Consider the following 57,957-nt stretch of genomic DNA (forward strand, 5'->3'; position numbering starts at 1 on the left):
AATAGGAACATACATCGATAATTACCTTAAATGTAAATGGACTAAATGCTCCCACCAAAAGACACAGATTAGCTGAATGGATACAAAAACAAGACCCTTATATATGCTGTCTACAAGAGACCCACTTCAGACCTAGAGACACATACAGACTGAAAGTAAGGGGATGGAAAAAGATATTCCATGCAAATGGAAACCAAAAGAAAGCTGGAGTAGCAATTCTCATATCAGACAAAATAGATTTTAAAATAAGGACTATTAAAAGAGACAAGGACGCTACATAATGATCAAGGGATCGATCCAAGAAGAAGATATAACAATTGTAAATATGCACCCCAAATAGGAGCACCTCAATACATAAGGAAAATACTAACAGCCATAAAAGGGGAAATCGACAGTAACACATTCATAGTAGGGGCTTAAACACCCCACTTTCACCCATGGACAGATCATCCAAAATGAAAATAAATAAGGAAACCCAAGCTTTATATGATACATTAAACAAGATGGACTTAATTGATATTTATAGGACACTCCATCCAAAAACAACAGAATAGACATTTTTCTCAAGTGCTCATGGAACATTCTCCAGGATAGATCATATCTTGGGTCACAAATCAACCCTTGGTAAATTTAAGAAAATTGAAATTGTATCAAGTATCTTTTCTGACCACAACGCCATGAGACTAGATATCAATTACAGGAAAAGATCTGTAAAAAATACAAACACATGGAGGCTAAACAATACACTACTTAATAATGAAGTGATCACTGAAGAAATCAAAGAGGAAATCAAAAAATACCTAGAAACAAATGACAATGGAGACACAACGACCCAAAACCTATGGGATGCGGCAAAAGCAGTTTTAAGGGGGAAGTTTATAGCAATACAAGCCCACCTTAAGAAGCAGGAAACATCTTGAATAAACAACCTAAGCTTGCACCTCAAGCAATTAGAGAAAGAAGAACAAAAAAAACCCCAAAGCTAGCAGAAGGAAAGAAATCATAAAAATCAGATCAGAAATAAATGAAATAGAAATGAAGGAAACAATAACAAAGATCAATAAAACTAAAAGTTGGTTCTTTGAGAAGATAAGCAAAATAGATAAACCACTAGCCAGACTCATCAAGAAAAAAAGGGAGAAGACTCAAATCAATAGAATTAGAAATGAAAAAGGAGAAGTAACAACTGACACTGCAGAAATAAAAGAGATCATGAGAGATTACTACAAGCAACTCTATGCCAATAAAATGGACAATCTGGAAGAAATGGACAAATTCTTAGAAATGCACAACCTGCCAAGACTGAATCAGGAAGAAATAGAAAATATGAACAGACCAATCACAAGCACTGAAATTGAAACTGTGATTAAAAATCTTCCAACAAACAAAAGCCCAGGACCAGATGGCTTCACAGGCGAATTCTATCAAACATTTAGAGAAGAGCTAACACCTATCCTTCTCAAACTCTTCCAAAATATAGTAGAGGGAGGAACACTCCCAAATTCCTTCTACGAGGCCACTATCACCTTGATACCAAAACCAGACAAGGATGTCACAAAGAAAGAAAACTACAGGCCAATATCACTGATGAACATAGATGCAAAAATCCTGAACAAAATAGTAGCAAACAGAATCCAACAACACACTAAAAGGATCATACACCATGATCAAGTGGGGTTTATTCCAGGAATGCAAGGATTCTTCAATATACGCAAATCTATCAATGTGATAAACCATATTAACAAATTGAAGGAGAAAAACCATATGATCATCTCAATAGATGCAGAGAAAGCTTTTGAAAAAATTCAACACCCATTTATGATAAAAACCCTGCAGAAAGTAGGCATAGAGGGAACTTTCCTCAACATAATAAAGGCCATATATGACAAGCCCACAGCAAACATCATCCTCAATGGTGAAAAACTGAAAGCATTTCCACTAAGATCAGGAACAAGACAAGGTTGCCCACTCTCACCACTCTTATTCAACATAGTTTTGGAAGTTTTAGCCACAGCAATCAGAGAAGAAAAGGAAATAAAAGAAATCCAAATCGGAAAAGAAGAAGTAAAGCTGTCACTGTTTGCAGATGACATGATCCTATACATAGAGAATTCTAAAGATGCTACCAGAAAACTAGTAGAGCTAATCAATGAATTTGGTAAAGTGGCAGGATACAAAATTAATGCACAGAAAACTCTGGCATTCCTATATACTAATGATGAAAAATCTGAAAGTGAAATCAAGAAAACACTCCCATTTACCATTGCAACAAAAAGAATAAAATATCTAGGAATAAACCTACCTAAGGAGACAAAAGGCCTGTTTCCAGAAAATTATAAGACACTGATGAAGAAATTAAAGATGATACAATAGATGGAGAGATATACCATGTTCTTGGATTGGAAGAATCAACATTGTGAAAATGACTCTACTACCCAAAGCAATCTATAGATTCAATGCAATCCCTATCAAACTACCACTGGCATTTTTCACAGAACTAGAACAAAAAATTTTGCAATTTGTATGGAAACACAAAAGACCCCGAACAGCCAAAGCAATCTTGAGAACGATAAAGGGAACTGGAGGAATCAGGCTCCCTGACTTCAGACTATACTACAAAGCTACAGTTATCAAGACAGTATGGTACTGGCACAAAAACGGAAAGATAGATCAATGGAACAGGATAGAAAGCCCAGAGATAAACTCACACACATATGGACACCTTATCTTTGATAAAGGTGGCAGGAATGTACAGTGGAGAAAGGACAACCTCTTCAGTAAGTGGTGCGGAGAAAACTGGACAGGTACATGTAAAAGTATGAGATTAGATCACTCCCTAACACCATACACAAATATAAGGTCAAAATGGATTAAAACCTAAATGTAAGGCCAGAAACTATCAAACTCTTAGAGGAAAACATAGGCAGAACACTCTATGACATAAATCACAGCAAGATCCTTTCTGACCCACCTCCTAGAGAAATGGAAATAAAAACAAAAATAAACAAATGGGACCTAATGAAACTTCAAAGCTTTTGTACAGCAAAGAAAACCATAAACAAGACCAAAAGACAACCCTCAGAATGGGAGAAAATACTTGCAAATGAAGCAACCGATAAAGGATTAATCTCCAAAATTTATAAGCAGCTCATGCAGCTCAATAACAAAAAAACAAACAACCCAATCCAAAAATGGGCAGAAGACCTACATAGACATTTCTCCAAAGAAGATATACAGACTGCCAACAAACACATGAAAGAATGCTCAACATCATTAATCATTAGAGAAATGCAAATCAAACCTACAATGAGATATCATCTCACACCAGTCAGAATGGCCATCATCAAAAAATCTGGAAACAATGAATGCTGGAGAGGGTGTGGAGAAAAGGGAACACTCTTGCACTGCTGGTGGGAATGTGAATTGGTTCAGCCACTATGGAGAACAGTATGGAGGTTCCTTAAAAAAACTACAAAATAGAACTACCATATGACCCAGCAATCCACTACTGGGCATATACCCTGAGAAAACCAAATTCAAAAAGATTCATGTACCAAAATGTTCATTGCAGCTCTATTTACAATAGCCCGGAGATGGAAACAACCTAAGTGCCCATCATCGGATGAATGGGTAAAGAAGATGTGGCACATATGTACAATGGAATATTACTCAGCCATAAAAGGAAACGAAATTGAGCTATTTTTAATGAGGTGGATAGACCTAGAGTCTATCATACAGAGTGAAGTAAGTCAGAAAGAGAAAGACAAATACCGTATGCTAACACATATATATGGAATTTAAGAAAAAAAAATGTCATGAAGAACCAAGGGGTAAGGCAGGAATAAAGACACAGACCTCCTAGAGAACGGACTTGAGGTTATGGGGAGGGGGAATGGTGAGCTGTGAAAGGGCGAGAGAGAGTCATGGACATATATACACTAACAAACGTAGTAAGGTAGATAGCTAGTGGGAAGCAGCCGCATGGCACAGGGATATTGGCTCGGTGCTTTGTGACAGCCTGGAGGGGTGGGATAGGGAGGGTGGGAGGGAGGGAGACGCAAGAGGGAAGACATATGGGAACATATGTTTATGTATGACTGATTCACTTTGTTGTAAAGCAGAAACTAACACACCATTGTAAAGCAATTATACCCCAATAAAGATGTTAAAAAAAAAAGATAAGGTGACCATATGTGCATGGGTTTATTTCTGGGCTTTCTATCCTGTTCCATTGATCTATCTTTCTGTTTTCGTGATAGTACCATACTGTCTACATTACTGTAGCTTTGAAGTATAGTCTGAAGTCAGGGAGCCTGATTCCTCCAGCTCTGTTTTTCGTTATCAAGATTGCTTTGGCTATTCAGGGTCTTTTGTGTTTCCATACAAATTGTGAAATTTTTGGCTCTAGTTCTGTGAAAAATGCCAGTGGTAGTTTGATAGGGATTGCATTGAATCTGTTGATTGCTTGGGGTAGTAGAGTCATTTTCACAATGTTGATTCTTCCAATCCAATAACATGGTATATCTCTCCATCTATTTGTATCATCTTTAATTTCTTTCATCAGTGTCTTATAATTTTCTGGAAACAGGTCTTTTGTCTCCTTAGGTAGGTTTATTCCTAGATATTTTCATCTTTTTGTTGCAGTGGTAAATGTGAGTGTTTTCTTGATATCACTTTTACATTTTTCATTAGTGTATAGGTATGCCAGAGATTTCTGTGCATTAATGTTGTATCCTGCTACTTTACCGAATTCATTGATTAGCTCTAGTAGTTTTCTGGTAGCATCTTTAGGATCCTCTACGTATAGTATCATGACATCTGCAAACAGTGACAGCTTTACTTCCTCTTTTGCAGTTTGGATTCCTTTTATTTCCATTTCTTCTCTGACTGCTGTGGCTAAAACTTCCAATACTGTGTTGAATAAGAGTGGTGAGAGTGTCTTCTTCCTGATCTTAGTGGAAATGGTTTCAGTTTTTCACCATTGAGGACGATGTTGGCTGTGGGTTTGTCATATATGGCCTTTATTATGTTAAGGAAAGTTCCCTCTATGCCTGCTTTGTGCAGGGACTTTATCATAAATGGGTGTTGAGTTTTGTCGAAAGGTTTCTCTGCATCTATTGAGATGATCATATGGTTTTTCTCCTTCAATTTGTTATTATTGTGTATCACGTTGATTGATTTGCATATACTGAAGAATCCTTGCACTCCTGGAGTAAACCCCACTTGATCATGGTGCATCATCCTTTTAATGTGCTGTTGGATTCTGTTTGCTAGTATTTTGTTTAAGATATTTGCATCTATGTTCATCAGTGATATTGGCATGTAGTTTTCTTTTTTATGACATCCTTGTCTGGTTTTGGTATCAAGGTGATGCTGGCCTCGTAGAAGGAGTTTGGGAGTGTTCCTACCTCTGCTATATCTTGGAAGAGTTTGAGAAGGATAGGTGTTAGCTCTTCCCTAATGTTTGATAGAATTCGCCTGGAAGGCATCTGGTCCTGGGCTTTTGTGTGTTGGAAGCATTTTAATCACAGTTTCAATTTCAGTGCTTGTGATTGGTCTGTTCATATTTTCTATTTCTTCCTGATTCAGTCTTGGCAGGTTGTGCATTTCTAAGAATTTGTCCATGTCTTCCATATTGTCCATTTTATTGGCATAGAGTTGCTTGTAGTAATCTCTCATGATCTTTTGTGTTTCTGCAGAGTCAGTTGTTACTTCTCCTTTTTCATTTCTAATTCTATTGATTTGATTCTTCTCTCTTTTTTTCTGGATGAATCTGGCTAATGGTTTATCAATATTGTTTATCTTCTCAAAGAACCCAGCTTTTAATTTTATTGATCTTTGCTATCATTTCCTTCATTTCTTTTTCATTTATTTCTAATCTGATTTTTATGATTTCTTTCCTTCTGCTAACTCTGGGTTTTTTTTGTTCTTCTTTCTCTAATTGCTTTAGGTTCAAGGTTAGGTTGTTTATTCTAGATGTTTCTTGTTTCTTAAGGTTGGATTTTATTGCTATAAACTTCCGTCTTAGAACTGCTTTTACTGCATCCTATAGATTTATGGCTGTTAGTATTTGCCTTATATATTGAGGTGCTCCTATGTTGGGTGCATAAATATTTACAATTGTTATATCTTCTTCTTGGATCGATCCCTTGATCATTATGTAGTGTCCTTGTTTGTGTCCTCTAATAGTCTTTATTTTAAAGTCTATGTTGTCTGATATGAGCTTTGCTACTCCAGCTTTCCTTTGGTTTCCATTTGCATGGAATATCTTTTTCCATCCCCTTACTTTCAGTCTGTATGTTTCTCTAGGTCTGAAGTGGGTCTCTTGTAGACAGCATATATAAAGGTCTTGTTTTTGTATCCATTCAGCCAATCTGTGTCTTTTGGTGGGAGTATTTAGTATATTTTCATTTAAGGTAATTATCGATATGTATGTTCCTATTCCCATTTTCTTAATTGTTTAGGGTTTGTTATTGTACGTGTTTTCCTTCTCTTGTGTCTCTTGCCTACGGAAGTTCCTTTATCATTTGTTGCAAAGCTTGTTTAGTGGTGCTGAACTCTCTCAGCTTTTGCTTGTCTGTAAAGGTTTTAATTTCTCTATCAAATCTGAATGAGATCCTTGCTGGGTAGAGTAATCTTGCTTGCAGGTTTTTCTTGTTCATCACTTTAAATATGTCCTGCCAGTACCTACTGCCTTGCAGAGTTTCTGCTGAAAGATTAGCTGTTAACCTTATGGGAATTCCCTTGTGTGTTATTCGTTGTTTTTCCCTTGCTGCTTTTAATATGTTTTCTTTGTATTTAATTTTGGACAGTTTGATTAATATGTGTCTTGGCGTATTTCTCCTTGGATTTATCCTGTATGGGACTCTCTGTGTTTCTTGGACATGATTAACTATTTCCTTTCCCATATTAGGGAAGTTTTCAACTATGTTTAAATATTTTCTCAGTCCCTTTCTTTTTCTCTTCTTCTTCTGGAACCCCTATAATTCGATTATTGGTTCATTTAATACTGTCCCAGAAGTCTGAGACTGTCCTCAATTCTTTTCATTCTTTTTCTTCATTCTGCTCTGCAGTAGTTATTTCCACTATTTTATCTTCCAGGTCACTTACCCATTCTTCTGCCTCTGTTATTCTGCTATTGATCCCATCTAGAGTATTTTTCATTTCATTAATTGTGTTGTTCATCACTGTTTGTTTCATCTTTAGTTCTTCTAGGTCCTTGTTAAATGTTTCTTTCATTTTCTGTATTCTCTTTCCAAGATTTTGGATCATCTTTACTATCATTATTCTGAATTCTTTTTCAGGTAGACTGCCTATTTCCTCTTCATTTTTTAGGTCTGGTGGCTTTTTATCTTGCTCCTTCATCTTCTGTGTGTTTTTCTGTCTTCTCATTTTGCTTATCTTACTGTGTTTGGGGTCTCCTTTTTGCAGGCTGCAGGTTCATAGTTCCCGTTGTTTTTAGTGTCTGTCCCCAGTGGCTAAGGTTGGTTCAGTGGGTTGTGTAGGCTTCCTGGTGGAGGGGATTAGTGCCTGTGTTCTGGTGGATGAGGCTGAATCTTGTCTTTCTGGTGGGCAGATCCACGTCTGGTGGTGTGTTTTGGGGTTTCAGTGCACTTATTATGATTTTAGGCAGCCTCTCTGCTAATGGGTGGGATTGTGTTCCTGTCTTGCTAGTTGTTTGGCATAGGTTGTCCAGCACTGTAGCTTGCTGGTCGTTGAGTGAAACTGGGTGCTGCTCTTGAGTTGGAGGTCTCTGGGAATTTTTCGCAGTTTGATATTATGTGGAGCTGTGAGGTCTCTTGTGGACCAGTGTCCTGACCTTGGCTCTCCCACCGTAGAGGCACAGCACTGACTCCTGGCTGCAGCACCAAGAGCCTTTCATCCACAGGGCTCAGAATAAAAGGGAGAAAAGGTAGAAAGAAAGAAAGAAAGAAAGAAAGAAAGAAAGAAAGAAAGAAAGAAAGAAAGAAAGAAAGAAAGAAAGAAAGAAAGAAAGAAAGAAAGAAGGAAGGAAGGAAGGGAGAAGGGAGGGAGGGAAGGATGGAGGGAAGCAGGGAGGAAGGAAGGAGGGAAGGAAGGAAAGAAAGAAAGATAAAGTAAAATAATAGAAAGTAAGACAAACTAAAATAAAGTTATTAAAATTAAAAATAATTTTTATGAAAAAAATATTTTTTTTCAAAAAAGAAGAAAAAGACAAAAAATGGATGGATAGAACCCTAGGACAAATGGTGGAAGCAAAGCTAATCAGACAAAATCTCACACAGAAGCATACACATACACACTCAGAAAAAGAGGAAAAGGGGAAAAAATATTATATCTTGCTCTCAAAGGCCACCTCCTCAATTTGGGATGATTTGTTGTCTATCCATGCATTCCACAGATGCAGGGTACATTAAGTGGATTGTGGAGCTTTAATCCGCTACTTCTGAGGCTGCTGGGAGAGATTTCCCTTTTTCTTTTTTGTTCTCACAGCTCCTGGGACTCAGCTTTGGATTTGACCCCGCCTTTGTGTGTAGGTCGCTGGAGGGCGTCTGTTCTTCGCTCAGACAGGTCTGGGTTAAAGGAGCAGCTGCTTTGGGGACTCTGGCTCACTCAGGCCGGGGGGAGGGAGGGGTACGGAGTTCAGGGCGAGCCTGCGGTGGCAGAGGCTGGCGTGATGTTGTACCAGCCTGAGGCGCGCCGTGCGTTCTCCCGGGGAAGTTGTCCCTGGATCCTGGGACCCTGGCAGTGGCGGGCTGCACGGGCACCCCGGAAGGGTGGTGTGGATAGTGACCTGTGCTCGCACACAGGCTTTTTGGTGGTGGCAGCAGCAGCCTTAGCATCTCATGCCTGTCCCCGTGGTGCACAATTATAGCCGCAGCTTGCGCCCGTCTCTGGAGCTCCTTTAAGCAGCGCTCTTTATCCCCTCTCCTCGCGCACCAGGAAAATAAGAGGGAAGAATAAGTCTCTTGCCTCTTCGGCAGGTCCAGACTTTTCCCCCGACTCCCTGCCGCCTAGCCGTGGTGCAGTAACCCCCTTCAGGCTGTGTTCACGCTGCCAACCCGAATCCTCTCCCTGTGCTCCGACTAAAGCCCGAGCCTCAGCTCCCAGCCCCGCCCGCCCCGGCGGGTGAGCAGACAAGCCTCTTGGGCTGGTGAATGCCGGTCGGCACCCGTCCTCTGCGCGGGAATCTCTCTGCTTTGCCCTCCGCACCCCTGTTGCTGTGCTCTCCTCTGTGGCTCCAAAGCTTTCCCCCTCCGCCACCCGCAGTCTCCGCCCACGAAGGGGCTTCCTAGTGTGTGGAAACCATTCCTCCTTCACAGCTCCTTCCCACTGGTGCAGGTCTCGTCCCTATCCTCTTGTCTCTGTTTATTCTTATTTCTTTTGCTCTACCCAGGTACGTGGGGACTTTCTTTCCTTTTGGGAGGTCTGAGGTCTTCTGCCAGCATTCAGTAGGAGTTGTTCCACGTGTAGATGTATTTCTGGTGTATCTGTGGGGAGGAAGGTGATCTCCGAGTCTTACTCTTCCGCCATCTTCCCCTCGTCCCCCAGCAATGTAGTCTTTACAAAAGATACTGTGAGGATGATTAAGAGTGCTACAGGCACACCTCACTCCTGGCAAACAACTTTAAAGTTTCTAACTGCTGAATTAAGCACTGAACTATTTCCTTCCCTGAAACAGTCCTAGCCCAGGGCACTCAGTCCTTTCCCACCCAGATGATGAGGCTTTGCTGGAACTGGCAGCACAACTATTTTCCAAGAATGAGGGATGGATTCTCAGTTAACAGTGCTACTGGGATATCATTGCTTTTAGGTCCTCTCAGTGAACAGAAAAAGTTAAAAAAAAAAGTAACCATGAGTACATATTAGTAGGTACACATGAGGATCACATGAGTTAATGTCTGTGAAAGTTTTTACTATTATTGTCATGGACAATTCTGTATACCAAATTTGGTGCTTTCAGACTCCTCGTCTCCCAAATGTCTCCCCCAAAGGATCATTCCACTCAGCCTCCTAAAATAACACTTTGCTCCTCTCTTCACCACAAGTAACCCAGATTTTTGGATTCTCACAGTGGAGAGGCTGACTGAAAAGAATCCACTGTAGCACAGAACAGGCTTTCCTAATGAACAGGAGATTAATCTCTCCCCCTCTCTCCTGTATCCCTCTTCCTAGGATGACTTATGCAGTTCCAGGGCCCAGTGCAGCCTAGGGTTGACATTGGAGGGAAAACCTGTAGGGAAGGGAATGTGAAAGAAAGCCTTGGCATGAGGAATAAGAGAAGCATTGTGAAGTCTGGGATGTGGGGGGATGTAATGTGTTTCTAGCTCTGTGAGGCCCCCATCCCAGCCCTCTTGATTTTAGCTTATTCCTCTTGTCTTCTGCAGACACATGGCCAAGCTCCCTGTTGCAGGAAGTCTGTGGCCACTGTTTCATCAAGATCCCCACTGTGAGTGGGGAGGAGTGGTCATGGAAGCTGACATTCTGCTGTTTGGGGAGTCTATGGAAGATGCTGCCACCTCATAGTCCCATCCCTCCCACCATTCCTCTGAGGGGTTCAGTTCAGTCTCTGCCTTCAACCTCTCAGTGACCCTCAGAGGACCTATAACCAGGCCCTCTCTCAGCCCTTGTACCTGTGGCTTCTACCTTCTTACTGGATTCCACAGAGGCCCATGTTCCAGACCATTTACAGACTCCATAGCACTGGCTTCCATCTTCTCTGGGGACTCTGCAGAGGCATATTTACTTCTGTTGTCTTTTTACCTGAGTATCCTTTGGGGCCCATCTACCTTCACTGAACTCTTAACTCTCTCCTTTCCTCTCATTGTGTTCTCTTTTCTTTTCTTTTTTTTTTTTCTTTTTGGCTGCACTGCACAGGTCTTCTGGGTCTTAATTCCCCGACCAGGGATTGAATCTGGGCCCCTGGCAGTGAAGGCATGGAGTCCTAACCACTGAACTGCCAGGGAATTCCCTGTGTTCTGTTTTCTCAAAGTACCCCCTTGTCACTCCTTTCATCTCCATCACTGGCTTTAGTGAAAATTTGTTTGGAATAGCTGAATTTTCACAAAAGGTTTCTGAGCATTATTTTGTTTAGGACTGAAACCTTCCTTACTATGTATGACGTGATAGGGGGTTTTAGAATTCTGGTTGTTTGGCCTACTATAACACTATTTTTATCCCCAGATCAATTTTGGTTGAGTCTTACCAACCAAAGAATGAAATCGGCTGATTAATTCCATGAAATTGATAGCAAAGGAAGTTGGGTGGCACCCAAAGGAAAGTACATACACACCCAACAGACGGGGTAATTGCATGCTGCCTCGTATTGGACTCACACCGAGGAGTGACTAAGGTGAAAAATAAAATAGTATTAAGGATAAAGACCTTTGAGTTATCATAGTTCATAGATAAGAAGTGTCAATAATTTAAACCTTAACTTGGCAGAGAGGAAAGAGTAAAGAAAAAGAGCAAAAACACATGCAGATTAAAGCATAGCAATTTGTGGCTCTGGTGGTCTTGTCTGGTGGGTTTTGGGGGAGGGTGACCCTTCCTGCAGTTTTCTACTTTGGAATGATTCCTCCGATTCCTCTGTTTGAGGTCCCAGGACAGCCTTCCAGTGTCTGTTGACTTTGGAGGCCTGGAATTACCGCTGTGTTACTTGTTTACAGTACCTGGTAAGGTCCTTTTCATTGAAGTTTGACCACAGTCTTCCTCTGATATCTTACCTAGTAACTTAAAAAAAGAAGAAATTTGTGTTATTCAAGAGAAGGACAGAAAGTTAACAGGATATTTTGGTAATTCAAACGAAAACTCTTGGGACTTCCCTGGTGGTCCAGTGGTAAAGAATCCGCCTTAAAATGCAGGGGACGTGGGTTCGATCCCTGGGCAGAGAACTAAGATCCCAAATGCCACGGGGCAACTAAGCCCGCGTGCTACAGCTACTGAGCTTGCGCACCTCAACTAGAGAGACTGCATGCCGCAAACTACAGAGCCCACATGCTCTGGAGCCCACGCACCACAAGTAGAGAAGAGAAAACGCACACGCCACAACTAGAGAGAAGCCCGTGTGCCACAACAAAAGATCTGGCATGCTGCAACTAAAAGATCCCGCGTGCCTCAACGAAGATCCCGAGGGCAGCAACTAAGACCTGATGCAGCCAAAAATAAATTAAATAAATAATAATAAAAAAAAGAAAACTCTTATCTAGGCACAAAATAACTTGGTCATTTTATGGAAAGAAAACCCTAATATTACTCTTTTTGTGCATATTACAATTTGCAGTAAAAGATTTATAAGCCTTTTTCTATGAATAAATCTATTAATATGGAATATATCTTTGAATTTTCCTTTTTGTCATTTATAGAATTAAATTAATATGCCTTTGTATGTATATGTAGACATACATAAATACATAATGCATATATAATGAAATTTTAGTTTTTATGATATACTTTATCTCTGCATATTAAAACAAGTGTATATATTACACTGAATTATCATTTAATAAACGAATAATTCCTTAACAAACTATATTCATTATCTTACATACATATTCACATTTTCTGTAATTATTATATAAGTATAGTCTTTATAATTTTTATTGATTACCACATTTAGCCAAGGTAACCAATTTTTGTTTTCTCCAGACGCAGGGAAAACTAAAAGGCAAGAAACCAAGAACTGCTTAACTAAATTTTTATGGGTACACGTTTTAGATTACCTTTTACATTTTCAGGAAACAGAATAAACACATCAGCCAAAGGTGCTTACATACTCTATTAATTTATGGCCCTTATATACTGTATATGAATATGGGTAAATTAAAACTATATGTATGTGTGTGTGTGTATATATATATGTATATATATACACACACACAAACACACACACACACACACACACATATATATATATATATATATATATATTTTTAGCTTAGAAACTGTTCAGGTATCGACATATTATATAGCAAGTAATTCAACATTTTCTAGTCTTAACATTTTAACTAAGTATTTAGAAATTACAATTTTAGCTAAAACATTAAGTCCTCATGATTTGTAGTATTTAAGAATTTTATAAAATCAAAACCCTTTAAAAGACATCTATCCAGGAATTCCCTGGTGGTGCAGTGTTAAGAACTTGCCTGCCAATGCAGGGGACATGGGTTCGAGTCCTGGTGTGGGAAGATCCCACATGCCGTGGAGCAACTAGGCCAAAAATTAATTAATTAATTTAAAAAAGATTAATTGCTCAGAAAAAAACTGTCACTGTTTTGCATACTAAATAGTAAAAATATCTAAGAGACAAGAAAAATGCCAATAAACTGTTTATTTTGCATTATAAAATGTAGACAAATGTATTTAAAGAATAGCCTTCATTACTATAGCTATGAGAGATCTTACTTTCAATATAAGAGCTTTTTACATTTTAACATTTTTTAAATTTTGTCTCATGAATACAAGTTTATAAGGTATATATTTTAAAGTATCCTGTAATATTTCTGTTAAATTTGGACAAATTGGAATGAGTTAATCATATTGATGAAAGACAACCCTATGTCTATACTGCCCTGGTTTTACTATATAAAATTAATGCTAAGACAATATTCTAGTGCACATGACTAGTATTAAAACTTCAAGACTTAAAATTTCTAAATTTTGTATATTGATTTTATGGGGCAAGAAAAGGATCATTGTTGAAACAAATATTTTAAGATTACAAAATATAAAATTGTTTTTAAGTGAAATCATAGGATAGATGTCTTTTTGTAATTTTATTTATTTTTTGGCTGCGTTCAGTCTTGATTGCTGCGTGTGGGCTTTCTCTAGTTGCGGCATGAGGGGGCTCCTCTTCGTTGTGGTGAGCAGGCTTCTCATTGTGGTGGCTTCTCTTGTTGCAGAGCACGGGCTTTAGGCATGTGGGCTTCAGTAGTTGTGTCACACAAGCTCAGTAGTTGTGGCTCGAGGGCTTTAGAGTGCAGGCTCAGTAACTGTGGCACACGGGCTCAGTAGCTGTGGCTCGAGTCTTCTAGAGCACAGGCTCAGTTGTGGTGCATGGGCTTAGTTGCTCTGTGGCATGTGGGTGGGATCTTCCTGGACCAGGGCTCGAACCCACGTTCCCTGCATTGGCAGGTGAATTCTTAACCATTGCGCCACCAGGGAAGTCCTCTGAGTAATTAATCTTTAAAAAATGTCCCAAGTGAGGGGAAAAGAGAAGGATAGAACAATAACAAAACAAAACAAAACAAAAAGTGAGAGAGAGGTAGCTTTAGACAAATATGAAATTATCACTGTAAGAGATTGTCTTTTTTCTGTAAGGAGAAGGGAGAAAGTTTAGATGCAGGAAAACCTTTTTCACATATACAGAGACACAAAAGAGAAAGTCATTACAGCTGCTTTAAACAGTAACTCAAGTCCCTGACAATATTATGAAGCCATACAATTAAAAGCCAGTCCTTATTAATTCCTAAAGAATGGGAATAGAGGGAAATCTCCTACATTAATCACAGTGTTCTCTCTTTTTTAGGCAGACCAGTTATACAATCTCCTCTTGAGAGTTTCTTTTCCCTTTATGCCTCAGGCATTTCTCGAATGAACATCCTTGTTCATGTCAAAGCTCCCCAAGTGGCCACTATAATTTTAATTTATCCTCAGTGAAGTTATGCCAGGAGGTAGCACAAGCTTGTTAGCAGACAAGCCCATGAGAGATTGCTTGACTGTTGATCAAAGGTAAAACATCACTTGTGTTGTGAGTCCTCAACCCCAAGGTTAAGCTGCCTCTACTTACTGACCTGAGAAATCAGCAGCCACCTGGCTCTCAGAAAGTGTGGCGAGCTCTTTGCCAAAGCCAAGTTCTCATACCCAGAAAACACTGGGGAAAGTTCTCATAGACAAATAGAAGACAATAGATAAACAGAAGGCAGGACAGGGTGTTAAAAGCCAAATTTCACCAGGGAAGACGAGTCTGATAGGAAACCAAAAATTCCAGGAGACAAATAAACTGATATTGAAGGACCAAAGAAGACAACCAGAATCTAAATTCAATGTAAAACCATGCAATCAAAGACAAACAAATCTTGAACGTCTTGAGACTCAAGGAATCTCAGATATGCACATTATTACTATCTTGGAGGCCAATCCTTCGTAGGGGGGGGATTTGACCGACTATCAAGAGAATCTCCAAATGTGCTAATCAGGACACCCAGAGCAAATCTGTAGTCTGACAAAGTCAGGGTTATTGGCTCATTTCAACGAAGGAGGTCACACATTGGAGGAACCATGGGGTGTGTCACCAAGAAAGAGAAAAGTTATGATATGATTTTGGAGAAGGGTGGCATTAGGTGAAATTTATATGAAATAGAATTTTGATATGTTAAAGTAAAGCAGGGCTGTGCATAAAGGGCCAACATCTTGTCTGGATGGCAAAGCGGACACTAGGTTTCCTTTCCTTAGAAACTACAAATTAAGATAGATGTGAAATGTTAATATCCCAAACCCCCTTATCTGAATCTGCACCAGGGTTGAAAATTAAGGCAGGTGCTCTGTGTCAGTGTGAATTAGATCCTTCAGGCAAGAGTGGGATGTTTTGTTCTTACTTCAAAAGCAAAGTTTCTGATAAACTGTAATTTTAGAAAACAGGATTTCTCAGTAACGAAGTAATAGTTATGCTACTGAGTGTCATTCGGACACTTTATAGCTGTAGTGTTTCCTTGGGAAAACTATAATTTTCTGCTAACTTTGCACCTGGCTTTATCTGTGATCTGTGTCTGTTTTCCCATTTTGATGAATGGCGTGGCAGATTTTCATTTTTTCAGGTCAAATTAACTTTCACTTTTTCTCTTGTTTTAGTGGCTTGTTGAACTTGCCGGAAAGAAGCTGTGGTGGCATGGGACCTTTTCTGGAAGTCATTAATCTCTTTCCTTTTTTCCTTTTCCCACTTCCTAGCATGGGCTATATAATTTTAGGGCCCCAGTGCAGCCTGGCATTTCCCCTGAAGGAGGAACCCGCAGAAACCAGAATGAGAAAGCAAGCCTTGGGGTGAGGTATAAAGGAGTATAATGAAGTCTCAGATGTGGGGCATGGGAAGGGGCAGCATGCTTCAGGTGCCCTTACTCTTGCCAGACCCTCTTGTTTCTACTCTGTTCCTGGCAGCAGCTTGCAGCCTCTTGCGGTTTTGGTAACTGCTGGGTCAAGATCTGTGCAGGGAGGGTTGGGAAAGCATCACTGTGGTGGCTGACCTTCTGCTTTGGGGAATCCTGTGAAAGATGCTGCTTCCTCTGTGTCCCCTTCTGTTCTGTTGAGCCTTCTTTAACTCTGGCCTCCACCCTTTCACCAGACCTTCCAGCAGATCAATTATCAGTCCCTCTGTCTGAGCCCTTTCACTTCTGGCCTATTTATCAGCCTTTCCTTCCAGGACCCTACAGAGTCTCATCTTCCCCTGCTGCTCCCAATTTTGTATCTGACTCTGCTCCTGCATAATCTGTTTTCTTCTCGTGCCTTGCTCTGTTTTCTTCTCTGCCCTGTTCTTCATAATTGGTCCCCCTCCCTCATCACTCCTTTCATCTCTATACTGGCCTCTCTGCCACCAGAGGCTCTGTCATTGGCTCCCACATTCTCGCTCATCTTTTTTCCCACTCCCATGATGGCCTTCTCCCCTCTCCCTGGGAGTCCTCCTTGCCTTGATCTCTCCTAACATTTCATTTATCCTTATTTCGCCCCATTACCAGCTTTCTCATCTTTTCCACGAAGGTCCTCTCTGCCTCCACTCTGCCCCCCAGGTCCCCTTATTCAATCTCAACACTGCAGATCCCTTTCTGCCTCCGGAGCTACAATCTTAAGGGACCATCTTCTGCCCCCATCATCTACCCTTCCTCCTTTCCCCTAGAACACACTCAGATACTAGACTCTCTTCCCCAACCAGATCCCTCCTCTTGCATGATCCTACCCTTGTTGTCAGGAACTCAACCTCTTATCACTCACAACATCCCATTCACTCCATGAATCCCACTGATTCATTTGCCTGTCACCCCATCATCACCAACAGTCTCTACCCCACCACTGCCAGACTCTCCTTTAATACTGACTCAATTTGGCTTGATTTAAATCCTACTGAACACTGTTCCAGAGACCTCATCTTCAGAAAACCCCCTTTGACTGACTTCTATTGCAAAAAACGTAGGCGTTGACTGCTCAAAAACCTTGTCCATTTCAACTTCCTCCTGGGGGCAGCTGTCTGTTAAGGACTTGCTTTTCCCTACCTTCTCATACTGTGATTTCCAGCAGGAGGAGCTTTCTCCTTTCATCCAGCGAGTTCTGTCTCTGGGGAGACCCTGCAATCAGGCATGTGGAAGCAAGTAGACACTCTTTCCTTAGCTCTGCTGTCCAGAAGCTCCTGAAGATATGTCACAAAGAGTGTGGATTTCCAGATTTGGGAGGACAAAGAAGAAGGGATCATTCTAAAACAACGGAGGGCATACTACCAACTCAGTTCTTCTGCACCTTCTTTAGCATCACTTGCTGTTGAGCACTACTCCACAGCCCTCCAACCCTTCTAGAGATGTGAAGGCCAACCATGGTAACTGCATAGCCCATAGGAGTCTCCGAATTCCAAAATCTTGGGAGACTCTGCAGCATAAATGTAGCTAGCTCTTCAGAGGTCCCCCTCTTCGCACAGTGAGTCCCTGCTGGCTACCCTTATGTTCTTTGATAGCAGTCCCACACTAGTCTCCCTTTCTCTTATTCAATCTCTAGCGTCCCCCTCCCCCAGTCCAAATACACTTAACCAATCCCCCATTGCTTCCTCAGCCCCAGACCCTGCCCCCACCTTAAAGCCTAGCCCCAGTCCTTCGGGAAAAATTCTAGAGGGAAGGAGCTCACCAGAGGACAGTATCTTCTCTAAGTTGAGTTTCCACTTTAGGAATATGATGATGGAGGTGAATTTAGGTATTCTTTCAAAGATTAAACAGTCCAGGGAGATAGTCAAGGCCAAGGAATTCCCCAGCTCTGAAGCAGCCTAGGTCAGCAGAAGCCCTGTGTTCCTAAGCTTCAGGCCCAAGGAAAAGCCAGAAAAAGAATTTAGCCCCAAAGGATGAGAGGACCTTAAGGAGATCCAAAGTTTAAATACATCAAGGAGGGGAGGTAGGATTAAGGATCTTCGAAGCCAGTCACCCCTTCCAGATTCAGCTGACACTCTAGTGAACAAGACCCCTCCCTAGTTTTTGCCCCAGATGTAAAATAGACTTCGACAAATAGTCACCTGGAGAAAAAGGATGAGTTGCTTGTTCAGTGGCTTTGTCCCAGGACACGAGGCTAAGGGCAAGGAGGTCACTTACAAGAAACTACATCAACTGTGCACGGTCCACATCCAGCTGAAACCAGAGGAGTCTTTGGCTGAAGTATCCTAGTCATTGTTTCAAGCATTTGGGACACATGAGCAAGAAAAAACAAAGCTCCCTCCCCTTGTGGAGCTTACAGTGTTGGTCCTTGAGTCAGCTCCTTCTCATCATACTCAAAATGATATCAAACCTCCTTCACTTTCCTCAAGCTCCTGCCCCTCCCTCCCCCTCAACAGATTTGCTGTTTGGCCCACTTTTGAAGGAACCATAAGCCTTCAGATGGGAACTTTTCATCATCAGATCTTCAAAAACGGTTGCATAGCACCCTCCTTTCCCTCTTCCTTACTGCTATGTAAAGCGGGGGTCTTTCTGGGAGGCCTTCCTTGACCCTCCCAAGACACGAATGGTGACCTCACTTTCACCATCACAGCTCTATTTGTAATTTTGGGCTACTCTCTAGGTCCCCAAAGTACCAGGACCTTCTCTATCACCCTCACTAGTGGCCTGGTGTATCGCATCTAGTTAACGGTAAGTCAATAACCCTTTAGACGAACTAACTAGCGAGCCTTGCACAGAACCTCCGCAGGGAGAGCCCCACCCAGCGTGCTTTGCGGGCCCGGCCGAGGCCTGGAGGGGGACTACATCCGGCGGGACTACCCCTGGGGGTGGGGCCATATCTGGGGCGGGGCCACATCTGGGACAGGGGCCAAGACCTGGGCGCATGGCCGGCTTTTAGAGGCGGCAACAGTTTCTCCTCGGAATCCTGAATCCAGAAGTCACAGCTCAGGATTCCCCTCACGGATGAGGTTGTGACGGGGCTTACTGGCTGACTGAGGGGCCCTTCCACCACTTCTGCCTGCGGCGTTCCACTCGCTATCGCTTCACCTCAGCCCACTGGGGCCACACCATCCAGGCTGCGGCCTCCCAAGACCCTGAAAGGCCCCGGAGGCCCTGAGCACGGGACCTGCCCTCTCTGCCTGAACTTAAAGAGAACATCTTCGTCACCATCACTGTAACGCCGACTGCTGTCTGGTGGGCTCTGGGCAAGTCCTTGGGCTCCCAGCCCAGATGTCACCCTGCCACAGGCCAGGAACAGGACGGTACACCGACCTAGTGAGGTGGCCGAGAGGAGTGGAAGGAACCGTGAGCCTTTGTTCAGCACCAGGGCCCAAGGCTGGCCCAGAGGCTCTGCTGCGGTTGCCACCTGGGCTGGCAAGGTCGCAGCTGGCACGCTCCCGGCAGGACCAGTATCCACACCGTGCAGGGTGCTTGCCTCCCACTGGGAGTTGTTTTCTGAGGAGCTGCCGGGAAGGCCCTGCCAGCCAGGCCAGGAGGCAGGGCTGGTGAGGCCCCGAGGGAAAGGCCCGTGACAGAAAAGGGCAGTGTGACTGCGGAGATGAGACCACGCCGGAGGGGCACACGCAGGACCCTGTACAGACGGATGCAGGGATCTCACCTCCCTGGGCTGGGCTGAGGCCTCCAGGTGACGTGGTGGGGCCGAGGGCACAGAGGCTCCCAGCTGCCTTCACAACAGGTACTGACACAGCCATTGCGGGCCCTCAGCGCCAGGTCCTGTGTTACACAAGAACTCTGGCGTGGCGTGGGGGTGGTCACTAGAGATGGAAGGAAATATCATGGTTCTTCTTTCTGGGGGGACAGGTTGTCTTACTCGTGCATAAGTGTTTTATAGCGAATTTGCAAGATACAGAATAGTAGATGGCAGTACCCCATGGACCCCTAAACTCAAAACATCTAATACTAATATTTTGATGTATTTTTGTAACATCTTTACTGGAGTATGATTGCTTTACAATGGAGTTTTAGTTTCTGCTTTACAACAAAGTGAATCAGTTATACATATACATACGTACCCATATCTCTTTCCTCTTGCGTCTCCCTCCCTCCCACCCTCCCTATCCCACCCCTCTAGGTGGTCACAAACCACCGAGCTGATCTGCCTGTGCTATGCGGCTGCCGTCACCACCAGCTATCTAAGTTTTGTAGTGTATATATGTCCATGCCACTCTCTCACTTTGTCCCAGCTTACCCTTGCTCCTCTCTGTATCCTCAAGTCCATTCTCTAGTTGGTCTGCGTCTTTATTCCCGTCTTGCCCCTAGGTTCTTCATGACCATTTTTTTGTTTGTTTTTAGATTCGATATATATGTGTTAGCATGCGGTATTGGTTTTTCTCTTTCTGACGTACTTCACTCTGTATGACAGACTCTAGGTCCATCCACCTCACTACAAATAACTCAATTTCGTTTCTTTTTATGGCTGAGTAATATTCCATTGTATATATGAGCCATATCTTCTTTATCCATTCATCTGTTGATGGACACTTAGGTTGCTTCCATGTATTGGCTATTGTAAATAGAGCTGCAGTGAACATTGTGGAACATGACTCTTTTTGAATTATGGTTTTCTCAGGGTATATGCCCAGTAGTGGGATGGCTGGGTCGTATGGTAGTTCTATTTTTAGTGTTTAAGGAACCTCCATACTGTTCTCCATAGTGGCTGTATCAATTTACATTCCCACCAAGCATGCAAGATTGTTCCCTTTTCTCCAAACTGTCTCCAGCATTTATTGTTTGTAGATTTTGTTGATGATGGCCATTCTGACCGGTGTGAGATGATATCTCATTGTAGTTTTTTTTTTTTTTTTTTTTTTTTTTTTTGCGGTACGCGGGCCTCTCACTGTTGTGTCCTCTCCCGTTGCGGAGCACAGGCTCTGGACGCGCATTCTCAGCAGCCATGGCTCACGGGCCCAGCCGCTCCGCGGCATGTGGGATCCTCCCGGACCGGGGCACGAACCCGTGTCCCCTGCATCCACAGGCGGACTCTCAACCACTGCGCCACCAGGGAAGCCCCTCATTGTAGTTTTGATTTGCATTTCTCTAGTGATCAGTGATGTTGAGCATTCTTTCATGTGTTTGTTGGTGATCTGTATATCTTCCTCGGAGAAATGTCTATTTATGTCTTCTGCCCATTTTTGGATTGGATTGTTTGTTTTTTGATATTGAGCTGCATGAGCTGCTTGTAAATTTTGCAGATTAATCCTTTGTCAGTTGCTTCACTTGCAAATATTTTCTCCCATTCAGAGGGTTGTCTTTTCGTCTTGTTTATGGTTTCCTTTGCTGTGCAAAAGATTTGAAGTTCCATGAGGTCCCATTTGTTAATTTTTCTTTTTTTCCACTTCTCTAGGAGGTGGGTCAAAAAGGATCTTGCTGTGATTTATGTCATAGAGATTTCTGCCTATCTTTTACTCTAAGCGTTTGATAGTGTCTCACCTTACATTTAGTTCTTTCAGCGATTTTGAGTTTATTTTTTGTAATGGTGTTAGGGAGTGTTCTAATTTCATGCTTTTACATGTAGCTATCCAGTTTTTCCAGCACCACTTATTGAAGAGGCTGTCTCTTCTCCACTGTATATTCTTGCCTCCTTTATCAAAGATAAAGTGACCATATGTGTGTGAGTTTATCTCTGGGCTTTCTATCCTGTTCCATTGATCGACATTTCTGTTTTGTGCTAGAACCATACTGTCTTGATTACTGTAGCTTTGTAGTATAGTCTGAAGTCTGGGGCCTGATTTCTCCAGCTCCATTTTCTTTCTCAGGATTGCTTTGGCTTATCGGGGTCTTTTGTGTTTCCATACAAATTGCAAAATTTTTTGTTCTAGTTCTGTGAAAAATGCCAGTGGTAGTTTGATAGGGATTGCAATGAATCTGTAGATTGCTTTGGGTAATGTAGACATTTTCACAATGTTGATTCTTCAATCCAGGAGCAGGGTATATCTCTCCATCTCTTTGTATCATCTTCAATTTCTTTCATCAGTGTCTTATAACTCTCTGCATACAGGTATTTTGTCTCCTTAAGTAGGTTCATTCCTATATATTTTATTCTTTTGTTGCAATGGTAAATGGGAGTGTTTTCTTAATTTCACATTCAGATTTTTCATCATTAGTGTATAGGAATGCAAGAGATTTCTGTGCATTAATTTTGTATCCTGCTACTTTACCAAATTCATTGATTAGCTCTAGTAGTTTTCTGGTAGCATCTTTAGGATTCTCCATGTATAGTATCATGTCATCTGCAAACAGTGACAGCTTTACTTCTCCTTTTCCGATTTGGATTCCTTTTATTTCCTTTTCTTCTCTGATTGCTGTGGCTAAAACTTCCAAAACTATGTTGAATAAGAGTGGTGAGAGTGGGCAACCTTGTCTTGTTCCTGATCTTAGAGGAAATGGTTTCAGTTTTCACCATTGAGGACGATGTTGGCTGTGGGTTTGTCGTATATGGCCTTTATTTTGTTAAGGAAGGTTCTCTCTATGCCTACTTTCTGGAGGGTTTCTATCATAAATGGGTGTTGAATTTTGTCGAAAGCTTTCTCTGCATCTATTGAGATGATCATATGGTTTTTCTCTTTCAATTTGTTAATATGGAGTATCACATTGATTGATTTGCCTATATTGAAGAATCCTTGAATTCCTTGGATAAAACCTGCTTGATCATGGTGTATGATCCTTTTAATGTGCTGTTGGATTCTGTTTACCAGCATTTTGTTGAGGATTTTTACATCTATGTTCATCAGTGATATTGTCCTGTAGTTTTCTTTCTTTGTGACATCTTTGTCTGGTTTTGGTATCAGGGTGATGGTGGCCTCATAGAATGGGTTTGTGAGTGTTCCTCCCTCTGCTATATTTTGGAAGAGTTTGAGAAAGATAGGTGTTAGCTCTTCTCTAAATGTTGGGTAGAATTCGCCTGTGAAGCCATCTGGTCCTGGGCTTTTGTGTGTTGGAAGATTTTCAATCACTGTTTCAATCTCAGTGCTTTTGATTGGTCTGTTAATATTTTCTGTTCCTTCCTGGTTCAGTCTTGGAAGGTTGTGCATTTCTAAGAGTTTGTCCATTTTTTCCAGGTTGTCCATTTTATTGGCATAGAGTTGCTTGTAGTAATCTCTCATGATCCTTTGTATTTCTGCAGTGTCAGTTGTTACTTCTCCTTTTTCATTTCTAATTCTATTGATTTGAGCCTTGCCCCTTTTGTTCTCGTTGAGTCTGGCTAACCGTTCATCAATTTTATTTATCTTCTCAAAGAACCAGCTTTTAGTTTTATTGGTCTTTGCTATCATTTCCTTCATTTCTTTTTCATTTATTTCTGTTCTGATCTCTATGATTTCTTTCCTTCTGCTGACTTTGGGGTTTTTTTGTTCTTCTTTCTCTAATTGCTTTATCTGTAAGCTTAGGTTGTTTATTTGAGATGTTTCTTGTTCTTAAGGTAGGATTTTATTGCTATAAAGTTCCCTCTTAGAACTGCTTTTGCTGAATCCCATGGGTTTTGGGTCATCGTGTTTTCATTGTCATTTTTTTCTAGGTATATTTATTTCCTCTTTGATTTCTTCAATGATTTCTTGGTAATTACGTAGGGTATTGTTAGCCTCCATGTATTTGTAATTTTTACAGATTTTTTTCTAGTAATTGATATCTTGTCTCATTGTGGTTGGAAAAGGTACCTGATATGATTTCAATTTTCGTAATGATGTATTTTTTCCCAGCTTTGCTGTGCATGTTTTCAGTGTTTAAATAATATAAATACATAAAATATTGTTTAGCCTCCATGTATTTGTATTTTTTAGATTTTTTCCAGTAATTGATATCTTGTCTCATTGTGGTTGGAAAAGATACCTGATATGATTTCAATTTTCGTAATGATGTATTTTTTCCCAGCTTTGCTGTGCATGTTTTCAGTGTTTTAAATAATATAAATACATAATATATATATATGTGTATATATATATATATACAAATATATACATATATATATATATTTTTTTTTTTTGGCGGTACGCTGGCCTCTCACTGTTGTGGCCCTCTCCCGTTGTGGAGCCCAGGCTCCGGATGCACAGGCTCAGCGGCCATGGCTCACGCGCCCAGCCACTCCACGGCATGTGGGATCTTCCTGGACCGGGTCAGGAATCCATGTCCCCTGCATCGGCAGGCAGACTCTCAACCCACTGCACCACCAGGAAAACCCCGTAATAGTTTTTAAAAGGTAGAAAACACGTATGCAATGTCTGAATTATTGTATGCTCTTCTTAAATATCATTTTTTAGTGTCTTCCTTTTTAACCATTCTGTTTTTCTATGATATGTAGGTTTGTTGCAACTTTTTGATATTGTAAGACGTTACTTAACATGTTTGTGCATGATTGCACTTGCTTAGAACTGCCTTATTCCCAATCATAAAGCTTTTCTTGAACTTTATTTTCTCATCATGGTTCTACCCTTGATTCACATCTCTTCTCTTTCCTGTAAGTCTCTTAGGCAAGAGACTTACACCCATGCAGTAAGTTATTTCACTGCTGACTTCTCCCGTTTGCGTCACATTTATAAATCCGGATGCTTGGTAAACATTCCCAACCTTGATTTCCATAAATGTAGACCATGATCTTCCTCTGCCATCAACCACCATTGCTTGCCATAGTCCCAGTATGAATTAGTAGCACCTGGTCCCCAAGCCCAATGCATAAGAGCCCCTTCTGTGCTCCTCCTCCTCCTTCATCCTTCCCATAGTCAGTCAGTCACCAATTCTGCCTTATTTTATTGTTACCTATTTCTCAAATTTTAATCTTCTCTTCATTCTTACTACTACCTTGGTAGTTCAGACCCTCATCATCATTCACCGAATTATGCCATGGCTTCTTAACTAATCTCTGATCTTAACCAATCCTCTACTTGCTGATTTCTACTTCTTTAGCTTCTGCTATTCTAAACTCTGTTTTTCTACTCCAGTAGAAACACTTGTTTTGTTCAGTGCTTCCACGTCCCTACTCATTGTTTTTTTAATTGAAGTATAGTTGATTTACATTGTTGTGTTAGTTTCAGGTATACAGCAAAGTGATTCAGATTTTGTGTGTGTGTATATATATGTATATATATGTATTATGCCCACACATTCTTTTTCAGATTCTTTTGCACTATAGGTTATCACAAGATATTGAATGTTCATTCCCCGTGCTGTACAGTAGGTCCTTGTTGTTTATATATCAGTATTTTATATATAGTAGTGTGTATCTGTTAATACCAAAGTCCTAATTTATCCTTCCCCGCCTTTCCCCTTTGTTAACCATAAGTTTGTTTTCTACATGAGTCTATTTCTGTTTTGTAAGTTCATTTGTATCATTTTTTTTAGATTCCACATATAAGTGATATCATATAATATTTGTCTTCCTCTGTCTGACTTCACTTAGTATGATAATCTCTAGGTCCATCCATGTTGCTTCAAGTGGCATTATTTCATTCTTTTTTTATGGCTAATATTGCATTATATATATATATATATATACATATATATATATATTAAATACATACACACACCACACACACACACACACACACACACACCTCTTCTTTATCCATTCATCTGTCAGTGGACATTTAGGCTGCTTCCAGGTCTTGGCTATTGTAAATAGTGCTGTTATGAAAATTTGGGTGCATGCATCATTTCCAATTAGAGTTTTCTCTGGATATATGCCCAGGATTTGGATTGCTGGATCACATGGCGACTCTATTTTTAGTTTTTAAAGGAACCTCAGTACTGTTTTCCATAGTGCCCGCACCAATTTACATTCCTGACAACAGTGTAGGAGGGTTCTTTTTTCTCCTTACTCATTTTGATTTCTCTACCTGGAGTTCCTTAGGCAGATAAATACTAGAGTTCTCCCAGTCTACTACAGTAGGTCAGGGCTGTGTTTTTTTTTCAGGGAATTTGTCCATTTCATCCAAGTTGGTGAATTTAGTGGCTTAGTTCATAATATTTTCTTATTCTTCTAATGTTAGTAGATCTGGTGATTTCCCCTTTTTCATTTTTGGTGTTTGTAATTTGTACCTTCACTTTCTTGATCAGTCTGAGTAGAGGTTTATCAATTGCCTATTTTTTTCCCAAAGAAACAACTTTTGGTTTCATTGATTTTCTTTCTTTGTTTTTCTGGCTTTATTTCATAGATTTCTGCTCAGGTTTTTATGTCCTTCTCTTTGCTCTGAGTTTATATTGCCTTTCTTTTTCTAGTTTCTTAAGGTGAATTCTCATTAGAGCATTGATTTGAGACCATTCTTTTCTTCTTAATGTAAACTTATTTTTTTGAAGCTAACATAACCTCAAGATTTTATTTCCCTTATAATAAAACAAAAGGTGAAGCCCAGAACGGGATGATTTGGCCTCTTCTCTTGTTGTCTCTTCCCAGTTCATAATGCATGCATCTATCAATAGCTGGCATTCTTTTAGATGTATAATAGGGCTTAAGCATTCAAGCCTTAGCACAATTTTCTTTGTAGTTTTAGCCTTTGCCGGAAAATCCACTTAGCCTGCTCACCATAGCCACTCTACTTCCTGTGGTAACACTGCTTTCCTGGGACAGGCCAGAATCCTTGCCCTTCTTGTACCATGTCATTTTGTTGGGTTTGTGCTAGTCACACTTCTTATAGAAAGTCTAGTGGGTCTTAGGAATGTTTACCATGTTTACCAGGGTACTATCCCTATAAATTTTTAATGCTTTGAATTTCCGTGTAAACACTGATTTATTTATATCCCACAACTTTTTCATGTGTTTTCATTTTCAATTCAAGTTTTTATAATTTATCATTTGACTTTGAGTGATTTAGAAGTGTGGGAAATTTTTCCAAATATCTTTCTATTCTTGATTTCTAATTTAATTATGTTGTGAATTCAAAGTATTAATTCAAAGTATTGAGAACATACTTTTGTACAATTTCAGTTTTTTAAACTTTGTCGAGATTTGACTTATGACCCAGTATACTCTTGGTGACTATTTCATATTTACATATGACTCACTTATAGCCAGCCCTTCGTTATCCAAGGTTTCTTCTGTATCCAAGGTTCCACATCCATGGATTCAACCAATCAGGGATTGTGTAGTACTCTAGTATTTACTTTTGAAAAAAATCTGCCTATGAGTGGATCTGTGCAGTTCAACCCCGTGCTTTTCAGTGGTCAGCTGTACTTGAAAAGAATGTGTATTCTGCTGTTTGTTGACTAGAATTCTCTATAAATATCAATTAGGTCAAGTTGGTTTACAGTGTTGTTCAGGTCTTCTGTGTCCTTACTAATTTCTTTTGTGTTCTTTTATTACTAAGAGGGTTGTTGATGTGTCCTGACTATAATCATGGAATTGTCCTGTTTCTCTTCTGAGTTCTAGCAGTTTTTGCTTCATGCCATTTTGAAGCTCCAATCTTAGGTGTATATACATTTAGGATTCTTATGTCTTGGTGGTGAATTGTCCCCTTTATCATTATGTAACGACTCTCTTTATCTCTGGTAATATTCCTGTCCTGAAGTCTACTTTGTGTAGTATTCATAAGGGCACTCAGCTCTCTGATTAGTGTGTGCATGGTCTGTCTTTTTGCATCATTTTAACCTTTTACTTTTTTATGTCTTTATATTGAAGGTGAGTTTCCTGTAGGACAGCATAATGTGTTGTCTTGTTTTTTATCCAGTCTGACAGTCTCTGCCTTTTAATTGGGGTGTGTAGATTACTTACATTTCTACTATTGATATGGTTATATTTAAATCTACCATCTGGCTAGTCATTTTATATTTGTTCCATCAGTTCTTTCTTCCTTTCCCTTCTCTTTGCTAACCTGCATGTGCATTATTTTTTTATGGTTCTGTTTTCTCTTCACTCTTGTCTTATTTGTTAAATTTCTTTTTTCTAATAAAATTTTATCTTTATGTTATTTAATATTCATCTTTATCACATTTTTGAACAGTCATCTTCAAATTATGTTATACCAGTTCATGTATAGAGTAAGAACTTTTCCTTCCCCCCATTTCTTGTGCTATTGTTATATACTTAGGGGCTGTATTATTTCAAATTAATTTAAATTTCTTAAGTAATTTATGATTATAACCTTTGAGTAAAAATATTAAAATATTTCAACACAAAGTCCCCTTGACCATCCCTTCCTTGGAGGTAAACAATGTTACCAGTTTGTTACACATCCTTCCAGATGTCTGCTATGTATATGTGTGTGTATGTATGTGTATGTGTAGGTACATATACACACACACACACACACACACACACACACACACACACACACACTTAGAATATGTACAGTTTATTTGTTTTCCATAAAAGTTATACTATGCATACCATTCTTTGGCATGCTTCTTTTACTCAACAATATGTCTTATCAGTCTACCCATATTAGTACTTTTGGATCTGCCTCATTCTTTTTTGAAGTGCTGCCACAGTATTCTGTTAAATGGATTTCTCAGAGTTTTATTATTATTTTAGTTGATGGACATTTTTTTCCTGATTATTCATTATGGTAAATAAGGCCCCAGTGAATATCCTTCTGTATGTCTTATTGTGGACATTTTGGAAATGCTTTTCTAGAGTACATACCTAGAAGTGGAATTACATTTCTCATAGAAACCTCCAGCAAGAAATAAAGGGGAGAGGAGAGGCAGAAATTAACCCAAGAAGGTTTTAAGGTTGCATTGGGGCTAGTGGGTGTGGTAATGGGTGTGGTGGGTGTGTCAGGGATGTGATAGATGATTTAAAGCCTTGGAAACTCTTTGGAGAATTTAATACAGTAATGGTCTCATCTTTGGAACTCAGGGACTTCTGAGGGAACATGGATTGGTTACTATTTTCATGCCTTGGGTATAAAGAAGCAACTTATTTTTATTCATCAGAGATAGAAAAGAGAAGGCTGTGACTCATCTTGACGGTCTATCAGATGGGTCAAATAAGTTGACCCAAGTCACATGGCTGTCACAGAGGAATGAGCGACAGTCCAGTGGGCTAAAGAAAGTTACTAAATTTAGAGATTGTCTGGTTGTATACCTTCACTGTTTACATAGGAAGCAAGGCCTGGAGAGGGAAAGAGACCCGCTCAAGGTTTCATAGTAAGTCAGTGATACTGCTGACATATTTCAGCCCAGCTGTAAGAGGCAGAAAAGCAGAAATAGGAAGGAGATAGCTTAGTCCAGCTAGGGGAAGTGGTGGTGGGGGGCCGAGGAGACAGAGAAGCAAACAACATTTCCACCTACTCTGCCCCCTGCAGCCCACTCTCTTCCTTTCTCCAGATTTTTGTGGACTTCTTTCTTCAGCAGCATCAAAGAAGTCCAAAAAGGAAAACTAAACAATCCAAATTATAGGATAGAGGAAAAACCCATGTCCTTGTAAATGTTACCATTCTGCAGCAAAACAAACATGGTAGAAATAATTAGGCTTTGGTCTGGGTCTGCGATGTGGAAGATGGGCATAAATAGTCGCTAAACCATCTAGTGGAGCCACAGTAATTCTTTCCTGGAGGGTTAGAGCAATGGGTACATTACCCAAATGCAGCTATTCAAAAAGTGGTCTAGATTCCCTTGCAATAATCATTAATTTCAGGCAACAAAACAAAATAAAATAAAGAAAACAACAAAAGGAGGGGTGGGTCATTAAACAAAAAAGCTGGGCACTCAAAAGAGACTTCCCACAGCTAGAAAGTTGTGGAGATGGATTTGAAACTGTCACCAGGTGCTTGCCTACTTTTACAGTAGAGGTCCTCAAACTGACCTGCCCTTAAGCATGACGAAGGATGCCCTTTGAGAAGTGCAGCATCTTGAGATGCTGTCTTTAGGAGTTATTGGGAACAGAATATTCTTCCGGTTTGGAGATGCTCGAGGGGGAAGTCCCCTAGAGCAGTCTTTCTGTCTTGGGGTACTTGGGATGCCTTTTAAAAAGCCAGATTCCTGAAGTACCTCAACCCCAACTCCAGTACTGGATCTGTGGGTGGGCCCATAATCTGCATATTAAACAGTCACCCAGATGATTGTTATGCCTGCCTGCTGACATTTGGCCCAGGATGGGCTTGCCCAATCATTCTGCAGTGATAATGGTACTGTCTTTTTGAAGACCTGCATTAATTATGTCGAAGACCTGCCATTATGTCGAACCCCTTTGGTAATGGTAATTTCACATGGTTCAATCTAGTATCTTTGTTTCTTTAAATTTCAACTGAGCTCTAGACAATGAGTTTTCTAGGTCTTTCTTTGGGCACACAGGGTGAAGAGAATTTTTCAGGATGTGAATGTTAACTGACACGTGACCTTAGGACAGTGGTTTCCATATCAATAAGTTGGAAACATTTCGGGGGGGGCAACTTAGAATTCCCCTTTCTATTTGGAGTCATGAAGTTCAAAGATACATTTTATGAGGTAGCAGGTCTTCAGGTTTTAAAGATAGTTATGTTGTTATTGTGTTCCAGACCTAATCCCTTTTTCCGAATCTCTACAAACACACTGGGAGGGGTTTCTCCCCGTATTGCAGGTAAGGATTTAAGGTGGTAAACCTCTTCTGGAATGAGGCAGGAAAATCAACTCTTCAATCAGTCAACACAAAACTCCCAGTAATGAATTGAGAGGGCCAGGATCACAGACATAATAATTGGGAGAATTAAGCCTTGAATGTATGTCTTTTGGAAGAGTCCTGGTGCTGTAAAAAAAAGAGTATGAATTAAATTCAACTTTGATCCTAAATTAGGATTGCTAGCTACTAGTTAGTTATGCGACCCTGGTCCAATCAAGTAATCTCCTAGAGCTATCTGCATCTCTAAAACAAAGAGAATTACATTTTGCTGAGCTGGTGGGGTTGGGGCTCCTGCTGTTTCCGGAGAAGGTGTGTGACACCCTCAGTGCAGTGCAGTGCATGCCCATAGGTGGTGCTAAGTAATGGTTATGATTAGTGAATCCAGGCTGAAGTTTTATTTTTCCACAGATGCACGGCAGCCTCTCAGGTCTCCCAGCCTGTTAGACCAGTTGCAACTCTTCCCCTCCTCCCCCCCACCATCCCCTTCACATGTACAACTGCCCTGGGGCATTTATCCTCCAGGGGATAATTCTCCATGAAGCTGGCACATCTGTCATGGGCACTAGTAGGTGCCAGCAAAGGCTAAGCTTTCAGAAGGGCTCCTTCATTTGATTTTTATCATTCTTCCATCCCCCCAGTGTGACTCATGAAAGCCCAGACTTCCTTTCCTTTCATCCGGAGTGATCTCTGACTCTCACAGCCTTTCTTGCTTGCCATTCTGAGCCTGGGAGAAAATGCTCAGGGTTACACTGTCAAATATCAATGAAGAAAGACCTCCTATGTTGGGCATCCTTGTAACAAAACTAATAAACACCAGTGTAGGGACTTCCCTCGTGGCTCAGTGGTTAAGAATCTGCCCTGCCAATGCAGGGGTCACGGGTTTGAGCCCTGGTCCGGGAAGATCCCACATGCCGCGGAGCAACTAAGCCCATGCACCGCAACTACTGAGCCTGTGCTCTAGAGCCCGTGAGCCACAACTACTGAGCCCCACGTTGCCACCAATTACTGAAGACCACGCACCTAGGGCCCGTGCTCCACAACAAGAGAAGGCACCGCAATGAGAAGTCCGCACACCACAACGAAGAGTAGCCCCCGCTCGCCGCAGCTAGAGAAATCCTGCGTGCAGCAACAAAGACCCAACACAGCCAAAAATAAATAAATAAATTTATTAAAAAAACAAACCCCCAAAACACCAGTGCTACATTTGGACAGAACTTTACAGTGTGCCATGTACTTTTCATATCCATTAGCTCATTTAATAGTTGCAAACTTCTGGCAAGGTAGTGTGATGGTTAAGGGTTAGGCTCTGGAATCTGCAGATTGCTTTTAAATTCCGATCTTCACCTTTTCTCAGCCGAATCATCTTGGGCAAGTAACTTAGCATCTCTGAACGCTGTAGGTTTAAGTGGAAAGTACTCAGAACATGGTCATAAGTGCCCAATAATTGTTAACTATTACTTCTATCATGCCCATTTTACCACATGACCTCAAGTTTTTCTGTAACCTCACCATTGGTCCTTAACCTAAAGGGTCAAACCTCACTTTCTTTGCTTTTCCTCTTATCCCCCTGCCTCCACACTCTCCTCAGCTTTGCTCCCCCCTCACACATAGCCTACAGTGAACTTTCCTTTTTCTTTTTGATAAACTTAATTAATTAATTAATTTATTTATTTATTTTTGGCTGCGTTGGGTCTTCGTTGCTGTGTGCGGGCTTTCTCTAGTTGTGTCGAGTGGGGGCTGCTCTTCTTTCTGGTGTGCGGGTTTCTCACTGCGGTGGCTTCTCTTGTTGCGGAGCACGGGCTCTAGGCACATAGGCTTCAGTAGTTGTGGCTCGTGGCTCTACAGCGCAGGCTCAATGGTTGTGGTGCACGGGCTTGTTGCTCCGTGGCATGTGGGATCTTCCCGGACCAGGGCTGGAACCCACGTCTCCTGCATTGGCAGGCGGATTCTAAACTACTGTGCCACCAGGGAAGCCCAGTTTTCCTTTTTCTGTTCAGCACAGGCTATCTCAGGCCTTTGCATGGGCTGTCATGTCCTGTCCTGAGCCCACATACTGAATCCTGGTAAATACCTACTCATCCTTCAAGTAGACTGACTCCCTTTTATCACCAGGCTCCCAGGTTGCTTTCTGCACACCTTGATTATAACAAGACTGAGATTGTCTCTTTTCCTAATTTATCTATTCATTAGGACTGAGTGCTCCCTGGGGAAAGGGATCATATCTTCTCACTTGTATAACTCCTGTCCCTGATATCTGTGATGTGCCAAATAAATGTTGGTTTGAATGAACAAGTGTTTATAGAATTCATCAATCCACCTAAAACTATGTTAGATAAACATTCAAGTTACTGAACCCAGAGGCTGTGGAGACAGTCCTGAACCTAGGCTCCAGCTCCTAGTCCCAAGCTCCTCTGGGCATCCCCCAGGCTGCCTCTCATTGTGGTCTCCTGACATTGCTGTGTAATTTTTCCAACCCAAGCTGGACACGGAAAGAAAGAAAAAAAACAACTAATCATATGAAAGCACTAGACCTTCATAGTTACAGGCCCAGTAGAGGTTTCCAGATGACAGCAAGCAGGCAGTATGCAAAGGCCTGCTTTTAATGTATCCGAAAAGACAAAATTATAGTGTGCCTGCCTTTCATGTGCTGTCTGTTTCGTCTTGCTGAATAAAAGGGAAACTCTGGCTCCAGGCTGATTTTCATTTACAAAACAGACTAAATTCTAACCCTTAAATTATCAAAAGTGCCATATACTTGACAAGCAGCTAAGCAGAGAGAGCAGAAACTGCCAAGTTAGTAATTAAACAGAGGTTAAGTCAAATTAAAAGAGACAGACATTCTTGTCTGGCGGTCAGAACAGAGGCCTGGAGAACCCCAGATCTGGCCCTGGTACCTGCATGTGTCAGAGTGAAGACTTGATGTGCAACCATGGTTGCCAAGGAGAGAGACCCCATGGGCTCCGTCCACCCCTGTCTGACTTCCTGGAAGGTCTTCTAATGTGAGAACCGGGGATGTGTTCTTGTTGAGAGATGGATCAGGGGAGGGTAGGCCTGAAAGGAGTCAGGAGGAGGCTGAGGGGACCCAGCTCTCCTCCATTTTCAGAATTTGTTTCCAAATATTATAAGGGACCATGGAAGAGTTTTTTTAAATATAAAATGATTATAACTTAGGATCTCTTATAAGTACTTCAATATAAATTATTCATTTACTCAAAATATATTGAGTGCTCACAACTGTGGACCAAGCTAAGTCCTAGCCTTGGGTTGTTGACATGCTGGTAGAGGAAGGCAGACAATAAACAAGCAAATAAATGCATAGTATTTCAGGTGGCTCTAAGTGACATGGGCATAACTATAGTAAAGGAGGAGGATAGGGAGATCAGGAGTAGGAGAGAAGGGAGTGGGGGAGAAGGGGAAGATGGAGTTGCTATTTATATTAGGCAATCAAGAGAGGCCTTTCTGATAAGGTGATATTTGAGCAGAAATCTACAAGGGGAAGAGAATTTCCGGCAGAAAGAACAGCAAGTGTAAAGGTCTTGAGGTGGAGGAGTGTTTTAGCAAGTTTGAGGAAAAGCAAGGATCTCAGTGTGGTCAGATCGTGGCAAGCAAAGAGGGCGTGGTAGGAGATGAGGTTTGAAAAAGATTAAGGGCTAGATCATGTAGGCATTCTAAGAACACTGGCTTTTATTCTAAGTTAAAAATGAAGGCTTTGAAGGCTTTTGAGAAGATCTTACATGATTTACAAGGGTCACTTTGGGCTGCTGTGTTGAGAGTAGAATGTAGGGAGATGAGAATAAACAGCAAAGGGAGACACAATTGTGGTTTAGGTCAGGTGGTGGTAAAAAGTGGTTGGATTCAGAATAACTTCTGAAAGTAGATCTTGTAGGATTTGCCGATAGTTCGGATCTAGGATGTTAAAGAAAGAAGGATTCAAGGATGACTTCAAGGATTTTGGCCTGATCAAGAGGAATGATGGAGTTCTGTTTTAACGAGATGGAAAGACTGTAGGAAGAATAGGTCTGGGAGATGGAATACAAATCAAGAATTTGTATTTGGATATGATAATTCTGAGATGCATATTATACTGCTATAACAAGTATTGCGAAGAAGCACAGCTCTGGGAATCAATTGGAATGCAATTTTAATTTTGTTTCCTAATGTCCCTTTAACATTGATTCAGTGGAGGAACAGTTTTCCCTGCCATTGGGTGAAAACTCTGGCAGGCATCATGATTTTTCTGGTCACTCTTAGGTATCAGAAAGTCCCATGGTCTCCTTAAGTAGGAACCCAGACACTTGATTCAGAAACAAGAATGTCCAGTTCAGTTTGTTACTTAATACTTACATCTTCATTAAAAGGTCATGTTTCTTCTGCTTCCAACTTCCTCTACCTTAGCAGGTTAGTTACCCCCACTGGGAAGAAGTTATGGCTGGCTTTTTTTCCCTTTTCTTGCTCATCATCTCATTAGCTATGGTTTCAGCTGCTCCAGAGTTGGTGTCAACACTCCACTAGGAGGGTAGAGGGGAAAGAGATCAGAAAGTTTCTTACTTGACTGGGACTGTCCTAACATGATTTTAACTTTCTCTGGGGCTGACTAATATTTAATGCTGTGTCTTTCCCTTGGTTCTTTTGTAGATTCTGTGGAGGCTCCACTGCTGTGGCTTCTCTTTTGGCAACTCCACTGGTGTGGGTGATGCATCCTATTCCTCCAGCTGCCGTGGGTTTTCCCGCAGCTCATTCCACGCAAGCTTTCTCATTTACAGTCCCATCACCCCACCAGGCAAAAACACTTGAGCTAGGATGATAAGGTCTTGCTGACTCTCCTGTGTGGCCTCACCTCCTGTCCAAGGAAGTATATACCCTGTGCCTTGGCTATTCCCCAGGGGAATCTCTTCTCTGCTGCAACCCACTGCTTTAGCAACCTCTCACCTTTAGATTTCCCCAGTTGGGGTGGGGGTCAGACTCCAGTTAATTAAGCAGCTCTCCCCACGCCCTTTCTTCAAACTACAGGGAACGCATATCAGCTCTCTGAGTTATCTCCTATCACTAGGTCTGAGCTGAGGGGTCTTCCCCCGTCCTTTCCATTCTCCAGGGAGAGGAGCTATTCACAGCACAGCTTTCTTCAAAGAAAACCTTTTACAAATTCTCCCTCCCTTCAATCTCCGGTAATGGGACCATTTTATGGCATTGATTACAGTGAGGGGTCCAAGTTAAACTGTTCTTAGATAACCACTTTGAAAATATTGATTTGCATCAGCCCCTTACTTTAGTATTTGATATCTATTGTGTTGAAACCGTGGTCTAAACTCCCCCCCGCTTTTTTTTGTTTTGCGATACATGGGCCTCTCACCTGTTGCGGCCTCTCCCGTCGCGGAACACAGGCTCCAGACACGCAAGCTCAGTGGCCATGGCTCACGGGCCTAGCCGCTCGCGGCATGTGGGATCTTCCCGGACCGGGGCACGAACCTGTGTCCCCTGCATCGGCAGGCGAACTCTCAACCACTGCGCCACCAGGAAGCCCTAAACTCCCTTTTTAACATCTTGGTACACTTTTAAAATTTGAGAGTCAACGGCATATGAATTGTGCTTAAAAGTCATGAGATTAGAGGACGTCACCTATGGTGCGAACGGCAAAAAATATCTGACGACTGAGCCCTTTCATAAGTTAGAAATGAAGAACCAGCAAAGGATACTGAGAAGGAGCACTCAGAATTTGCCCTGTTTCTGGATTGGCTTAAAAAAAAGAAAAGAAACACTTTAGGCCCTTAGAACTCATCCTCCATTCTGAATTACAATCAATACTCCAGCAAGGCTTTTCCAATAGTGAGTTTTCCATTTTTTCCTGATGCCACTCTTCATATGTAAAATGTCTTTGGCATTTACAAAGTGTCCGTTATTTCATTTCAACTACCTTATACCCCTGTGAGGAAGGTTTCATTACAGATGGGGAACTGAGGGCCAAAGAACTTTAATAGATTTTCCCAAGGTTCAAGGAGTAAGAGGCAGAAGATGGATTTGAGGTTCAGGTCTTTGGCTCCAGGTTTTGAGCTCTTTCTTTCGTAGCCACCTCAGAGACACTCAGGACAATCATAGCTTTTTAAGGTTTTGCTAAAGTAGACTATTTAATAAATGTGTGGCAAAGGTTTAATCTCACATGCCAGCTCCATGCATTAATCAAAGTTACCTGGAGAGCTGTGTTTAGCAGGATTCTGATGTATAATGAGGTTTGGCAGGAAAGAGTACGTTGATCAGTTAGTGATGACTGCCATTGCTTGGTAGGGATTCTGGTGGCATATGTGCCATGCATTTGACATCACTGATTTAATTATTTCGTGTGTGTGTGTGTGTGTGTGTGTGTGTGTGAGAGAGAGAGAGAGAGAGGGAGAGGGAGAGGGAGAGGGAGAGGGAGAGGGAGGGGAGAGGGAGAGGGAGGGAGGGGAGAGAGAGAAAGAGAGATACAGATGTTCTCTGGAACAGTTGTAGTTTCTCAAAACACATTAAAGAAAGAGCAGCCTAAAGCCATATTGGGTTACTGGAGATGACAACATTGTATACATGCATTCTGAGAGCACACATTTTTAAAGATGTGGTGCTGGCAAAGGAAATAGCCTGAACTCTGAACAGCCTTGCAAATAAATAAAACTAGCCACTGTTCCCCAGCATTTTTCTCTCCCAGTTCTTATTTTGAGTAATTTTTAGCTAGCAGAAAAGTTAAAAGAGTAGTACAATGAATGCCCATATATCATTTTCCTAGATTTCCATCATGCATCATTTCCTAGTTAACATTCTCTCTCTGCTTTTATTCTGAATTATTTGAAAGTAATTTAAAAAATTCACAACACTAAAGCATTCATTTCTTAAGAACAAAGACATTCTCCGACATAATCACAGTACCATTATCATACCTGCAAAAATAATACATAGGTCATATTTAAATTTCCCTAGTTGTCCCTAAAAGTGGGATCAGATTGAATGTACTGCTCTTTGTTCAGACTTTATTTTGGTAAGTGACATATTGTAAGATTTTTCACTTCATTGATAAAATGTCCTTCAAAAATGACCATGTGGGACTTCCCTCGTGGCGCAATGGTTAAGCCTCTGCGCTCCCAATGCAGGGGGCATGGGTTCGATCCCTGGTCAAGGACCTAGATCCCACATGCATGCCACAACTAAGGAGCCCGCCCTGCCGCAACTAAGACCTGGCACAACCAAATAAATAAATAAAATAAATATTAAAACAAACCCCAAATGACCATGTTATTTCATTACCTGGATAGAGTACGCTTTATTTTACTAGCCCTTTACTTTTGTGCATTTAGTCTATTTTCTATTTAGTGATTGCTGTCGTAAATGCTGTTGCAATGAACATCATGGGCACATGGTGCATTGGCCTCAATATATATTCCAACCTCTTTTTTAGGGTCTTCCTATACCGAGAAGACTAAAACTTCCCCAGCCTGCCTTGCAGTTCAAGTTCTAGATGTAATTTAGATTCCACCAATCACTTGCACCTACATAAGATCTGGAAGGCAAAAGCATGAGGTAGAGGTCATGCATTTGTTGCCCCTGTGCTTTTTCTGGAAAGTAAGGCCATTTATTGTTGGTTTTTTTTCCTGCAGTGCTAGGAACTAATACTCAGTTCATTTACTGGGAAACTTTTAAGTATATTAGAAACAATTTGTGTATGTGAATCAGTTTTTTAAGCTATAAATTGTATGATCTAAATACAGTTAAGTATTTGCAATGAAAATTTCGCATTCATATTCAGATGTGCTGTAAGTGTAAAAAGTACGCTGGAGTTTGAAGACTTCGTATGACAAATGTAATATAAACTATGTCACTAATAATTTTTATATTGATTACATTTTGAAATGATAATACTTCAGATATCTTGGGTTAGGAGAAATTTATTATTAAAATTAATTTCATTTGGTTTTACATGTGGCTTGCATGATATTTCTCTTGGACAACACTGCTCTAGAATTAGCTATGAAGAAAATTTGTGTTTTCTTAACTAGTGATTTCCAGATCAGACCAGTCTAAATCGTAGTTCAAATTTCTCAATTTTTTCAAATAAGGAATTTCTGGAGCAACCTATTCTGTACATTAGGCACTGACTTATTTCTGCTTCTTTAAATTAGTGGAGACTCTTGTGTTTGCTCATGGAGGTTTGTTCAGATCTATTGTGAGGAGGCGTCCTCCCTCTGTTCTCAGTCCCAGCAGCCAGTCTGGCAGGAGTGACTTCCTAACTCTTCTTGACACCCTCAAGGCTTCCTGGGCTTGTGGACTTGGGCCCCATTTTGACCTGACTTCCGGGCTGATTCTATTTGACTCCACGCATGCTTGGTTTTGGCACTTGCTGGTGAGACTCCACCTGGATCTGTGCTGCCTTGCTAAATCCCACCGTGTAGGACACGATTGGACGTGGCTATGGAAGAAGCTGGATTGCAGGTAATCCACACAGGACATTCCTTAAAGCTTGTGTGAAAGTTTAGCACACCCCCAAATAGACATATCTGCTATAAGGTGAGGACTATAAACCCAACAGCTGAAATATATTATAGTCTCAATAATACCTTGTCATTTATCCACAATCTCTGATGTTATCTTCCCAACATTTCATATATGCTCTTTAATTTTGTAGTTGTATTCACAGTTGGAAATACAGTTAACGAGCTAAACATACCACTAAGACTAAAGATCTGCCACTTTTAACACCCTAATAAGTGCCTTTGTTTTCTCAAATATATTAAATTTATAAATTTAATTTAAATATTTAATATTAAATATATTAAATTTATAAATCCCACACCTCTTGTCAATAGAATTAATATTTTCACTTTTTTGCACTGTCTAGGTGGTACCATGATGTTTTTTTTTTTAATTTACTTATTTAATTTATTTATTTGGCTGCGTTGGGTCTTTGTTGCTATGTGCGGGCTTTCTCTAGTTGGCGGCGAGTGGGGGCTACTATTCGTTGCGGTACGCAGGCTTCTCGTTTTGGTAGCTTCTCTTGTTGCGGAGCACAGGCTCTAGGCGCGTGGGCTTCAGTAGTTGTGGCTTGTGGGCTCTAGAGCACAGGCTCAGTAGTTGTGCTGCACGGGCTTAGTTGCTCCATGGCATGTGGGATCTTCCCGGACCAGGGATCAAACCCGTGTCCCCTGCATTGGCAGGCAGATTCTTAACCACTGTGCCACCAGGGAAGTCCCCATGATAATGTTTTTTGATCTGATATATAAGAGCCTGAAATTGGCAGTTGAAAGTTGGTTTAGGATGGTTACAGTGTTATGTATAAAAATGGGTTGTTGTTCACTTGAGGCCTGATTGGTCCCTGCTGGATTCTTCAATCTCATACTGGGCAGTCCTGGAGGAAGGTCCTGTGTATTTTTTTTCTAGGAGAACATGCCTATAATTTGTTGGTGGAGGAGGAGAACTACAGATAAAGAGACCTTACTCCATGCTGAACAATCTGTTTTTATTCCCTTATCATCCAGTTTCCTGAAGGTCATGGGTTATCTTCCTGGCCAAGTTTGCCTCATAAACCAAGACAATAAAGTGTGTGGGACACTTGCCAAACACATAAAAACAGACTAAGAGCTCTTAAATGCCCTTCTTCCTAGCTCCCCACTCCCTGGTCCCCACTGGGTGTGGTTGGCATGGTGGTGGGGAGGGAACATCTCCAGTATCTCAGTGGGCATGAGCAACATCATATTAATAAATGACTATTCTATTCATGGTTAAGAAATTCCCACTTTTCCAAATAAGATCTGCTTTCAGTCAGAGGGCAGAAACTAAGATCCCTGTGCAAGCGAATGGTTTATCAAATTGTTCTGGGAGTGAAAGCACTTAAACAGGTTATCAGACCCCATCCTTCTCAGCAGCAATCTCTTTGGCTCTGCACCACAGGCTTTAGTTCTCTAAGAGAAACAACTGGAAAGGGGGATGCCAGATTTGGATTATTTGCCATATGATTGGCTCCCTACTGTTTGCTTTAAACAGGTAACCTCACTGAATCCCACAGTAGTTCTGCAAGGTGGGATTTATTTTTTCCATTAAAACATGAGAAAACTCAGGCTCAGAGAGGTGGTGTATTTGCTGAAAGTCACACAGCTGGTCACTAGGCATTGCTCTGAAATCCATTTGCTTATGTAACATTAGGAAAACACCTTCAACATTAGAGTGAATAATTCCCACTTTGTATCCCCTATAGCGTTTTGTACACATAGAATATAACACACACCATGACTTGTGTTATGCACCCATCTCTCACTGTGTGTGGGTTCCTTGAGGCTAGTGAAGGGGGCAGATACTTTTGGTTCTCCCATCAGCCACTCTTTTCCTCTTCTCTGCCAGTAAGTCTTATTGCCCAGAATGTAGTCAGATGACCATAGTTAGTTGCAAGGAAGCCTGGGAAGTAGTCTTCCAGCCTAAGTGGGCCATTTCTGCCCTTAATAAAAATTGGGTCTATTGCTAAGGAAGGGAGTTTGGATATGGGGTAGAAAACTAGCAGTTTCTGCATAGTGTATGTCAACTGAAAAAAAACTGCACAACCTAAAAGTTGAGAAAAGTATGTTTTATTTGGTGGTCTTTCTGAGGACTTCAAGCCCGGAAGACAACCTCTCAGATAGCTCTGAGGGACTGTTCTGAAGAGGTAAGGGAGGAGCCAGGATATATGGAGTTTTGCAACAAATTACCAGACAATCAAAAGATTACCATTAATTGAAGAAAACCAGATATCTCAAGTTAATGAATTTAGCGCTTTTCTATGTATGGGAAGATGCAACAGTCTGGGCTCACTGAAACCATTCCTTTGATATGCACCTTAGCTATTTAGGGCCAGTATCCAGTTCTTTCGCATCCAGAGTTCCCTAACCATTGGGTGCACCGTTGAAGGTGGCTGCAGCGACTGAGGGCTTGGCAGTGGGCAGCCCAGTTTTTCTCCATCCTGAGTTCCCTCAGGGCTCACCATTAGGGGCAGTGGCTGTAGTGGCTTGATGGCTGCAACATCCTTTGTTTACTGTTATGGCAGGCAAAGTTTTCATTCACAGGTACTTTTAAAAATACATATTTTTTAAGTACCGTTAAAAAGGGTACATTTTCCACACCCCTTTCTACTCCTTTTTCCCTTTAACCTGGCCCAATTCACACATTTGTGTTACTTCTAGGCACTGAATTTAGAACCTGGCAGAAACCTCTGTGTAGGCAGCGCCCTCCTTTCTTCGCTGGACATTTCTTCTCTGAGGTCATTCTGCATCTGAAGGGGACTCCCAACCACTGCCTAAGTTCTGGAGATTAAGCTGTAACTTCCTGGGAAGTGGTCCCCTTGAATCTGTGCTTGCCCCGTTCTTGCTTTCTAAAGCATTTCTCCTGTCTTATCAAGTTCCTCTAACGTGTTTAAAACACAGTTCAATGTGATTTTCACCTAATTTGCAGGAAAATGTCCATTGAGGAAGGTGGGGGTGGAGGTACTTGCCACAGCTGTCGCATTTGCCTGGAAACTATAAGTGACATAATGTTATAGTTCTTCAAGTAGAAATGCATAGAACCACTATGACTGTGGTGCCTGCTCTCTTATCTAGCTGCTAGTTCTAGAGCAAATACAGATGCAAGCAAACTGTTGTCTCCACTCCCTTAGGAATGAACTATCTTGGGTCTTTGTTTTAGGTGTTGTGGTTATTGGTATTTGTGTTATGATTAGCCCATTTAGAGAAGAGACCTATGGAATCTGAGTGAGTGGTTAGAATGAAACTATTTGCCACTTAAAAAATTATTTGTTTGTTTGTGTTTATTTTTCCCCTGCAGTTTCTTTGATCCTTGGGAAGGCTTTTAGGGAATTGGTGAAATTTGGGCTATTTCCAAAGACTTCTCCACTTGATTTCCACAGGAAATGTAAAAGCACACATTTAATTTTAGTTCATTTGGAAGTATTTCAGGAGACAGATCTACTGTGGATATAGAGAAGAATGTATAAACAGACAAACAAACAAACACTTGAAAAAAAAAACCAAGGAATGATCCATGTGCATTTGAAAGGAATGTGTATTCTACTGCTTTCGGATGGAATGCTCTATAAATATCAATTTAGTCCATTTGGTTTAATGTGTTATTTAAGGCTTGTGTTTCCTTATTGATTTTCTGCCTGGATGATCTGTCCATTGATGTAAGTGGGGTGTTAAGTCCCCTACTATTATTGTTGTTACTGTCGATTTTTTCCTTTATGTCTTTTAATATTTGCCTTATATATTGAGGTGCTCCTATGTTGGATGCACATATATTTATAATTTTTATACCTTCTTCTTGGATTGATCCCTTGATCATTATGTAGAGTCCTACTTCGTCTCTGTAACAGTCTTTATTTTAAAGTCTATTTTGTTGGATATGAGTATTCCTATTCCAGCTTTCTTTTGATTTCCATTTGCGTGGAAAACCTTTTTTCCATCCACTCACTTTCAGTCTGTATGTGTCTATAGATCTGAAGTGAGCCTCTTGTAGGCAGCAGATATACAGGTCTTCTTTCTATGATTTATATCCATTCAGCCAGTCTGCGTCTTTTGCTGGAGCATTTAGTTCATTTACATTTAATGTAATTATTGATTATTTATGTTCTTATTGACATTTTGTTAATTGTTGTGGATTTGTTTTCGTAGGTCTTTTGTTCCCCTTTCTTCTTTTGTTCTCTTCTCTTGTGATTTGATGACTATCTTTAGTGTTATGCTTGGATTCCTTTTTCTTTTTGTGTGTATGTCTATTATAGATTTTTGGTTTATGGTTACTATGAAGTTTTAGTACAGCAGTCTATATATATATATGGGATTTTATTTAACATCTTGTTGTTAAACATCTTTATTGGAGTATAATTGCTTTACAATGGTGTTTTAGTTTCTGCTGTATAACAAAGTGAATCAGCTATGTGTATACATATATCCCCATTTCCCGTCCCTCCTGAGTCTCCCTCCCACCCTCCCTATCCCACCACTCTAGCACCGAGCTGATCTCCCTGTGCCATGTGGCTGCCTCCCACTAGCTATCTGTTTTACATTTGGTAGTATATATATGTCCATGCCACTCTCTCACTTCGTCCCAGCTTACCCTTCCCCCTCCCCATGTCCTCAAGTCCATTCTCTACGTCTGCACAAGGACACATCAAAGACTCCAGCTTTCCTGCTTAGCTTTTGGGCCCGTGTTTCTCGTTTTTATAGTCCTGTGACATCGGGACAGCATTAGCATTTACTCACAATTTGCTAAGCAGCATGCCACAAGAAGGCAATGGCTATGAATATTCTCATGGAAAAAAGTGGCCAACGTAGGAGAAGAACTCAGTTTTCTGACATTTGTCAAGCATTTGCTGTTGACCTTAGCAAGAGGTACAAAGGAAAGAGCCCACCACTCAGAGCCTGCCTGGGTTTCACTTCTGCCTGCCATCTCCTGGCTGAGATTCCAGGCAGATAGTTTAACCTCTCTGAGGTTCAATTCCCTACCTGTGAAATGGGATAACAGCACACCCACTGCTCAGGGTGGTGTTTAAGGGTTGAGAAGAAGGTATTACTGTAAGGCGTTCATGACATATGAGATTAAAAAAATTTTTTTTTCATTTTGACACAGGAGCAATATGATATGCTTTTTTGTGTTCTGAAATGGGAGTTCAGGTAGGGTTAAAAAATGGGTCAAAATAACATGAGAACTTGAAGAGCTTTAGTGAGCAGCAGCAGGGTCTGAATTAAGGATAACTGAAAATAAAAACAAAAGAGTGATTAGGATTATGTGGGAAAAATATACAACAGTTGCTAATGTCTCTCACGTTCTGCAAGAAGGGAAATCAGGAATCTTAGAATTCATCAGGGATTCCTGAAGGGCCAGACTGCCAAGGATAACATCAAGCTGGTGACCATGACTTCTAATTGATTATCAATCTTCCAGAGTATTTATCCACTTTCTGACTCTTCTGCCTTATTGGACCATGCAGGTATCTGTTGAGCATCTATCATGAGCCAGGCATAGTGTCACTGCTGGGGACAGTAGGAAGTCAAGGGCAGGTCCTGGCCTCCACGATCTGAGAGGGAAAGTCTAGGTGAAGAGGCAAGTTCACCATTCCTAGAGCAAAGGGCCTAAGGTGAGGCCTGCCCCAGCAAGGAGGGAGGTGGGGGGAAGTTTCTATCTTCTAGGCAGGAGTAAGGGAAGACCTGGCTAAGGAGGAAGTGTCTGGGCTGGGAGTGTGGGCTACTGAGGGCATGGAGAAGGCTGTGGAGGGACCAGTGAGGGAGAGGAGAGAGCCAGCTCCTGAGGAGAAGTGTGCTGCCTCTCAGAGTTAGGGAGGAGGAGATAGTAAGGATTGTAAAATAACCTGTTCACCCTTCTCCTTCCTTCTCATAGAACATAAGAGCCAGGTTATCCCACAGAGAAAACTTAAACCTCAGTGGAAAAGCCTTCTCCTGCTTTAGCTCTAGGAGGACTATTCAAACATATACGTGTCCCATTTTAACTCTCTGACCTTCAGGATCTGATAGCATCATCTTAGATACTAAAGGAAGTACCTGGAGGAAGAAAAAGATCCCCATGGAGCATGTGTATTTAAATCCATAGCTTCTCTTCAGGGACTATTGTGAGCTAATCAATTGGCATTTGTTTTTTTAAAAAATGTTAACATTGCTGATGAGTTTCTGTTTGAAAATGACACAATTGCTGTCTCTAGTGGCAGAGAAGTTTGGTATAATGCCTTAGAGAACCGTTGGTAATTTGTAGCGATAGCCACGAACAATTATGTCCAGTAAACCCAGTGTAAGTTGAAAAATATCGTTACTTTGAAAATGAATTAATATACCCAACTTACTGAACATTATAGCTTAACCTAGCTTACCTTAAATGTGATCAGAACAGTTACTTTAGAATACAGATGGGAAAATCATCTAACACAAAGGCCTATTTTATAATAAAGTGTTGAATATCTCATGTACTTTATTGAATACTGTACTGAAAGTGAAAACAGAATGGTTATAGAATGGGGAGGAGCTCAAGGTGGAGGAAAAGTAAGACACGGAGATCACCTTCCTCGCCACAAATTACATCAGAAATACATCTACATGGGAATAACTCCTACAGAATACCTACTGAACGTGTGGCAGAAGACCACAGACCTTCCAAAAGGCAAGAAAATCCCCACGTACTTGGATAAGATTTCCACACACTAGGAAGATACTTTGTGGGCGGAGACTGCGGGTGGCGGAGGGGGGAAGCTTCTGAGCCACGGATGAGAGCGCAGCAACAGGGGTGTGGAGGGCAAGCAGAGAGATTCCCGCAAGAGGATCGGTGCCAAACAGCACTCACCAGCCCGAGAGGCTTGTTCGCTTCACCCGCCAGGGCGGGTGGGGGCGGAGCTGAGGCTCGGTCTTTGGAGGTCGGATAACAGGGAGAGGACTAGGGTTCTGCTGCATGAAACACAGCCTGAAGGGGCTAGTGTGCCACAGCTAGCCAGGAAGGAATCCGGGAAAAAGTCTGGAGCTGCCGAAGAGACAAGAGACTTTTTCTTGCCTCTGATTCCTGCTGCGAGAGAAGAGGGGATAAGAGCGCCTCTTAAAGGAGCAGAGAAGGGCGTGAGCCACGGCCATCTGTGCGGGCCCCAGAGGCGGGCATGAGATGCTAAGGTGCTGCTGCAGCCACCAAGAAGCCTATGTGCAAGCACAGGTCACTATCCACACCTCCCCTCCTGGGAGCCTGTGCAGCCCACCACTGACAGGGTCCTGTGATCCAGGGACAACTTCCAGTGAGAAAACCACAGTGCGCCTCAGGTGGTGCAAAGTCACGCCGACCTCTGCCGCCGGAGGTGCACCCCGCATCCGTACCCCTCCCTCCCCCTGACCTGAGTGAGCCAGAGCCACCGAATCAGCTGCCCCTTCTAACCCCCCCGTCCTGTCTCAGTGAAGAAAACAGACGCCCTCAGGTGACCTACACTCACAGGCGGGTCCAAATCCAAAGCTGAACCCCTGGAGATGTGCGAACAAAGAAGAGAAAGGGAAACCTCTCCCAGCAGCCTCAGGAGCAGCGGATAAAATCTCCAAAATCAACTTGATGTAACTTGAATTGGTGGAATACCTGAATAGACAATGAAACATCCCAAATTGAGGAGGTGGATTTTGGGGCAATGATATAATATTTTTTCCCTTTTTCTCTTTTACTGAGTGTGCATGTGTATGCTTCTGTGTGTGATTTTATCTGTATAGCTTTGCTTTTACCATTTGTCCTAGGGTTGTGTCTCTCAGTTTTTCTTTTTTATTACTTTTTAAAATTTTTTCTTAATTATTTTAATAACTTTATTTTATTTTCTTCTTTCTTTCTTTCATTCTTTCTTTCTTTTTTTTCTCCATTTTATTCTGAGCCATGTGGATGACGGCTCCTGGTGCTCCAGCCAGGCATCAGGGCTGTGCCTCTGAGGTGCGAGAGCCAAGTTCAGGACACTGGTCCACAAGAGACCTCCCAGCTCCACATAATATCAAATGGCGAAAATCTCCCAGAGATCTCCATATCAACGCCAAGACCCAGCTCCACTCAACGACCAGCAAGCTACAGTGCTGGACACCATATGACAAAGAACTAGCAAGACAGGAAACACAAACCAATCCATTAGCAGAGAGGCTGCCTAAAATCATAATAAGGGCACAGACAGTGCAAAACACACCACCGGACGTGGACCTGCCCACCAGAAAGACAAGATCCAGCCTCATCCAGCAGAACACAGGCACTAGTCGCCTCCACCAAGAAGCCGACACAACCCACTGAACCAATCTTAGCCACTGGGGACAGACACAAAAACAACGGGAACTACGAACCTGCAGTCTGCAAAAAGGAGACCCCAAACACAGTAAGTTAAGGGAAATGAGAAGACAGAGAAAACACATAGCAGATGAAGGCGCAAGGCAAAAACCAACCAGAACTAACAAATGAAGAGGAAATAGGCAATCTACCTGAAAAAGTATTCAGAATAATGATAGTAAAGATGATCAAAATCTTGACGTTAGAATGGAGAAAATACAAGAAACGTTTAACCAGGACCTAGAAGAACTAAAGAGAAAACAAACAATGATGAAAAACACAGTAAATGAAACTAAAATTCTCTAGAAGGGATCAATAGCAGAATGACTGATGCAAAAGAATGGATAAGTGACCTGGAAGATAAAATAATGGAAATAACTACTGCAGAGCAGAATAAGGAAAAAAGAATGAAAAGAACTGAGGACACACTCAGAGACACCTGGGACAACATTAAATGCACCAACATTCGAATTATAGGGGTCCCAGAAGAAGAAGAGAAAAAGAAAGGGACTGAGCAAATATTAGAAGAGATTATAGTTGAAAACTTCACTAATATGGTAAAGGAAATAGTTAAGTCTAGGAAGCACAGAGAGTCCCATACAGGATAAATCCATGGATAAACACGCCAAGACACATATTAATCAAACTATCAAATATTAAATACAAAGAAAAATATTAAAAACAGCAAGGGAAAAACAACAAATCACACACAAGGGAATCCACATAAGGTTAACGGCTGACCTTTCAGCAGAAACTCTGCAAGCCAGAAGGTAGTGGCAGGACATATTTAAAGTGATGTAGGAGAAAAATCTACAACCAAGATTACCCTACCCATCAAGGATCTCATTGAGATTTGTCAGAGAAATTAAAACCTTTACAGACAAGCAAAAGCTAAGAGAATTCAGCACCACCAGACCAACTTTAACAAATGCTAAAGGAACTTCTCTAGGCAGGAAACAAAAGCGAAGGAAAGACCCACAATCACAAACCCAAAAACAGTTAAGAGAATTGTAATAGGAACATACATTGATAATTACCTTAAATGTAAATGGATTAAACGCTCCAACCAAAAGACATAGATTGGCTGAATGGATACAAAAATAAGGCTCGTATATATGTTGTCTACAAGGGACCCACTTCAGACCTAGGGACACATACAGACTGAAAGTGAGAGGATGCAAAAAAGATATTCCATGCAAATGGAAACCAAAAGAAAGCTGGAGTAGTCATTTTCATATCAGACAAAATAGACTTTCAAACAAAGACTATTACAAGAGACAAAGAAGGCTCTACATAATGATCAAGGGATCAATCCAAGAAGAAGATATAACAATTGTAAATATTTATGGACCCAACATAGGAGCACCTCAATACATAAGGCAAATACTAACAGCCATAAAAGGGGAAATTGACCGTAACACAATCATAGTAGGGGACTTTAACACCCCACTTTCACCAATGGACAGATCATCCAAAATGAAAATAAATAAGGAAACACAGCTTTAAATGATACATTAAACAAGATGGACTTAATTGATATTTATAGACAAAGACAACAGAATACACATTTTCTCAAGTGCTCATGGAACATTCTCCAGGATAGATCACATCTTGGGTCACAAATCAAGCCTTTGCAAATATAAGAAAATTGAAATCATATCTAGTACCTTTTCTGACCACAATGCTGTGAGATTAGATATCAATTACAGGAAAAAATCTGTAAAAATTACAAACACATGGAGGCTAAACAATACACTACTTAATAACCAAGAGATCACTGAAGAAAACAAAGAGGAAATAAAAAAATACCTAGAAACAAATGACAATGAAAACACGACGACCCAAAACCTATGGGATGCAGCAAAAAACAGTTCTCAGATGGAAGTTTATAGCAGTACAATCTTACCTTAAGCAACAAGAAACACCGCAAATACACAAGCTAACCTGACACCTAAAGCAATTAGAGAAGGTAGAACAAAGAAAACCCCAAAGTTAGCAGAAGGGAAGAAATCATGAAGATAAGATCAGAAGAAAATGAAAAAGAAAAGAAGGAAACAATAACAATGATCAATAAAACTAAAAGCGGTTTCTTTGAGAAGATAAACAAATTGATAAACCATTAGCCGACTCACCAGGAATAAAAAGGGAGAATACTGAAATCAATAGAATTAGAAAATAAAAAAGAAGTAACAACTGACATGGCAGAATACAAAGGATCATGAGAGATTACTACAAGCAACTATATGCCAATAAATGGACAACCTAAAAGAAAAGGACAAATTCTTAGAAATGCACAACCTTCTGAGACTGAACCAGGAAGAATTAGAAATATGAACAGATCAATCACAAGCACTAAAATTGAAACTGTGATTAAAAATATTCTAACAAACAAAAGCCAAGGACCAGATGGCTTCACAGGTGAATTCTATCAAACATTTAGAGAAGAGGTAAACCTATCCTTCTCAAACTCTTCCAAAATATAGTAGAGGGAGGAACACTCCCAAACTCATTCTACGAGGCCACCAACACCCCAATACCAAAACCAGACAAAGTTGTCACAAAGAAAGAAAATTACAGGCCAATATCACTGATGAGCATAGTTTCAAAAATCCTCAACAAAATACTAGCAAACAGAATCCAACAGCACATTAAATGGATCATACACCATGATCATGTGGGGTTTATCCCAGGGATTCAAGGATTGTTCAATTTACACAAATCAATCAATGTGATATACCAAATTGAAGGAGAAAAACCGTATGATCATCTCACTAGATGCAGAGAAAGCTCTCAACAAAATTCAACACCCATTTATGATAAAACCCTCCAGAAAGTAGGCATAGAGGGAAATTTCCTCAACATAATAAAGCCATATATGACCAACCCACACCCAACATCATCCTCAACGGTGAAAAACTGAAACCATTTCCACTAAGATCAGGAAGAAGACAAGGTTTACCACTGTCACCACCAGTATTCAACATAGTTTTGGAAGGTTTAGCCCCAGCAATCAGAGAAGAAAAAGAAATGAAAGGAATCCAAATCAGAAAAAGAAGAAGTAAAGCTGTCACTGTTTGCAGATGACATGATCCTATACATAGAGAATCCTAAAGATGCTACCAGAAAACTACTAGTGCTATTCAATGCATTTGGTAAAGTAGCAGGATACAAAATTAATGCACAGAAATCTCTTGCATTCCTATACACTAATGATGAAAAATCTGAAAGTGAAATTAAGAAAACACTCCCCTTTACCACTGCAACAAAAAGAATAGAATATGCAGGAATAAACCTACCTAACGAGACAAAAGACATGTATGCAGAAAATTATAAGACACTGATGAAAGAAATTAAAGATGATACACATAGATGGAGAGATATACCATGTTATTGGATTGGAAGAATCAACATTGTGAAACTGACTCTACTACCCAAAGCAATCTACAGATTCAATGCAGTCCCTATCAAACTACCACTGGCATTTTTCACAGAACTAAACAAACATTTCACAATTGTGTGGAAAACAAAACACCCTGAATAGCCAAAGCAATCTTGCTAAAGAAAAACGGAGCTGGAGGAATCAGGCTCCCTGAGTTCACACTATACTACAAAGCTACCGTAATCAAGCCAGTGTGGTACTGGCACAAAAACAGAAATATAGGTCAATGGAACAGGATAGAAAGCCTGAGGTAAACCCATGCACATATGGTCACTTATCTTTGATAAAGGAGACAAGAATATACAGTGGAGAAAGACAGCCTCTTCAATAAGTGGTGCTGGGAAAACTGGACAGCTACATGTAAAAGAATGAAATTAGAACACTCCTAACACTGTACACAAAAATAAAGTGAAAATGGATTAAAGACCTAAATATAAGGCCAGACACTATCATACTCTTAGAGGAAAACCTAGGCCAAGCACTCTATGACATAAATCACAGCAAGATCCTTTTTGACCCACCTCCTAGAGAAATGGAAATAAAAACAAAATATACAAATGGGACCTAATGAAGCTTAAAAGCTTTTGCACAGCAAAGGAAACCATAAACAAGCCGAAAAGACAACCCTCAGAATGGGAGAAAATATTAGCAAATGAAGCAACTGACAAAGGATTAATCTCCAAAATTTACAAGCAGCTCAATATCAAAAAAACAGCAACCCAATCCGGAAATGGGCAGAAGACCTAAATAGGCATTTCTCCAAAGAAGATATACAGATTGCCAACAAGCACATGAAAGAATGCTCAACATCATTAATCATTAGAGAAATGCAAATCAAAACTACAGTGAGATATCTTCTCACACCATTCAGAATGGCCATCATCAAAAAATCTAGAAACAATAAATGCTGGAGAGGGTGTGGAGAAAAGGGAACCCTCTTGCACTGCTGGTGGGAATGTGAATTGGTACAGCCACTATGGAGAACAGTATGGAGGTTCCTTAGAAAACTACAAATAGAACTACCATATTACCCAGCAAACCCACTACTGGGCGTATACCTGAGAAAACCATAATTCAAAAAGAGTCATGTACCAAAATGTTCATTGCAGCTCCGTTTACAATAGCCAGGACATTGAAGCAACCTAAGTGTCCATCAACAGATGAATGGATAAAGAAGATGTGGCACATATATACAATGGAACATTACTCAGCCATAAAAAGTAACGAAATTGAGTTATTTGTAGCGAGGTGGATGGACCTAGAGTCTGTCATACAGAGTGAAGTATGTCAGAGAGAGAAAAGCAAGTACCTTATGGTAACACATATATATGGAATCTAAAAAAAAAACAAAAACAAAAAGATCATGAAGAACCTATGGGCAAGATGGAATAAAGATGCAGATCTACTAGAGATTGGACTGAGGATACAGTGGGGGGGAGTGGTAAGCTGGGACAGGCTGAGGGGGTGGCATGGACACATATACACTACCAGGTGTGAAGTGGATAGCTAGTGGGAAGGAGCCGCGTGGCACAGGGCGATCAGCTCAGTGCTTTGTGGCCGCCTGCAGGGGTGGGATGGGGAGTTTGGGAGGGAGGGAGACGCAGAAGGAAGGGATATGGTGACATATGTATATGTATGACTGATTTACTTTGTTATACAGCAGAAAGTAACACACCATTGTAAAGGAAAATGTACTCCAATAAAGATGTTTAAAAAAAAAAAGAATGGTTGTATGAGTACAGAATGCTTTAAGCGTATCAGTTGTTCACCCTCGTGACTTTGTGGCTGATTGGAGCTGCAGCTTGCTGCCACCCTCGTGACCTTGTGGCTGATTGGGAGCTGCAGCTTGCTGCCACCGCCCAGCATCATGAGGGATTATGGTACCTCATATCACTAGTGCAGGAAAAGATCAAAATTCAAAGTATGGTTTCTACTGAATGCAAATCACTTCCACATCATTGTAAAGTTGAAAAATCATTAAGTTGAGCCTTCATAAGTCAGGGACTGTCTGTATATCAGTAGGCCTGCACCTGGCCCTTATTTCCATTCACCTACCCGTAAAGGAACTAAAGGAATCTGCCCCAAGTAAGCATCTTCTCTGTGGGATCCACACAGACTGTGCACTGTGCTCCAGGGGTGTTATTCATTGTAGACAAGGGGAAAAGTATCACCCCCTGGAGCGGTCCACTGCTGCATTTTGAGAGCAGAGACTTTGTCTTATTGATTGCTAGATTCCTGGTGGCCTGGATTTGCATCTGGCACACAGTAGTAGCTCAGTAAATACTTCCTGACCCATTGTCGTGTGCTTAAGTGAAATGCCAAAACATGAGTCCATTGTCTAGAAATTTAAAATGATTGGGCACAGTGGTCTGCCAGTGCAGGGGACACGGGTTCAAACCCTGGTCTGGGAAGATCTCACATGCTGCAGAACAACTAAGCCCATGCACCACAACTACTGAGCCTGCGCTCTAGAGTCCATGAGCCACAACTACTGAGCCTGTGTGCCACAACTACTGAAGCCCGCGCGCCTAGAGCCGTGCTCTGCAAGAAGAGAAGCCACTGCAATGAGAAGCCATGCACCTCAACTAGAGAAGGCCCGCATGTAGCAAAAAAGACCCAATGCATCCAAAAAATAAATAAATAAAATAAAAATCTTTTTTTAAAGATTAAAAATTTAAAAAAAAATGACCATCATGAAGATAATGTGTAAACTCACTTAATGTTGAAACTTTAACCAGGAAAAAAGCAAGACTTAAATTTCACTTCTACTGTGTAATTACCACCAGGCACAATTATATACGAATATGAAAACAAAGCCTGAAATGGAAATGAAATGAGCAAAATGAAAATAATTATGTTAGTATGCTGAGATTATGGGCCATTGCTTTGCAACGTTAAGAAGTTTCCAAAATAAACTGAAGTCAGATATTTTTTGACCACACATTTAAGGTGATTTAAGAAAAACAAGGCAAGACATTATTAGTAGTAGAATTGGATTTAAATAGCTGCTTTATTTCATAACTTTTTTTCCTCCCTTGGAGTTAATAAATATTCTTCAGGCATCTGTAATCCGTACTTTGTAGTATCAACCTATTCAAAAGCAAAAGGACTGCCAAGATGGAAACCTAGAGAGTACTCTTGTCTCAATATCTACTTGAGAATGCATATAAACGAGCAATAAAGAACCACAAAGAGAAAAGCAAGCGCTGATTGTTGGGAGGTTTACATTCACTAGTTGACCAGAGATAGAGTTCCTCGATGAGCTGAGTGTACAGTGAAGGTGAGCGAAATAGGGCCAAAGTTCCTAGGGCAGAGTTGGCTTTGCCATAGGACATTCTGATTTGCCTCTTTCATTTTTCAGACTTTATTCTCACTGAAAAGGATGGATTAGTCCTAATTGTGGGAATGGGACCTGAAGTGAATCTTCCGGGGTTCATTCTCCATTCCACAAGAGAATCTGCATCCTTGGAGGAAGATGCATTCCTTTTCCATGTCTGATTTTCCCAATCTCTGGTTGGCTAATAGTTCAAGTTGCCACTGATTGCACAGAGATGCCTGTACAGCAGAAACTCTCAGTGTTTGGTGGGCACCAGAATCACCTGGAGAGATTCCCAACACAAATTCTCAGGTTCCTGTCCCTAGAGATTCTATTCAGTAGGTCTGGGTGGGCCTGAGAATGTGATTCTAACCAGCCCCATGTTATGGTAATGCTGATGCTGCCGATTGGGTATCATCGCTCTTGAGTAGCACTGGTTAACAGCTTTCTCAGGTGGTCACCAGATGAGTTCTAGTGGTTATCGGGGTAAGGATTCACCTTTACTATGACCAGGTTACAGTTACTCCCTAACTATGAAGTGAAACCCATTATTTCTGGAGAGGCAGCCTCACAGTACAAAGAGCAAGAGCTTTAGAATGAGGTCTAGGGTCAAATCTCTGCTCTGTCTTTCCTCTGTGACTGTGGGAACCCAACCTCTCTGGGCTCAGTTTCCTTACCCACAGTGGAGATGATGTTGCCCACCTGGTAGAGGTCTTTTAGAGATTAATTGAGACAGTGTTGGGAAAATACCTAGCACAGTGCCGGCTTATAGTCGGTACTTAAAAATAGTGGTTCCTTTTTTTTTTTTTTTTTTTGCCCTTTATTGGAGTATAATTGCTTTACAATGTTGTGTTAGTTTCTGCTGTACAACAAAGTGAATCAGCTATGTGTATACATATATCCGCATATTCCCTCCCTCTTGAGCCTCCCTCCCACCCTTCCTATCCCACCCCTCTAGGTCATCAGGAAGCATTGAGCTGATCTCCTTGTGCTATGCAGCAGCTTCCCACTAGCCATCCATTTTACATTTGGTAGTGTATATATGTCAATGCTACTCTCTCACTTCATCCCAGCTTCCCCTTCCCCTGTGTGTCCTCAATTCCATTCTCTACGTCTGTGTCTTTATTGCTGCCTGCCACTAGGTTCATCAGTACCATTTTTTTAGATTCCATGTATATGCATTGGCCTACTGTATTGTTTTTCTCTTTCTGACTTACTTCACTCTGTATAACAGACTCTAGGGCCATCCACCTCATTACAAATAGCTCAATTTCATTCCTTTTTATGGCTGAGTAATATTCCACTGTATATATGTGCCACATCTTCTTTATCCATTCATCTGTTGATGGACATTTAGGTTGCTTCCATGTCCTGGCTATTGTAAATAGAGCGGCAATGAACATTGTGGTACATGTATCTTTTTGAATTATGGTTTTCTCAGGGTGTATGCCTAGTAGCGGGATTGCTGGGTCATATCTTAGTTCTGAAATAGTGGTTCTCAATGGAATTTATTTTGAGATGCTACAGATACTAAGATGCTATTCAGTTAATTCTTTAAGCATCTTTAGGGAGGTTACAAGTGCACCTTTATGGAGTGGGTAGGTGGAACTAAAAGAAAGGGAAATGGAAAGGGGGAAAAACTGATCTAATTCATTAAACTACAGCTTCCTATGATCCTAATTTTTGTGTTGTCTAGGGGAGAATGCTTTCTATTCTGTTCTGTCTGTCCTATCCTATCCTATCCTACTCTATCCTCCTATTCATTAAAATTTCAAGTCCCTAAGACGCTATGTACTATACCAAGTGTTTTCTATCCTTAAGGAGAGGCAGCCTGATGAGATGCCAAAATTGTGGATTTTGAATCAGGTGATTTGTGTTTGACTTTGGACTCTGTTACCACACCAGCTGTTTGACCTCCAAGCTGGTTATTTCAGCTCTCGTTTGTAGAATGGGGAGAATAAGACTGAAACCACTGGGCGGGAAGGTGCTTGCTTACCTGACTGAGACTGGGAAGAACATTAATATAAAGTAATGAATCCCACCTCACAGAGGATGAAATCAAATAACAGATATGAAAGTGTTTTGTTATAAACTATGTAATGCTGTGCACATGTGAGGTGAAGAGGAAATAGTTTCCTTTTCACTGTGGGACTTTGATGAATATTCAGATCTGCTTTCCTGCTCTCATTCAGCCTTCTTGAGTTTTTCTCTTACAATCTGATACATTTCTTGGCAACGGGGAACATTTAATGACACCTTCATCACGGAACCTAATGACTCGCTGCTAAAGTAACTTTAAAGTAATCATGCTTGAAATGGTAACAGAAATTCTTCCTATTCTCTATGACAGCACTTGATGCTTTATTATGTAGCTACAAGTTTTTTGATTGATTAGATAGTCTGCTATGGAGGAATGATCCTGGACATAAAATTCAGAGACCCGGGTTTTAATCCTCTTTCAAATGACAGACCTTGGCAACTTCCTTCCCTTCTAGATAAAAACAATATCAGGGCCAGAAGTTAGAGATCCTTGAGTCTAGGAAAGGAAAAACTATAGGCCAGAGAGGGCCAAATATGGCCCACCATCTGTTTCTGTAAATAAAGTTTTATTGGGACACAGCCATGCTCATTTGTTTACATGTTGCCTGTGGGCTATTTTCTTGCTACAAAGACTAAATGAGTAGTTGCAACAGAGACCATATGGTGTACAAAGCTGAAAATCTTTACTCTCTGGCCGTTTACATGTAAAGTTTGCTGACTTCTGCTCTAGTCCAACATCCCGTCTTCCTTTTTAAATATGGGAAATTAATTCCAGAAAGAGGAAGGAACTTGTCCAGATCACATAAAGCATTAGCAAAAGCAAAAAGGCAAAAATTTAGGAAAGAAAAAAAATTAAGGTTAATGAATATTCTGTCATAGTCCAGAGCCTAGACATATTAATTATTCTAAGATCTTTCAGGGATATTGAGAGGCATTGCCTTCCCTCATTTTATATCTGTCTAAGTAAACAAAATTATCACATTAAATGGTTCAAGGAAAGGAGTGCCTTGGAGAGTCCTATAATGAAGGCTTTGCTGTATGAATCCAACACATTCACCATAATGAACATACAGCCAAAATATCCATTGGCATTTTGTTTTCGTAATACTCTCTTTGATGTCATGATTAATCTGAACTTCACTAATTTGGAAGTTGTGTAATTTGATAACATAAATTCTGGTTAAATTTATTTTGCATACTGCCTGACAAATGCTTCATTAAGCAAGTTGATAGCATAAACAAGATTTTGGGGGAGTGGTGTTTAAGTTACTCAGGAGGGTGAATGATTTTTTAGGCACTGCCGAATCATTTAGAAGTGTTATTTGAAAATAGATGATGATAAGGCAAATCACAAATCATTTCTGTTTGTAAATGCATGTTCGAGGTCCTTCAACTGGAAAACATTCTGACAATGTTCTATTGGATATTGAAAGTCATTTCTCTCAGGATAGTCTGTAACTCAGATTTTCCACTAATTATGATTATCCTTTCTCTACAGTAGGGCCCAAAGGCATATATATATATGGGAGAAGACCTTAGAAATTATCAGTTGTTTCCTAAACCATAGGGACATTGAGATAATTTAGGTAAAGCTACAGTCTTGTAGAGAGAAGCTTTTTAGTTTAGTCTCTATCAGTCTTTTTTCTCTTTTCCATTTTTTTTTTTT

At 40.9% G+C, this 57,957-nt stretch overlaps 1 long non-coding RNA gene and 1 pseudogene across 1 annotated transcript; one reads left to right on the plus strand and one right to left on the minus strand.

Moving 5' to 3' along the window:
• Positions 1-8,561: 8,561 nt before the first annotated feature.
• LOC117310124 (uncharacterized) lies at positions 8,562-20,269 on the plus strand. Its single transcript, XR_004524375.2, has 3 exons — positions 8,562-11,332; positions 15,925-17,554; positions 18,775-20,269. It is a non-coding gene; the product is annotated as an uncharacterized lncRNA (long non-coding RNA).
• Positions 20,270-26,484: 6,215 nt separating this feature from the next.
• On the minus strand, positions 26,485-26,826 carry LOC117310193 (large ribosomal subunit protein eL42-like; annotated as a pseudogene).
• Between the last annotated feature and the right edge of the window lie 31,131 nt (positions 26,827-57,957).

Source organism: Tursiops truncatus, chromosome X (assembly GCF_011762595.2).
Source record: "Tursiops truncatus isolate mTurTru1 chromosome X, mTurTru1.mat.Y, whole genome shotgun sequence".
NCBI classification, from domain to species: Eukaryota; Metazoa; Chordata; class Mammalia; order Artiodactyla; family Delphinidae; genus Tursiops; species Tursiops truncatus.